General features: G+C 39.0%; 2 protein-coding genes and 2 pseudogenes across 3 annotated transcripts; 3 read left to right on the top strand and 1 right to left on the bottom strand.

Annotated features, from left to right (window-relative positions):
* The first annotated feature begins 23,842 nt into the window (after window positions 1-23,842).
* On the top strand, window positions 23,843-30,324 carry LOC129484748 (putative tripartite motif-containing protein 49B). Of its 2 annotated transcripts, none has more exons than XM_055283236.1 (6): window positions 23,843-24,250; window positions 24,516-24,614; window positions 26,428-26,658; window positions 27,372-27,394; window positions 28,552-28,649; window positions 29,739-30,324. In XM_055283236.1, the coding sequence occupies exons 1-6, from the start codon at window positions 23,843-23,845 to the stop codon at window positions 30,236-30,238; spliced, it is 1,359 nt and encodes a 452-aa protein (XP_055139211.1). In that variant the 3' UTR covers window positions 30,239-30,324. The 2 variants fall into 2 exon arrangements, with proteins under 2 accessions (XP_055139211.1, XP_055139210.1); XM_055283235.1 differs by having other exon boundaries at window positions 23,843-24,262; window positions 24,519-24,614.
* Window positions 30,325-42,440: 12,116 nt separating this feature from the next.
* LOC129484749 (cytochrome c oxidase subunit 1-like) lies at window positions 42,441-43,221 on the top strand (annotated as a pseudogene).
* A 1,021-nt stretch (window positions 43,222-44,242) lies between these two features.
* Window positions 44,243-48,351, top strand: LOC134737067 (uncharacterized). Its single transcript, XM_063642388.1, has 3 exons — window positions 44,243-44,300; window positions 45,626-46,341; window positions 47,041-48,351. Exons 1-3 carry the CDS (start codon window positions 44,243-44,245, stop codon window positions 47,260-47,262), a joined length of 996 nt encoding a protein of 331 aa, XP_063498458.1. The 3' UTR covers window positions 47,263-48,351.
* Window positions 48,352-55,851: 7,500 nt separating this feature from the next.
* Window positions 55,852-68,035, bottom strand: LOC129485377 (putative tripartite motif-containing protein 64B; annotated as a pseudogene).
* Between the last annotated feature and the right edge of the window lie 4,054 nt (window positions 68,036-72,089).

The following is a 72,089-nucleotide window of genomic DNA, read 5'->3' as shown; positions in this document are numbered from 1 at the left end:
TCCCAAATTCCCTGTCTGAACAAGGAGTTTCTTACCTTTTTCTTCCTATTTTTCCCAGAGTAGATGAGCCAATATTGCTCCATGTTGAGGTCTTGGAACCATCCTTTTAAAAAAACGCCATAAAATTAATTAGGGAAGAAGAGACTGGGAGAAATAAAAATAAACCAAACTTGCAACATTTTCAGAATAAATTATTAGGTGAGCTAGATCTCTGAACTGCTTTTTCATAGTCATTTATTTCCTATTTCCTAGAATCAGGTAGACACTAGTTTATAGTTCTCTGCAACTGTTCTATCTGCATCCCAATTAAACTACAGACTGTGGTGCTGACAGTCCCCAGAAGCAACTGACTCACCGAATAACGCAGTGTCCACATCCTGATAATTTCATACCCCGTTGCAGTGACCAATCAAGCGTAATTTTCCAGCCCCTCACCTTCCACAATCCCCTTAAAAATTCCAGCCCAGAACTCCTGGGAAAGATGGATTTGAGCGTCTCCTCCAATGTTCTCACTCAGAACACTGTGTTCATTAAACTTATTATCTGCTGCAAATCTCCTGTCTTAGTGTGGTTGGCATGTTACTACACAGTAGGCTGTTACGGTACAACCTGTTGGTCCTATAACAATCTGGAAATTCTAAACTCAGCACAGCCTTCTATGTTATGAGGAAGTTATATACTATTTTTTAAAGAAAAAGGATGCAAAATCTTTATTGACAGATTGTTAGCTAGAGTTATACATTTTAAACATTTGGACATTTGTGTGTGGGCCTCTATTTATTTCCTTGTAGTGGTTTACAAGTATGGGAAGATGTCTGCCAAAAAGTTATTACCAAAAGTTTAACAGTCAAAAGGATGAGCGCTGTATAAAGAATACTGGTAATTAAGTGAAACCACGTTTTGACATGCACATTTTTCCAGGCCGTTGACATCTACTTTGATTATTGCTTATTTCCTCGTTTTAATATTTAGTTTACAAAATTTTATAAATAGCATTCAAACAAAAAAGGCAAAATGGTGGGAAGATAATAAAGAATAATTTTAAATGAATAACTCACTTCCCAACTCTACCAAAACTGAATAATGAAATCTGGATGCCTTCCTATTCTGAAGTGTTTCTTACCTAGATACAGCTCTAGCCATGAAGAGTTTTGGGAAGAAATGCATCTCTAAGCTTTCCACAATATGAGTGTATATATTCCAGGTAGAACCTATTAAGGTGCTGTTAATTTTTGTAATATGGGACTGAGGGATCTGGAGACCGCAAGACTGAAGGACCATAGATGTGCTGGACTCACCGCTGGTGTCAGGCTTCAAGAGAAGCACAAGGCGCATGCATAGTCTCCAGAGGTTTTGATGTTTTCTGCCTGGCTTTCTTCTGAGCCTCCTACCTCCTATGCTGCTGCGACCCTTCAATTTGGCTATAGCTTTTACCACCACCTCTGGCTTTTGTTCTCTCTTTTTTTCTAAAATTACTTTGAAGCAAGAAGTTTTAAAAGATGGTTTTCACAGACTTTTTAAGAAAAGGGAAATTCGTTGAAAGCATTGAAGATTTACCTACCTACAGACCCTTAACAACATGTAGGAGTACACTATTTCTAGAGCCATATGAGTTAGCTTCCCAATAAGAGAGAAATATCCCAGAGGCAACGATGTTTTCAGACAATTTAAACATAGCGTCTCTACTTATTTGCTTACGGAATCTGAAGTTTTCATTAACTCCAGATCTGACTCACAAGCTCTTTATCCTTTGCAAAGAATGGCCCATAATCAGGATGGACCAAATTTATCATGAATGACAATGCACAATTACTGATCGTTTATCACCAAGACTCCCAATTTGAAGTTAACATTGAGGAAAACATAAACGGTAATAAAATGACTTCGACAAACCAGTAGTTTTTCTGAATCCAGCATTTATGAGAATATTGAAGATAAGAATCAGCTGCGTTTGGTGGCTCACATTTGTCATGCCAGCACTTTGGGAGGCCAAAGCGGGCATATCACTTGAGGTCAGGAGTTTGAGACCAGCCTGGCCAACATGGTGAAATCCTGTGGTCTCGATTAAAAATACAAAAATTAGCCAGGTGTGGTGACACGGGCCTGTAATCCCAGCAACTCAGGAGGCTGAGAATCGCTTCAATCCAAGAGGTGGAGGTTGCAGTGAGCCCATGACAGGCAACTGTATTTCCAGCCTGGGAGATAGAGGGAGTCACAGCCTCAAAAAAATAAAATAAATAATCTATGCTAGAAGCAAAAAAAAAAAAAAAAGAAGAATTTGTTCAGCTAAAAATTATTTGCATCAAAACAAACTTCTTCAAAGCTTTTCCAGTCTAAGTTTACATTTCATGATGCTACTTTGGAATGCATGCAAGGGCCATTGAAACCAAGAACTATAATTGAGTGTATATGTCAGTAAGACAATTCAGTTCACTCTTTTTTTTTGGAGACGGAATCTGGCTCTGTCACCCAGGCTGGAGTGCGGTGGCGCGATCTCGGCTCACTGCAAGCTCCGCCTCCCGGGTTCACGCCATTCTCCTGCCTCAGCCTCTCCGAGTAGCTGGGACTACAGGCGCCCGCCACCACGCCCGGCTAATTTTTTGTATTTTTAGTAGAGACGGCGTTTGACCGTGGTCTCGATCTCCTGACCTCATGATCCGCCCGCCTCGGCCTCCCAAAGTGCTGGGATTACAAGCGTGAGCCACCGCGCCCAGCCTCAGTTCACTCTTATAACTAATATATTTTACACATTTACAAAAATCAGCAATTTTTAGTAACTGATGATCCAGACCATATTTTGTATTATTTGCTTTGCATAAAATGTCTACAATACAAAAATCCACAAAGATCTAAAGTACAAAAGGGATTGTGAGTCGAGTGGGTGGGGAAGACGCAATGAATAGACAGTTATGATAAAGAGTTTTGGGTTTCATTTTGGGGTATACAAAATGTCCAGGAATCAGACATTTATGGTTTTTCACAACTCTTTATTAAAGTTAAATTTAGGAAACAAATGTATAATTTCAATGTGGTTATCCCATTTCATACTCAGATAATAATTTTGTTTCCTCAAGTTACAGTGAGCTCAAAGATGCTCACACATTGTCCTACTGTCTCACATGAGAAGGTCTTGAGATTGGAAGTTTTTTCAGGCAAGAGAGCTCACTAAGAAATCATAATGAAACCTGACTTTCATGGGGAACCAATACAAACCAAAGGTGTCAAAAGGGAAGACAAAGAGGATGGGAAAAAGCTGTATATGAGGGAACCTTTTGAAACATCATAAAAGCTCACAACTGTGTTGTCATAATCCAGAAACACCCCACCCCGACCCAACGGTCTTTGCACATAGTGAGTTAAGGGAAGAAAGATGTTGGAGAGGCTATGAAGATTGTTTCTCTTTGAAGAAAATAGAAAAAATGCTTCCTCAAAAGCAGGAACGTGATTTGTGTTTGCTGTCCTGGAATCTTTACAGACTCCCAGAATCCAGTTGGAGGAGTGGGTTACATCCACTTCCCAGTAATGCCGGCCGGAGGAGAAGGCCGGAGCTCCTCATGCTGCAAAGTTCTCTGCTCTCTGGGACTCCCCGCGAGCACCATCACGGTCATCTCCAAATATCACATTTCTCACATCCTCAGAAAGGCTCATATAGTGACTTGCCCTTTCCTTACTCAGAGGATCATCCACTGCAAGAAGAACAAAAATCAGGTCAAGGAGTTACGTGGGGGTCAGATGTTATCTGCCCAGGTACTGGCTTTATTTGTACCTCCTGTAAGTGACAGAATACAGGGAGCAAAAAGACTTTGGAGACTCTCATCTATGAAGATCAAGGGTTATTATGACTTCTACAGCACAGGAGAATCCTTAAAATCACACAGAAAAACAAATAAACATATCATGAATTGCGTGAGTCAGTGATTTAATGTCTGGCTTTGCATGATTTGTTTCAAGATATATGTAACATTCTTTATTTATTTAGTAGAAAATGCCACTTGCATTGTTTGTATTCAATATAAATAACAAATGGACTTCAGGCTGCTATGATGCTCCTATTTAATGGGATATAAAATGTGCCTGTTCCTTTTTTTTTCTTTTCTTTTCTTTTTTTTTTTGAGAGAGTCTCACTCTGCTGCCCAGGCTGGAGTGCAGTGGTGTGATCTCAGCTCACTGCAGCCTCCTGGGCTCAAGCGATTCTGCTTCCTCAGCCTCCTGAGTAGCTGGGATTACAGGCATGTGACACCATGCCCAGCTAATTTTTGTATTTTTAGTATAGATGGGGTTTTGCCATGTTGGCCAGGCTGGTTTCCAACCGTTGACCTCTGGTGATATGCTCTCTCAACCTTAGAGGATTACAGGCATGAGCCACTCTGCCAGGCCTCACCTCCTCCATTTTTAAACATCAAAATAAGATGGACTTCCATACATTTGCAGTTTAGAAGTTTCTGAAAATAATGATCATGTTCTGCTTTTACATGACCTGGTCAGCCACTGCTTCATTCAGTCTAATCCTGGTTTTAGCCCTCTGTTGTCTAATGGCTGCCTTACAAGTTTGGGCCATTTTCATAGAACCCTCAGCTTCCAGTTGTTGTGAAATGTATCTTACAGCAGTAAAGTTGTTCTGTTTATGGAAGTTTTAGTTATTTGGTTGGTCAAAGCTTTCTAATTTTTATGATAAATATTATTTCTATAATATATGATAAATTCACAGAAATTAAAACTAAAATGGGAAATGGCTCAACCAAGGAATCCACTAAACAGAAATTGAGGCTGTACTGCCAAGCAGCTGGCTCTTACCTCTGAATTTGTTGAGCATCTCTAGCACTCCGGTGATGTGCCAGGAAGTGAGTTCTGGGTTCACTGGCTGGGGCTTTTCCATTTGCACCAACTCTGTCCTGCAAAGAACAACCTCGGTTACACGTTTAGGCCCAGGGATAATCACACAGTCGTACAAATGTTTCAGATTTTCATCCAAGATATTTCTTGAGAAATCTCCCTTTTTTGTTAAATTCAGTATACATTTTATTCAACTATATTGGGGATAGAGCAATGTTACTTTTATCTAAATTTAACATGTCAAAGTCCAGTTTCTCCATTCTCTCATACATGATCCTAATTTAAAATTACTGAGTGTCATTTGCTCCCTCTCCCCCGCTGGCCTCTTCAAAGCATACAGATATCCTGGGATTCTTGCTGAGAGAAGAAAACTCAGCCAAAGCCTTTGCGACCTCCGTCGGTAGTTGTCGCCAGTGATGCAGTCAGGGTCTTACAGGGAATGCCCACTGGCACTAAAGGTTTTGAACTTTTGTTCAAACCAAAGGAGTCTATTTTCAGCCTGTCAGCTCTGGTGCTGAGAGTCCTGAGGCAGCCACTCCCTTCTTAGATTCTGCCTACAACAGGGGAGTGCAGAGATGGAACAGGGCCCGGCTATTGATGTCCCTGGGAACAAATCCTCCCTCCCTTTCCTGTCCGTAGGGCGTTTCCCTCCTTCCTCTCTTTTTCACCTGTCACTTCTCTAGAATAGGAGACTCCTTTGTGATAACTCAGAGTAATCTTCTTCTTAAGATTTGCTGGGGAAGGGCTGGAGAAGACGAGGGTGAGTGGGTAGAAGAAAATCCAGAATGGCACACTGTTGTTACATATATTTTCATTCAGCCAGACAAGAAGGAAACTTCTGAGACAAAGAAGCTTAAGGTCTCAGGTTCTCCATTGAAACCAAAATGGAACACAGCCACAGATCAATGCTAAATACCTCAAAACATGTAGTTGACCCTTAAGCAACAAGGGTTTGAAATTTGGGGGTCCACTTCTAAGTGGATTTTTTTCAATGAAAGTTTCACCTAGCTTGCCTGCCTCTCCTGCCTCCCACTCCATTTCTTTTGTTTCTGCCTCTGCCACTGCTGAGACACTGTCTTCTCTTCCTCCTCCTCTTCAGCTTACTCAATGTGAAGACAGTGAAGATGAAGACCCTTATGGTGATCAACTTCTTAATGAGTAATAAGTATATTTTCCCTTCCTTATAATTTTCTCAATTATATTTTTTTCTCCAGCTTACTTTATTGTTAGGATACAGCATATAATCCATATAACATACAATATATGTTAATTGACTATTTACAGTATCGACAGGCTTCCAGTCAATAAAAGGTCATTCATAGTTTGGTTTTGGTAAAGTCAGAAGTTATACTTGGGTTTTCAACTATGTGGAATTGCATGAAGGTAGTTAGTGAACCTAATCCCCACCTTTTTCAATGGTACATTGACTTTCAAGGGTACATTGACTTTATCAATAAGGGAATGACTTTCTCAGAAATCAAAGTTCGTTAGTGTAACTCACCATTCCAGTATGTTTTCCAAGTCCTGCAGAGAAAAACACAAGTACTTAATCATGAGAATTCTGTCCTACTTTCCCTAGTATTCTTTGTTGTTTTTCTGGGTTAACAAGATAGGTTTATTGATACACCTCTAAGGAACCATCCAAGGCTGTGTTAATAACAGAACCTCAGCTGAACCACGGTGGGCTTCCTCAGTGGGCATTAGGAATGAAGGAGCTGAGAATAAGACTGTGGAGTGATGTACACGGCTATCTAGGTTCTCAGTCACTCATCTCCCAGGCTTAATCGCAAGAAGCGAGGATGTACTAGGGAACTTAAATTGAGTTTTATTTACAAAGCTAATATTCTCCTGGCCTAGCATTTGGTTGATTTTGGATAACATTTCTTTGTGGTTAGTACTCCTGATTATGCCGAAGAGGATTTTGTCCTATGTGATCTACCAAAATGGCAAAAATCTCCCAAAGATTACCAGAATATGCCAAAATAAGTCACTGGACAAATGCAATGACAGAGTCAAAGAGCATGTGTCACTTATCTGAGAGTAGTTACATTTGCAGGTAGCATATGAATGTCCTGGCAGCATTGCCCAACAAAGTCTTCCTGACTCTGGATGATGGATCCTCCCTCCTCACCTGGAGCAGCTTCACATCAGGCATGTTGCACGTCTCCCACAGCTCTCTGTGCATGTCTTCCGTCTGTTTTATATGTTGGGTTATTCTTACTTCACTGTCTCGGAGTTGTCGAACAATCTCTTCTGTTTCTCTGTCCATTGTCTCCAGATGGCGTTGCTCCTCCTCCAGGAGAAATTGGTGCAACTTCTGATATTGATATCTGATCATCCCTTTCCTGAGGGCCACATAGTCCTGCAGAGATGCTCAGTTAAAAGAATTGCATCTCCTCACTCTCAACAAAACACTTAACACTTCAACTGTTATTCTCCTAGGATATGCAAGCAGTAAACTCATAAGCTCTGTGTCTCATACTTGGAAAGGTTCTAGAAGATCTGCTAGTCTCCTCTACCCATCCTTTCTTCATGTTCCTCCTAGTCTCCCTTCCTGTATAAATCAGTACCTCAAAAGGGCTCCAGATCGCTTCCTGTGATGCTTCTAGAGGATTCTTACTTCATTGTCTTTTTTACCTGGTTCTTCTTAATTTTCTCTTGTTCCTTTGCCTGATTCTTCTAAACATTTTAAAATATTTCAGTATGCACTCTACTGCCGAGTTTTTAAAGAAATTACTTCAGGGTGTTTTTTGTCCCCACTATTTTCTCTATTTCCCTCCTCACCTTCACAGCAAAACTTTAAACTACTCAATGTGAATACAATGCTTTAAATAACTCAATGCTATCCTATTCTCAGTGCCTTGGAAGTTTTATCTAAACCCTCAAAGTTACATGACGAATAACTATCATGCCCTGTTTATTTCATCTACATGTACATACTAGTATTTTTTGCACCAGCTCCTGTTGGCCTGAATAATGATAATTGCTGATATATCATTTGAAACCACTGTTTTGTTTTTTTCTGGGAAGAGGACACTGCTATTTTTTAACTGGTAAGCAGAATTCAGCTAAGAAGTCTAAGCTAGCATTGTGCCAATCTACATTAAAAATAGAAAACCTTTTTATCCCTACCGTTAATGAATGGATTTTGCTAATTCCCTGATTTAGATTGGTTTGCATTTCTTGAGTGCTCCTCCATAAAGGATTCATTTTCTTTAGAAGTTTCTCCTGCAAAATAGACATGACCTTTAGTAGCAGATAAGACATTACTGGATATGTTATTCCCTTTTTATGAGAAAAGCCTGTTGTTGAGAGAACGGTAAATTTGAGTTCCCCTGAAGTGGTCAGTGTTTTTACAAGTTAACCTAATTTGATTCTAATATGTGGAATATCAGAGGTAACAGAAACATATAGTAGAGAGTTTCAGGAGACCCAACAGCTAATCAATTTTTTAAGAAATTGGATTTCATATATCCTGGCTCTGGAGAAGTCAAGCTTGCAGCGAAAGCAACCCGTGTTCTCAGGGTTTCCAAAAATTCAACCTTTACATAAATACAATGAAAAATTGTTATTTCTTATTCAAGACAATGTTTTTGCTCAGAATGAGCTCAGACCCTCAGAGTATCTTCATATTTTGAAATGGTGACTACGCAAGCTATGAAAATACTCAGCAACAATTAATCAATTTTTACTTAAACCAAAAAAGAAAGTAAACACTCGAATTTTTTCTTTTTTTCTTTTTCTTTTTCTTTTTTTTTGACACAGAGTCTCGCTCTGTCGCCCAGGCTGGAGTGCAGTGGTGTGATCTCTGCTCATTGGAGCTCTGCCTTCCAGGTTCACGCCATTCTCCTGCCTCAGCCTCCTGAGTAGCTGAGACTACAGGCACCCGCCACCATGCCCGGCTAATTTTTTTGTATTATTGGTAGAGACGGGGTTTCACCGTGTTAGCCAGGATGATCTTGATGTCCTGACCTCGTGATCCCCCACCTCGGCCTCCCAAAGTGCTGGGATTACAGGCGTGAGCCACCACGCCCGGCCCGAATTTTTTCTTTAAAGAATCCAGAGATGTAATTAATGGAAGCATGACCACCAATTTATCTTTATTCCCTGTATTTCTCCACAGTGATCAAAGTCCCTACTTCCTGGGAGTCTTTACCAGTTGATGGGGTCTATTTGAACACTTTTCAAATCCAGTCTGCTCATTGAAGATTTGAAAAGGACTACAAACATGACCTTTACAACAAGGTTTTTCCAATTAATCCTACACATTTAACACTTACATGACAACATGTAGTATACTACAAATCTACAGTAAGCAAAGCAGCATGGTACTGGTGTCAAAATAGACAAGTAAACCAGCGGAACAGATCAGAGAACCTGGAAACTGTCACACCTCTCTACAGCCAACTGAATTTTGACAAAGGTAGCAACAGTATTTATTGGGGAAAAGACAGTCTTTTCAATTAACACTACTGGCAAAACTGGATATTTACATGCAGGGAATAAAATTACATCCTCACCTCTCACCCTATGCAAAATCAACTCAAAATAGATTGAAAGCTTTAATGTAAAACCTGAAAGAACGAATCTACTAGAAGAAAACAAAGAAGAGATGCTCCAGGACATTAATCTGAGAAAAAATTGTATGAATAAAATCACAAAAAGCTAGTCCACAAAAGCAAAAATCAACAACTGGAATTATATTAAACTGCAAAGCTTCTGCACAGCAAAGGAAACAATCAATGGAGTGGAAACACAACTGACAGAATGAGAAAAAATATTTACCAACTATTCACTGGACGGGAGATTGATATCTTGAATATACAAGGAAGTCAAATAACTCAATAGCAAATTAAAAAGAAGAAAAAAAATCCCCGAACAACCCAATTAAAAAATGGGCAAATGATCTGAACGGACAATTAACATATGCCAATTTACAAAATAAAATTGTAGTGGAAAAAGGCTAGTCTGTATACGTAACATATTGAAAATTGTAAGCTCTTTTTGGAATCCATAATTACACAAATACAGTGGAATTATAGCTGCTAAGACACAACATGTCAAATAATGCATAATGTAATATAATACAAAACGGGGGCTAGGCATAGTGCAGCGTGCCTCTAATCCTGGCATTGAGGAGGCCAAGGTATGAGGATGGATTCGAGTCAGCAGTTCTAAACCAGCCTGCGCATCTTATTGACATCTCATCTCTACTAAAAATTCTTTTAAAAATAATGCTGGCATGATGGCACATGCTTATAGTCTCAGCTACTCAGGAGACTGTGGCGGCAGGATTGCTTGAGCCCAGGAGGTCCAGGGTGCAGTGAGCCATGATAGTGCTACTTCAGTTCAGCCTAGGTGACAGAGTTGAGATCCTATCTCAAAAAAGAAAAAACCCAGTCAAATAACTCGACATAGCACAAACCAATATATTATAAATACTCTCATTACAGATATTTTAAACAATGATGTTATTTCAAATAACTGGTAAGCTACTCATTTGCTTAGACGAGACGTAAATGTCCTGGCCAGGGAGTTTGAAGTATTTTTATAAGAAAAATTAAGCATGAAGGGCCTTAGTACAAATGTCATACACACCAGAATCTGCGATGTATTGTCTCAAGTCTAGAACATTCGTGGATATCCAGGTCAGCAGCAATACTGAGCTCACCAAAGCCCAGGCTCCACAGATTCAGTCTGACATATCTGGAGAAGTCTTCTCTGGACAACTCTGCTTTTTAAGTGGTTAGACTCACATAAGAACACTCCCACTTCCTGAGATTGGCTACTGTCTGGAGAAAGAAGTGGAAATGGAAGATTAGGTAACACAGAAGAGTGTAACACTGGGGAAGGGTGTAACATGGGGTGATTGGATTTATCAAGTATAGACAATCATGCCTAGGGGATTATAGCTCAACAGAAAGTAGAGGATTTTGGAGTGAGATGCAAGAATCTTAACCTGACATAGGTAGTTCACAGACATTAAAACTGAAACAATTATTTCATTGAGTAATGTTTTATTTCACAAACAATGCCCTCACAATTAAAAACAATTGCTTTATTATTTTGAACTGAAATATATCATCTATATTTCCATTAAAGATTTTTTATTTATTCTTCAACAAGTATATACTAATGACAATGAACTAGGTATTAGAAATAAATTATATTAAAATATAATAGACAATTTCAGTCCTGCTAGAACATCCAGACTAGTGAATGAGATGTATCATAATTAAAGAATCACACAAGTAAATATACAATTTGAACTATAAGCTCAATAAATGAGCAATACATGTTTCGAGGGTCTGTAGTAGGAGGGAGGTGCTGAATGTAAGTTTACACAAGGGTTTCATGAAGATATGAGAGCACTGAGATTGTCTTCCCTATTTTACGACTATTTTCAATGGTGAATTTATGCAAAAATAAAATATGTGTTTTTGATTTTACATCACGGTGACTAATTTTAAATTAGATACTTTACATAAGTATATATGTATGGACATGTAGAAGATGTACAGCATGTATATTTATATTAAAACATGATGCAATATCATAAATCATTATTTAAACAATAATTATGTGTATAATTATCTTTAACAAAGTACATTCAGAAAACTAATTTTGAATAGAGTTTGGTGACTCCTATCTGTAATTCCAGCTACTTGGACAGCTGGGCAAAAGGGTCACTTGATTCTAGGAATTCCAGGTTTCCCCAGGCAACATAGGGTGACACCTGTCTCTACAAAAATAATGTTTTTACCCAGGCCTGGAAGCAAGCACATGTAGTTCTGGCTAATCAGGAGGACCAGGCAGGAAGATCACTTGAGCCTAGGTGTTTGAGGCTGCAATGAGCTATGATCATGCACTGCACTTTGCCCTGAGTGACAGAGTGACAACTTGTCTAAATAAAGGAAAGAAAAAAATGAAAGAAAAACAAAGTTATAAGTTAGAAAGTGTTTCCTTTTCCCTGTTCTCTAGCAGAATTTGTCTAAAAGTGTGTTATTTCTTTCTAAAATGCTTCGAAAATTTCGCTGAAAGAGATCACTGGAGTTTTCTTTGTGAGTTTTGCTTTTTAAATAATACAGAGAATTTTAAGAATCCAAATCATATCTTTCATTTTTCTATGTTCTCTTTCGTCTGTTTTAGTCAGCTGTTTTTCAAGAAATTTTCTTCTGTCATCAAAATTGTCAAATGTATAGGCATAAATTGTTCTGAAAATATTCATACTGGCTTATTGATATCTGGATGACCTATAACTTTGCCTGTTTATTCATGATTTGAACTCCCCCTCTCCATTGTTTAAATGAATCTCATTGGGAATTTATTAATTTAATTTATCTATTTAAAGAGCCTACTTTTGAATTTGTTGATTTATCTTTTGCATGCTTTTTAATCAATTTTCTGCAATTTCTCTAATTTTATTTTTAGTTTTATAACGGGAATTTGCTTGAATTTTTCTGGCTGTTTGCGACAGACCTTTCTTTGTTAATAACAGATGCATTTAATGATGTACATTGTTTGGTTAGCATTGTCTTAAATACATTTCAAAAGTTTTTTGTTTTGAATTTTGAATAGTATTTAATTAAACATACTTTCTTCATTGTTTTTCTTTAGTGCATGTATTTTCAGGGAAACTATAAAGTAGAGGGGAGGGAATGCATTTTTCTAATGATATTTAAAACAATTCGAAACAATTGAAATTAATTTTAATAAAACATTATAACCCAATATATCCAAAATGTTTTCAATGTAATAAACATTACAAATATTAGTGAGATATTTTATATATTTTTTCTGAGACACGGTTTGGCTTTGTCACCCAGGCTGCAGTGCAGTCCCTGGATCCTGTCTAGCTGCAGTGTCAACCCGCCGGGCTATAGCAATCTTCCCACCTCAGCTTCCCCAGTACCTGGGACTACAGGTTCATGCCACCATGCTCCGCTAATTTTTATTTTTTTGGAGACACGAGTTTTTGCAATGTTGCCTAGGCTTTTCTCAAACTCCTTTCCTGTGTCCACCTCTCAATGTGCTGCGATGACAGGCTTGAACAATAATGTTCATACATTTTAGGAAGAAAGTCTAAGCCTACTTAGGTTTTTTAAAAAAAATGTAGATTGGAATTTACTTTCTCTAAACTCAATACTTTCTAGAACTCTGAATTAGAGTCAAGTATTAAAGGCCCCAGGAAGACAATTTTAGAAGAAAAGTTTTCAAAGTGAGCCAAGCTAGATGCTTTATAATTGAGCATTCACTGGATATGTCTTGGCATCCTAATGGCCAATGCTGAGGGTTTTTATTTGTTTTAATAATGTGAAAGACTGAACTTTGTTACATGTACATTGTGTAGAATTTCCAAAGTTAGAAACTTTTCTTAGAAAACACTTCACTACATTCATTTTATTTATGTATTTTTTGAAAAATTTAAACTATGCATGGATACACCCCTAATAGAAGATTAGGTTTCTGCAGCTTCAAAGGCAAAACCTAGTCCTTTTGATTGGCTCAATTTAATTGTATAATTGCTGTATCGATTAAAATTAAAAAAAACTTCTACAAATACATTACAATGATAGATAACTAAATCAGTTATCTGAGTCATTATACAATGTTACATTTTTTTTTTTTCTTCTGAGATGGAGTCTGGCTCTTTCACGCAGGCTGGAGTGAAGTGGCAGGATCTCAGCTCACTGCAACCTCCACCCCAGGGGTTCAAGCAAATCTCCTGCTGGGATTACAGGTGCCTGCCACCATGCCCAGCTGATTTTTGTATTTTTAGTAGGGAGGGGGTTTCACCATGTTTGCCAGGCTGATCTTCAACTCCTGACCTCAGGTAATCCACCTGCCTGGGCCTCCCAAATTGCTGGGATTACAGGCATGAGCTGCCACAGCGGCCTGATGTTACCTTTTTAAGTCCACATAAAGTGACTTTATAATTATCTTTTTATGACTCCTTATTAAAACCTAAAATATATGAACAGCAATTTTGTTTTCTACTTTTATCTACAATACTAGATTTTCCATGATTTTTAAAGAGCAGAAGACTTTTCTTTTTTTTTTTTGAAATGTAGTCTCGCTCTGTTGCCCAGGCTGAATTGCAGTGGCACCATCAGGGTTCACTGCATCCTCTGCCTCTCAGGTTCAGGTGATTCTCCTGCCACAGCCTCCTGAGTAGCTGGGACTACAGGTCTGTGCCACTATGCCAGCCTAATTTTTGTATTTGTATTAGAAATAAGGTTTTGCCATGTTGATCAGACTTGTCTTGAACTCCTAACCTCAAGGGATCCGCCCACCTCGGCTTCCCAAAGTGTTGGGACTGAGCCACCACGCCCAGACTGGATTGGTTTTTAAGAACTTGATTTATACATATTTAGTTTTAAAGAATGACTTTTTGTGTTTTTAAACTTTTTAAAGTTAAAAACATTTCACAAGAAACTGGTGAACTTAAATGACATTGAAGATAATTTACTATTACTTAACAGAGAGGTCATCTTTGGAGAATGGGTTATGGGTGTAAAACTGAAAAATAGATTTGTATCCTGAGATTAGTATTCTGAAGCTCTATCTCTAGTGACTTAGAGAAATTCTCAAATCACCAAACACAGTAAATAAATGAATAGAAAAGTATAGTGGCTCATTCACTTCTCTAAAGCATTTTCTAAACTCCCAGAATTACAAAAAGCACGGAAGACTCAAATATTTTGCTGAAATGGGTCAGAATGGGAGGTATCTACTTAGCCTATGGGTGCTTTCAACTCTGACTCAGCAAATTATAGGTATTAACTTTCTCTGTGGCCTACTCCTCACACCCTCCTAACCCATTCTTGTTCAATATTCTTCTTAATTCTGCATCTAGGTTTGCTATCATATTACCATCCAAATAATAATTGATTTGGATGTATTTACATAATACAAAGTTCTTTAAGTAACTAACAACATTTACTTAGCATTAATTGTTCCCTTTCTATATATGAAGCACTGTTCTAGTTGCTGATACCTACAATATTTTTTACAGACTTTAAAGTACATCGGCATACACAGTGTGAAATCATTTTTGTGTGTGTTTGTTATTTAGGTCACAACATAAAATACATACTGCTAGAATTCTAATAAAAACATACTGCATCCCAGCACTTTGGGAGGCCGAGGCGGGCGGATCACGAGGTCAGGAGATCCACACCACGGTGAAACCCCGTCTCTACTAAAAATACAAAAAATTAGCCGGGCGTGGTGGCGGGCGCCTGTAGTCCCAGCTACTCAGAGAGGCTGAGGCAGGAGAATGGCGTGAACCCGGGAGGTGGAGCTTGCACTGAGCCGAGATTGCGCCACTGCCCTCCAGCCTGGGCGACAGAGCGAGACTCCGTCTCCAAAAAAAAAAAAACATACTGCACAGGAATGATGAGACAGCATTTAAATCGAGAAAGTTCAGCTTAACAGGGTCCTATTACCAGTGCATCCTGTTAGCCTAACAACATTCAACATCGTAATTAGCACATCAGTAACAAGCTCTTAACTGAGACGAGGTTAGAAATGTGTATTTTTATTTTATAAATAATCTCTGAAAAAGATAGCCTTCTTAAGCACAAATGTCATTTATAATGGTATGTTCAGTGTTTTTCAATTTTTTACTTTCAAACAATATTCTCAAATATATTTAGAAAAAGGTTTCAAGGCAAAGTATTTCATTAATGCTCATCGTTTGGAAAAAAAAATCCAACTGGAATACAAGAACATGAATTTATGTTTATTTTGGAACTGTGGATTATCATGGTATTTAATCTACTTACTACAAAAAATTTTTGAAAATAGTAATTGATATAACTTGAGACTTTTCATCGAAATTTGAAGAGATCTAACAACATGCATAATGAATTTGAGTTGGAAAAAATGTGTAATACAAGTAAAAACAAAAATGCATTTTCCATTCCTACCTGGAGAAAAAAAAGATGAAATACCATACAGGTTGAGCACCACTAATCAAAATATCTAAAAATCCAAAATACTCCAAAATCTCAAATGTTTTGAGCTGTGAAATGTCACCAAAAGTGAAATATCCCACATGTGACCTCATGTGAGAAGTTACAGTCAAAATATATTCTCAGTGGACAAAAGACTCTCCCAGCCCATTCAGTTGCAATATATCTTTCTGTGTCCACCTAGATGCCCCCAAGCAAGAGCACTCACAAAGGATAATAAAATGGCATGTGTACCCAAACTTTGCTTCATGAATAAAATTATTTAAAATATTGTCTAAAATTATCTTTAGCCTATCTGTATAAGGTGTATACGAAACATAAATTTTGTGTTTACACTTGGGTTGATACACAAGATATATTATGTATATGCAAATATTCTGGCATCCACAAATATCCAAAATCTGAAATTCTTCTGGCCCTAACATTGTGAATAAGAAATAGTCAACTTGTATTACATGGTTTTTATAATGCATTTATTTGAAAATGTGACTGAAATCTGTGGATGAAATTTTACAAACATCAGTTTAAGCCAAATAGTATTATTTTGTATAGCAGAAGGGGATACACTGGGTTTATTTCTCCACAGCATCCAAGTAGAATGTGACAGGGGTAAAGAGGAAAGATTTCTATATGTAGTACTCATGATCCTTTGGGCTTAGGATAGGTGAAGACACAAGACATGCTATCCTTACATTCTGCTCTGTTCCTTGGAAATTTTATAAACAACACTTACTGTTGTTTATAGTTGTTTATGGATTCCAGTGAAGGGAAATGGCTAAGTCCATGAGCACCATTAGAACTGGCAGGGTTCAGGAAAGAATGTGCCAACTCTACTCCACAGTACTCATTTTTCTTTACTGTGCTAGGAAAGATGAATGGAAAACAAATTTGGCAATGTGATGTCTGAGAACAGGATACACAGCCAGATATGGGAAGAATAAAAGACAAGAATCTTGTGTCTACTGAATCTAGAGAAGAAAATGTTCTGTTAACTCTTTGCTATGAAAATGCTTTGAGGCTGGGAACAGTGGCTCACACCTGTAATCCCAGTGCCTTGGAAGGTTGAAGCAGGAGGATTGTTTGAGTCCAGGAGTTTGAGACCAGCCAGAACAGACTAAGAAGACCATATCTCCACAAACAATTTAAAAACTAACCTGAAGTGGGGATGTCTGCCTGTAGTCAGAGCTACTCAGGAGGCTGAGGTTGAGGATCGCTTGAGCCTAGGAGGTTGAGGCTGCAGTAGCTATGATCCAGCAACTGCACTATAGTCTGGGTGACAGAGTGAGACACTGTCTGTAAGAAAATAAAAAGAATAGAAAAGGAAAAACATGATTGAAATCTAAAACCTAGGGTGCTGTTTGTAATTGTTGCCTCCATTATTTTCATAAGGAAGAAAACCTATTTGATTCTGATTTTTACAGCCTAATGATAATGTAGCAATATTCAAGAACTGAATGTTTCATTCATCAGAGAAAGAAACTTCAGAATGTAGGCTGAACCTCACCTGAACACACAAATCTTATGTGCGTCTGTGGCTCTAAGTGAGACAATACATTGAGAGATTTGAGGATTTATGGAGTTGACGGCATGGGATTGATCCCTGAATCCATCCCATACAGGAAACAGGACCACAAAAAGATTGCTTACGACACGGCTTGGTGGCTCACGCCTGTAATCCCAGCACTTTGGGAGGCTGAGGGCGGATCATGAGGTCAGGAGATCGAGACCGTCCTGTCTAACACAGTGTAATCCCGTCTCTACTAAAAATACAAAAAAATTAGCTGGGTATGGTGGCGGGCGCCTGTAGTCCCAGCTACTCAGGAGGCTGAGGCAGGAGAATGGAGTGAATGCGGGAGGTGGAGCCTGCAGTAAGCCAAGATCATGCCGCCACTGCACTCCAGCCTGGGCTACAGAGTGAGACTCGGTCTCAACAACAACAACAAAAAATGCTTACCTTTTATGTGCTCATATATAAAACTGAGACAATGCTATACATATTGCATATTTTCTGTGGAGATTAGGAACAATGTGTGTATGGAGACAGTGCAGTAACTGGTACATCATAGCCCATGTATCACATTGTCCCCTTCCTTTTTCTAACATATTTCTCTCCACTCAAATAGATAAGAGGTTTCTTTTTTTTTTTTTTTTTTTTTTTGAGACGGAGTCTCTCTGTCGCCCAGGCTGGAGTGCAGTGGCGCAATCTCGGCTCACTGCAAGCTCCGCCTCCCGGGTTCACGCCATTCTCCTGCCTCAGCCTCTCCGAGTAGCTGGGACTACAGGCGCCCGCCACCACGCCCGGCTAATATTTTGTATTTTTAGTAGAAACGGGGTTTCACCGTGGTCTCGATCTCCTGACCTCGTGATCCACCCTCCTCGGCCTCCCAAAGTGCTGGGATTACAAGCGTGAGCCACCGCGCCCGGACGATAAGAGGTTTCAAGAGAAAATGACTGGGGTTTGTAGAAAAATAGATAATAAATGGGTAAAACAATTGAGAAGAAATGCAGAAAAAAAAAAAATGTGTTAAAGAAAAGATAGCCCTGGACATTCAGGACACAGAAAGCAAAATATAACTTTTTGGAAATTTTGTTAGCATGAGAAAAAATATGCAGAATTCTCTCCATGTGTGCAAATAAAACAAACAAAATGTCAAAGGAGTTATAATACCTAGGATTTAAGTGGTATTTATCATATAATGGCATTTTTATAAAAATTAAAAAATTTCCAGAATTAAATAAAGTCAGATTTCTACATATGTTAAGGAAGCAGAAATAGATCACCAACTTTCATACAAAGATTTTCCAATGAGTTTTAGAAGCCAGATGAATAAAAGAGTCTATTATCAGATTCTCAAAAATAGATTTGTAACTCAACAGAAAACTTTGTGGTAGAGGTAGGTTTCAGATGCTAGAATGAAAACAGTCTCATGTACAAAAAAGTATCTTTTCTATTAAAAGGAGAAGCACCGGGAAATAAGGAAATATTTCAAATTGGCTGGAGTGTCCTTTATCCACATCATGGATTGTTCTTGCCTATACCCACCTCTACTCTGTCTTCTGGATTGGGTAGGACTTTTGGAACCTACAAAATTTCAACTCTAAAGAGAATTACTTTCTTATATTTGTTTCATGGTCTGAGACTCAAGTAGGAAATTAGGTTGTTTCCTTGATAATGCCACAGTAGACAGAGGTAGGTCTGTAATTGAAAGCTCCTAATTTCCAGTGCTCTAGGCTTCAGCTGCCTAAAGCTGAGTGTTTGAATAAGTGAATGATGTGGTGCAAAAAGTGGTTGAAATAAAATCAGAAGCTACCTACCTTCCTTTCTCTCCTTGCCCTAATTCCTTCCTGACACACAGCATCATCAGACCTTGTAATGGAGTACCAGGGACCTGCCACAGAGCTCCAGAATTTCAGCAGAGAGTGTCCGCAGGATCCAGTCCATTACCTGAGGGTTTCACAAGTTTCCCACTCTGGAGTCCAGGACTGAGCCAACAGGGCCCCCCCACAAAACCAGGGCTGATCTTACTTCTGTGTGGACACTTTGATTAATTACTTAGATTTATTGAGTTACAGAACGTGCATACAGGGTGGTCAGTCAGTTGGTGGTCTTGGACAGTAAACTGACAATAGAACAAGAAAATCTATTGTTCAAATCCTTGTATTTAATGAAATATAAACTCTGGATGATTTTATGATGTGTCTACTTGAGTACATGTACGTACAAAGAGGGAAATGAGGGCAGTAGCCATTTTGTGGCATAGACATACCTTATTATTCTTCAATGAAACACTTACTTAGGACCTGCTGGAAAGGCATTTTGCAGATGTAAGCAAAGGTCCTAATCCTGTGACTAGGAAGTGTACCCAAGTAAGCCTGACTTCATCAGTGAAAGTCCTTTAAAGAAATACATAGGCATTCCTTGAACAACATTTTAAACAGCAAATGGGACTCTAATCTTCCAACTGCCCGCTGTTGACTTTAAACCAAAGCTTTGATTCATGACCACGGGGATTCAGCCAGCAGGGGATTTCTTTTCCTGATGGACTGTACCCAGGCTCTCACATTTGCTTAAGCAGCCCCCACAATTGTGTAAGCCAAATCTTTGCACTTAATTCATATGTGAATCTCCCTAAATATACATATATCTTATGGGTTCTGCTTTTGTCTTTGAACCTTGACAGACATGGGTCTGATAGATTTGTCTTCACTGTTTTGACAGTCTTGACCATAAGTCTTCTGGACCATTGGCAAATAATTCCTCTGTCGAAGATATTTGAGTAGTCCCTTCTGAAATCTCTTTCTTTATAAAAAATAATTTTCATATAACAACAAAAAGATTTGGTATAGAAAGAAAAATATAGTCCATCCCTATCATTTGGATTCTGTATTTGTGAATTTGCCTATATCCTAAAAGTTATGCATAATCCCCAAAATAATTTCCATGGTGCACTTCTAGTCATTGTAGGACATCATGCACTATGTGGAGAAGAGCGTTAAAATAATAACTCATCTTTCACCCAAGAGACTGGTGAAGTTTTGTAAATTCAATGAGAGACCTCAGGTTAGTGAGTTTATTCGGTTAATCAGTGATTTCTCTTAGAGTGGTAGAAAACAGAAAACAAAAAGGAAAGCTTTATCTTCCATTGTACTTCTCTGGAAATATCCTATAAATGTGCTAAAGCAGCATTTAAGCTGGATGAGGTGGTTTATACCTGTACTCTTAGCACTTTGGAAGGCTGAGACCGGAGGACCACTTGAAGTCAAGAGCTGGAGAACAGCCTGGGCTACAGAGTCATACACTGACTTTACCAAAAATTTCAACAAAAAAAATTAGCCAGGTGATATAGTGTGAGCCTAAAGTCTTAGCTACTTGGAAGGCTGAAGCAGGAGGATTACTTGGAATTCAAGGCTGCAGGGAGCTATGATTATGCCACTGCACTCCAGAAGGAGACCCTTTCTCTAGAATAAATAAATGTGCACTTAGAGGAATGCCTACATCATGGAAGAAACTCAATAAACAGTATAAAATGTATCTTAGTTAATTTCTAGACTGTGTATGCTCTGACAGGATTTACGTTACATATGATTCATTCAGGCACAGGTATTCAGAATGAAAGTGTGATGATAATTTAATCAGAGCTGCAGAGGTGTGTTCTAAATACTGCATAAGCCTAATCATCTTTGTCTCCACCTTTCTGAATGCTCTAAATACCTGTAAGGAGGTGGGTGTGGTCTTCACAGATTCTTATAAAAGGACGCAGAAGAGACAAGCTCAGTTTTCTCTGAAGGAGAAGGACTGCACTTAGAACTGCATTTTGGTGACCTCTGAAATTCAGTACTGCAGTGAATGAGCTTCTGATCTTGAGGAGAACTTGACAAAATTATTTTTGGAAGAATCATTGTGGGAACCATTAAAAGAACTCAGGGGTGAGTGAAACATATTGATAAAATTATATCATCTTTCCTTTACACAATAATAAATTACAGTGTTAAACATATCTCATTATCTTAAATCTACACAATGATACCATTTGTAACTCATGTTCTTACTATAGATTTTATGAATTATAAGGATACTAATTGTTGTTATTTTGTGTTTTCTATGATTGTTTAATACAGTTCTGAAGAACTTAAAATATCTAGTGTTTGCTGCAACCGATAGGTATGCATAATGAATATATGGAGTTGATACATATATGTACACATAGGTGTGTGTATATGTGTGTAATGAGTGTATTAATATTGTCGAATTGAATTGAGAAGACAATGAATGATGTAAGTTATTTGCTTTCATTACATTGAGGTTTTAGACATGACTGTAAATTAGTAAGGTAATGATGAGCGATGCAAAATAGTGAAAGTAAAACAATGAGAAAGCTCCCCAAAATATCCTACTTTAGAAATCAAAACACAGTTTTTCAACCAAGTAAATTTATAAGACCTAATTTGGTATGTGATTGTAATTGTTCTCTTACTTGAGTCTCAATCTTATTAAACTGTGAAAAATTTCTTAAAATGTCTTAGATGAGCTCTGGAAAATATTTGCAGTTCTAAGATTTTTCACTGCTTTCACTTAAATTCAGGAGTGATATCAAACTAGCAGGATAAAGGACTTAAAATTGCCAAAACAAAGATTATAGTTTTTATATTAGTCAGTGTTCTCCAGACAGAACCATAGGATGTATATGTATATGTGTGCAGGTACATTCATAGGCCATTTGAGTCATCCACAAACCACATATGGTGGTCCCATAAGATTATAATACCAATATGTTTACTGTACCTTTTCTGTATTCAAATATGTTTAGATACACAAATAGTTATCATTGTGTTACAGTTGCCTCCGGTATGCAGTACAGAACATACTGTACGTGTTTGTAGCCTATTGTAGGAACAATAGGCTATAGTGTACTACATAAGTGTGTAGTAAGCTATACCATCTAGATGTGCGTGGTATATTCTATCGTATTAAAACAATAAAACCACCTGCCTGGGCACTGTGGCTCGTACCTATAATCCCAGCACTTTGGAAAGCCAAGGCGGGTAGATCACTTGAGGCCAGTAGTTCAAGTGCAGCCTGGCCAAGATTGTAAAACCCCGTCTGTACTAACAAAAATGCAAAATTTAGCCAGGCCTAGTGTCACGTTCCTGTAATACCAGGTACTCGGGAACCTGAGGCAGGAGAATCACTTTGACCCTGGAGGCAGAGGTTGCAGTGAGCCGAGATCACGCCACTGCATTTCAGCCTGCGTGACAGAGGGAAGCTCTGTCTCAAAGAAAAAAAAAACTCCTAAAAACACCTGACACATTTCTCAGAACATACATCTGTCCACAAGCTATACATGATTCTACATGGGACAGAATTCATCAGGAAAATTAATTTGCTTGATGATGGAATCTAGAGAGTTCCAATATAGGCTGTCTTTAAGCTGATGTTCTGAGAATACCGGTATCCTGGCTAAGCTCAAGTCCGAAAGCCTCAGAACCAGTTTCAGGAGAGAGACGGAGGAAGTTGCCTTTTCTCTGCCTTTTTCTTTATATCTGAGGTATCAGCTGATTAGATGATGCCCACACACATTGAGAGATGAGGCTCCCACTCAACTCACCAACTCACATGTCTCTTTCCTCTAGAAACACCTTCACAGACTCACACACAAACAATGCTTCACCAGTTCCCTAGGTATTGGTTAATCCAGTCAGACTGATACTTAAAATTCACCATCACACCATGGAAATATAATTACACCTCTTTGAGTTTAACAGAAAACTCCTATATGTTATTCAGAGTTTGCACAGCCCTAGGGGAAGTTAATTTAATCCGCGAGAAAATAAAAAGACCCAATATCTTTAATAATTTTCCTTTTCTCTACTAGTAAACCTTGATTGGTTTAATTGCAGTCTTTTTCTTTGTTTATTTGGTTGGTTGGTTGTTTTTTTTAATTTTGTTTTGATTTGGGTCTTTGTTTTTAACTTAATTTAATTTAATTTGATTTAATTTAAAGTCCTGGGATAACTGTGCAGGAGGTGCAGGCTTGTTACGTAGGTAAACTTGTGCCATAGTGGTTTGCTGCCCGGCTTTTGTGTCCCTCTATAAAAATATGTCATAGAACCCTCTGGCCGTCTTCTCATATTTCTTTGGCCCAGGTATTTTTTTCCCACTCTCTCGTAGTCATTCATCAGTTATTGAAAGAAGAATAGGGACAACGATGATTTATTCTGACCACTTAGAATCCAAACCCAATTTCCAGATCCACATTCAGAAAATGGGTAATCGAATAGATTCATATTATGCTACAGACAGGAACTAGGAGAAGATGGGACTGAGAGTCCTCTGGTTAGTAATATCTGCTATGAAGCCAGGAGACTCCCTCTACGTGTGAATTTTTAAGTTTGTAACAGAAGAAATAGTTTGTTGTACTTTAATGAACATTGTCAAGAGTAGAAAATATAACTATCACATATATCCACTTGTTTAGAAGCTTTTCATCAATCCAGGCCCCAAAATGACATGTTTCTCTTTCTTCCTCAGAAACATGAATTCTGGAATCTCGCAAGTCTTCCAGAGGGAACTCACCTGCCCCATCTGCATGAACTACTTCATAGACCCGGTCACCATAGACTGTGGGCACAGCTTTTGGAGGCCCTGTTTCTACCTCCACTGGGAAGACATCCCAATTCTGACTCAGTGCTTTGAATGCACAAAGTCAACACAGCAGAGAAACCTCAAAACTAACATTGATTTGAAGAAGATGGCTTCTCTTGCCAGAAAAGTCAATCTCTGGCTATTCCTGAGCTCTGAGGAGCAAAAGTGTGGCACTCACAAGGACACAAAGAAGATGTTCTGTGAAGTGGACAGGAGCCTGCTCTGTTTGCTGTGCTCCAGCTCTCAGGAGCACCGGGATCACAGACACTGTCCCATTGAGTCGGCTGCTGAGGAACACCGGATAAGTGATGCCTCTGAAGATTGATTTCTGTAAAGGATGCATAAAATTCCTGTGGGTCTATTTTCTTGGAGATTGGATAAAGCCAACTCTGAGTCCCTTTAAGCAGCTCTGTTTGGGCTTTCTTAGCTTCCAACCTCTGGACTTTGACAAACATGAAGGGAAACAAAGGAAATGCCATTTACTAGGGGCTCATCTATCTCTCATTCTGGGCCCCCTCCCTATGTCATGGTCTGCACTGGTGCTTCAATTTATGGCTCTTTTGCAGGAGAAGCTTTTACAGAAAATGCAGTCTTTATGGGAAAAAGCTTGTGAAAATCACAGTAACCTGAATGTGGAAACCACCAGAACCAGACACTGGAAGGTTAGTCCTGTACTACTCTACCTTCTCCAGGAACTTATGGTGGGCAAATGGGTGACTCTTAAAGTTGGAAATTGATATCAAACTGTAATGTTTCTGGGATTCAGTAAAAAAAAAAAAAAAAAAAAGCGAGAGAAAACATTGAGAAAAAGTGGCCTCATTTTTATATAGAATAGTATGCTTGTTAGGTAAGATTTATAAGAAAACCACTGATGTCACCCAAAGCATGCTGGTTTGTTTCATACAAACCTATAGTTATACACCAATAGATCCAAGAAACTGGGCCATGTCACAGCATTCTATATGTGCTGGTTGGATAAATGCTGGGCATAAGAATTATTTGGCGGTCATGGAACGCTCAACTGAAACTTCTGAGTGTTGGTCAGCATTAATCTGAATGCTGGTGTGCAAGTAGTATTTGGAATTGTACGGAAAATTTGAGGCAGAAAAAGTGACAGGACAAATCTATGGCAACCATGAAATTAAGAATCTCAACTAATTAATGTTGAATAATACATAACAGATGATGAGAAAAGTGGTGAGAAATACGGATTTGTGTCTTGAGGGAGACATGTAAACATGCCAGAAATATGGTAACTAGTATCTAAATAAAAGGAGAACTCCGAGGACTTCAGAAAAATATTAAAAAAATTTTCTCTTTGTGGATGTATACTTTGAGTGTATGATAGCTAATATTTGTTGAAAAGTATTTCATGAGAACCTAGTCTATGTTGAATATTAAATAAGAAAATATACTAGTAAAGAAGAAAGGAAGCACCTTTGTCCTAACAAATCATACAATTCAAATGAGAGAGTCAAGTGGTCAATATGCAAACATATGCAATACATGATGTATTTGAGTGTGGTAGGTTTTTTGTTGGAGAATAATCCAGCAGGGAAGTAGAAAAGGACAATAGAGGCCAGAAACTGGAGATTAGTGTCTGAGTTTTAAATAGGGTGGTCAGAAAAAAGACTCACTGAAAAATTCAAATTGAAACAAAGTTTTGAAGAGGAGGGGGAACACAAATGTGTGTGTGGATATATATGTGGACCATGAGTGTGTATATATATGTATATGTGTGTATGTGTTTCTGGTTGTGTGTATATATATATATATATGTATATGTATGTGTGTGTGTTTGTATACATATATGTTTTATTTATTTATTTATATATACATATATATATATGTAATTCTAGTTGGAGAGAACAGCATATGCGGTAATTTTGAGTTTGTTTATATTTGGAGGCCTGAGGAACCACAAAGAAGTCTATGTTTCAGATTGGGATGACTTCAAAAAAGAATGGAAGGAAATGAATTCAGAGAGACAAAGATGGCCAAATCATAAATGCAACCTTATTAGGATAGGTTTTGGTGGGTGAAACGCATTTAGCTGGACATGTTAGTCTAAGGTCATTTTATATATAATGAGTTTAAGCAACGTGTTGCATATCACGAAAATAGAAATAATTGTTTCCTTTCTAGTAAATATAGCTCTATACTCCAACTCTTAAGCATGAACTGTTCTTACTTTTCCATAAATATGGGCTGGAATAGAGAAATTCAAATTGTGTTTTTTTATTTCCAACTATCTTAGAAAACACATTATCTTGAATAAATTTAATGCAATTGGTCAGGTACAGCTATGTTGACCTTTATGCAGAAAGAAAGGAAAGGAACGAAATTTGTAGATTCTAAGAACTGGCAAGACTGAGGTTTAAACTATTGGATGTTTGAGAGATAAAAAGAATCAGTGAGATTTAATAGGAGATGAATAAATGCATTTCTCTTTTGACTAACCCATTATCACTGCAGAATTACGTGAATTTAAGGCTAGAAGCAATTAGAGCCGAGTATCAGAAGATGCCTGCATTTCACCATGAAGAAGAAAAACATAATTTGGAGATGCTGAAAAAGAAGGGGAAAGATATTTTTCATCAACTTCATTTAAGTAAAGCCAAAATGGCTCATAGGAGGGAGATTTTAAGAGGAATGTACGAGGAGCTGAAGGAAATGTGCCATAAACCAGATTTGGAGCTACTTCAGGTACAAACTCACAATGTGGTTTCAGTTTTTTGAATATTCACATGTATAAGTATTTTCCTCATAGCTGAAATCCATCTCCCTATTTTTATTTCCATGATGTGTTTCCAAAAACACATTCACATAACTAATGCTACTTTTTTGGGAGAGTATAGCCCCACCAAGGGATTCTACAAGGCCAAAGTTCCCTCCTACTTTATCCACCAGCCACAAAACTTTGTGGAATGGTCAAGGTAACAGCCCCAAGAAATATTCCCCATCTAATTCAATAATATACTTTGGGTTGTTAAACATGAATAAAATAGTGATTCATTTACATTTAGGTTAATTTGGAAACATGGCAAAATCAGAAGTTTTAGGAATCTAGGTTCACGTTAACATTATTTTGGGGCACATTCATTTGGGTAACAGGTTCAGGTAAAGATGACTGAGTAGATTTTTCGTGGTTAACATGGAACATACACCCTCTGGGCCTCTTCTCCCTTCACTTGTTTAGAGAATGTCTTCAAGACTCAGACTTTCCCAGGACGTTAATTAATGACAATACAACTGACTGGGTTTTTCATTACAGAAGAAATAGAAAATGCTTTCCAGAAGAGAAGACGGTAGGGGTATAATATCTTCAGAAATTGAGTACAAATCTCACACTGAAGTTAGTGAAAGATGCATCTTGTGAAGTGCACTAAATCTTTCTTCTTCTTCTTTTTTTTTTTCAGGCTTTTGGAGACATATTACACAGGTGAGTGTGTACCTAGATTTTAGCATATGTTATTTAAGATGCCACGAATATCAGAGCAGGCTCTATTAAAGTCATGGCATAAATAATTAAGAGATTGATACCACTTTTTTTTGCATCTACTTTCATTCCCACACCTTAAAAGACAAGGCCACCAAGTAAATAAATGAATAAAAGAAGAGTGAACTAAAACAAACAATTTTATTCCTGATTTTTTTTTTTTTTGAGACGGTGTCTCACTCTGTTGCCCAGGCTGGAGTGCAGTGGCACGATCTCAGCTCACTGCAAGCTCCGCCTCCCGGGTTCACACCGTTCCCCTGCCTCAGCCTTCCGAGTACCCGGGACTACAGGCGCCTGCCACCACACCCAGCTAAGTTTTTGTATTTTTAGGAGAGACGGGTTTTCACCGTGTTACCCAGGATGGTCTCTATCTCCTGACCCCATGATAAGATTGCCTCGGCCTCCCAAAGTGCTGGGATTACAGGCGTGAGCCACCGCTCCCAGCCCCGATTTCGTTTTATTGCTTAAAAGCCTGCACAGGGGAAGGATAAGAGTTTTGTTTTGTGGATGGTGAGAAAGTCACCAGAGGAAGCAGGAAAGAAGAGGAGGAAGTATTTTACCAGTGAAAAAGTGTTGATGTTTGGTTTTTTATACATATATACATATCAGTTAACAGTTCTGAAAAATAGATTAAAAAAACTGTGGAGTGTTAGAACTGTAAGTCTCTAGGGAAGTTCTTTGCTAAAAGGCAGATCTCCCTGCCTAGAACAAGTTTCCAGTCTTTATCTTGAGAAGGAAGAAGTGGATGCAGCAATCTCCCCAGAACGCGGCTATTTCAGACAAAGATGTCAGGGGATTCTGCCAAGAAGAGGAACTCAGAATTTCATTTCTAAGTATTCTCAAGGCCATAAGGCTAAGGAATCTTACACATTTGGGGCAAAAAAAAAAAAAAGAAGGATCACACTGAATTCTGACTTAGATTTTTCCATCATGCTTTAAAATTTAGAAACTGTAAAGAATTAATTTGCAAAAGGAAGTAATTTTTGAATTATCAAATGTGTAGATTCAAAGGATTCTCATGAAATGTCTTTTACATACAAATAGTGACTTTTATTCATTTTATGGCTGTAGATGTTGTAACTGCAGGTTTTTCCTTGCAGGACTGAGTCCGTGCTGCTGCACATGCCCCAGCCTCTGAATCCGGAGCTCAGTGCAGGGCCCATCACTGGACTGATGGACAGGCTCAACCAATTCCGAGGTAAGTCTCCACCCATAGGCAGCACTCCCACTTTATGTAAATATTATTATTGTTAAGATCATATAGGTAATATTTCATATTTCATCAAATATTTTACTTCTTTTAAGACATAAGTGAACAACATAACCATGCAACCCTTTGGTATCTGTGTCTGTATTTATAGTGAGATTTATAGCATTAAGTTTGAAAGACAGTGAAAAAGAAATACTTTCTGGCATAATATGTACTCAATTATATAACGGGAAAAAGGAGTAGGTAGAAAATTTAAAAAAGGAGCAAAGGAAATAATTCTCAGAATGGTGAATTATTTAATGTTAAATAAAAATTGTACATTTCTTTAGTATATTCATTTGAACTGCTAAGAAATGTTCTTTGCGGGATTATAGTTATCCGGAGATTCTTGGGGATTTTGTATTTTTTAAATATGTATATATTATTCATATATTGCAAACATTTGAATTAATGGGTACAGCTTGAAGGAAGAAATCATTCTGTGAATACAAGTAAAATTACAAATGAAATTAAGTTCAGTTTAATTGCAATATGAAGAGCTACATGTTAAATCTAAAATCCAGCTTCAGCCCAGAGCTAGCATGGAGGACCACAGAGAGACTGGTCAAAGATTTTGCGGAGATCTGCTTTAAATTATCACTTTTAACATGTACATATGGATTTTTATCCAGATACCTAGAGCAGTTCTTGAGTAAGTGAAAATCTTCACATTCTTTCCAAAATGATAGCACTAGTTTTTAAGAATAAGAAACATTTCTAAATAATGATCTTGATAACAGCATAGCATTTAGGGCATAAAATGTGTAAATTTTACTTTGAAAATTGGATCGCAAGAAGTTGGTCTCACATTTGGCTCTCAATATGTAAGTTTTCAAAAAAAATATAATAACTGTGGTTAGAGTTTTGTTTGTCTTGTATACAATATTAATCATCTCTATACTTTACTAGAAGTTACAAGCAAAATTGTCTTTATGACTTTACATTTCCTGGTAAAGTAACTTCTTGATAGAACAATTATTTTTTTTTATTTACACATGTCTATGCATGTTTACTTTTTCTTTTTTTTTTTTTTTGCAGTGCATATTACTCTGCATCATGAAGAGGCCAACAGTCATATCTTTCTTTATGAAATTTTGAGAAGCATGTGTATTGGATGTGACCATCAAGATGTACCCTATGTCACTGCAACACCTAGAAGTTTTCTTGCATGGGGTGCTCAGACTTTCACCTCTGGCAAATATTACTGGGAGGTCCATGTGGGGGACTCCTGGAATTGGGCTTTTGGTGTCTGTAACATGTATTGGAAAGAGAAGCATCAGAATGAGAAGACAGATGGAGAGGAGGGACTCTTTCTTTTTGGGTGTGTTAAGAATGAAATTCAATGCAGTCTCTTTACCACCTCCCGAATTATGCTGCAATATATCCCAAGACCTACCAGCCGAGTAGGATTATTCCTGGATTGTGAGGCTAAGACTGTGAGCTTTGTTGATGTTAATCAAAGCTCCCTAATATACACCATCCCTAATTGCTCTTTCTCACCTCCTCTCAGGCCTATCTTTTGCTGTATTCACTTCTGACCAGAGACAAATCAGAAATGTGTTCACATGCTGTGGGAACCCCCTTATCCCAGGAAGTCCTCTTCCTTGTGCCTTAACATACAGGACAAATAGGCCCTCTTTTATGTCTTGAATTGCCTTCTAATGTTATCAAAACTCATTTATTGTGTTACTATTAAATATGCTGAAAACGCTAAAAGTATATTTATTGGTCCTTTATTAAATGATTTTTGAAAAATTATTATTCATGATCATGGCATACAGTATATTCTCTTATTTCTCTTTCTTTCTGACTGTCACTGAGTGAAATAATAGATGACAGACATGTCTGAATGAAGTTAAAATTAATTGAAGACAGTCCGGATCTTTTGCTTCATGCAAAAAACTTGGAGTGAAGTGTCAATGATAACGGGGAAATGTTTTTCTTCCTCTTTATCTAACTATATCACACTTATCCACCATGTCTCATTGTATTAATCTATCCTTTGAGGTAATATTTGACCTTCTATGCTGGGCTTTATTTTGCAATTCTCACCACAGATATGAATAATCCTTCATTATTAGTGTGCTCGTCTACATTGAAATACACAAGGTGATCAGACCAATGCTGGATTAATTAAATATTGGAAAAAAGGTAACTAAATATTGACTCCTACCTCAAACCATACACAGTCATTTCCAGATAGATTCAAGTCCTGAAAGGACGGGGAACCTTATACAATGTTCTCATAAGGATATCTTAACCAGGGAACAAATTAATAATTCAAACAATTAGTTCATTTATATTGATAATGATGACTTCTGTGTTTCAAAAAATATTATGCAAACTAGTAGTGGAGAAAGATATCTACCCCAACATACATAAAGTAAAATATAATACTGTATATGATGAATACTTAAATTGTAATAAATAAAAGACAGTGAACTCAATAGAAGATTGGCTAAAATATCTGAACAGACACTTTACAGAATTGGATACATAAATAACTAGCCAAATATAAAAAAGCGTTCACTTTCATTAGTCTTACAAAAGTAAGAATTAATCCACCAGTTGTACCACAGGCCCCCATACAAAAATACCAAAATTTAAAGACACACAATAGTGTGTGTTGTCAAAGATACAGAATAAATGAAATTTATTCATGGCTGGAGAGACGTAAATGGAAATCCTTTTTGGGAAACTGACTATTAGCATTTATTATGGGCTAGATATTCTAATTCTAAAATATAGTCAACTGATCGCCTACATATACTTCAACATACACAATATTGTTCACTGCATCAACTTTTATAGTAGCTCCAAATGAGACCCAAAATATTCTTCAACCGTAGAATAGCTAAATAAATTTGGTGTATTTATGCAAAATAATCCTATGACACAGAGAATAAATAACTCACTGAATGCAACAATGTTGATGAATCTCAGAAACAAGTTAATAAACATACGCCAATTTAAACAATAAAATTGAAGTTAAGAAAAGACTCTTCCATGTGTATAATATATTGGTAATTGTATGCTCTTTATGGGTTCCATAATTACATGAACACTGTGGATTTATAACTTTTAAGACCCAAAATGTCAAATAATGCATAAGGTAGTAGAATAAAAAGGGAGCCCAGGCATGGTGGCACTCCCAGCACTTGGGGAGACCAAGGTTTGAGAATGGCTTGTGGCCGGGAGTTCCAGACCAGTGGAGGCAACATAGTGAGACCTCATGTCTACCAAACATTCCTTTAGAAATCAGCCTGGCATGATGGCACAAGCTATAGTCCCAGCTACTCAGGGGGCTGGTGCAGCAGGATGGCTCATGCCCAGAAGATCCAGGCTGCAGTGAGCCATGGTGGTGCCTTGCAGTCCAGTCTGTGACAGAATGACAGTCTGTCTCAATAGTAAAACAAACTATAATTACTTGATATAACACAAACCAATATATTATAAATGCTCTAATTATAGGTATTTTAAATATTGATGTTATTTAAAATAACTGAGAAAGCTGGGATAGCTACATGTTTGCTTAGACCAGACAAAAGTGCCCTGGGAAGTAAGTTTAAAGTATTTTTATTAGAGTAAGTGAGGATGAAGTGCTTTATTACAAATGTGATACACACCAGAATCTGCTATGAATAGTCACATGCCTAGAGGATTTGTGGATATCTAGGTAAGCAGTAATTCTTGGGTGCCTGAAGCCTAGCAGGTGCATATTCAGTGTGTCTTCTGTGGAGATGTCTTTGGAAAGTTTGATTTTTTTATTATATTTTAAGTTCTAGGGTACACGTGCACAACGTGCAGGGTTGTTACATATGTATACATGTGCCATATTGGTGTGCTGCACCCAATAACTCGTCATTTACATTAGGTATATCTCCTAATGCTATCCGTCCCCTTCCCCCACCCCACAACAGGCCCCGATGTGTGATGTTCCCCTTCCTGTGTCCAAATGATCTCGTTGTTCAATTCTCACCTATAGGTGAGAACATGCAGTGTTCATTTTTTTGTCCTTGTGATAGTTTGCTGAGAATGATGGTTTCCAGCTTCATCCATGTCTCTACCAAGGACATGAACTCATCATTTTTTATGGCTGCATAGTATTTCATGTTGTACATGTGCCACATTTTCTTAATCCTGTCTATCACTGTAGGACATTTTGGTTGGTTCCAAGTCTTTGCTATTGTGAATAGTGCCACAATAATCATACATGTGCATGTGTCTTTATAGCAGCATGATTTATAATCCTTTGGGTATATACCCAGTAATAGGATGGCTGGGTCAAATGGTATTTCTAGTTCTAGAGCCTTGAGGAATTGCCACACTGTCTTCCACAATGGTTGAACTAGTTTACAGTCCCAACAACAGTGTAAAAGTGTTCCCATTTCCCCACATCCTCTTCAGCACCTGTTGTTTCCTGACTTTTTAATGATGGCCATTCTAACTGGTGTGAGATGGTGTCTCATTGTGGTTTTGATTTGCATTTCTCTGATGGCCAGTGATGATGAGCATTTTTTCATGTGTCTGTAGGATGCATAAATGTCATCTTTTGAGAAGTTCCTGTTCATCTCCTTTGCCCACTTTTTGATGGGGTAGTTTTTTTCTTGTAAATTTGTTTGAGTTCTTTGTAGATTCTGGATATTAGCCCTTTGTCAGATGAGCAGATTGCAAAAATTTTCTCCCATTCTGTAGGTTGCCTGTTCACTCTGATGACAGTTTCTTTTGCTGTGCAGGAGCTCTTTAGTTTAGTTAGATCCCATTGGTCGATGTTGGCTTTTATTGCCACTGCTTTTGCTGTTTTAGACATGAAATACTTTTCCATGCCTATTTCCTGAATGGTATTGCCTAGGTTTTCTTCTAGGGTTTTTATGGTTTTAGGTCTAACATTTAAGTCTTTGATCTGATTCAGGGGGTGGAGCCAAGATGGCCGAATAGGAACAGCTCCAGTCTATAGCTCCCAGCGTGAGCAACACAGAAGACAGGTGATTTCTGCATTTCCGTTTGAGGTACCGAGTTCATCTCACTAGGGAGTGCCAAACAGTGGCTGCAGGACAGTCGGTGCAGCGCACTGTGCACGAGCTGAAACAGGGCGAGGCATTCCCTCACTCGGGAAGTGCAAGGGGTCAGGGAGTTCCCTTTCCTAGTCAAAGAAAGGGGTGACAGACGGCACCTGGAGAATCGGGTCAGTCCCACCCTAATACAGCGCTTTTCCAAGGGGCTTGGAAAACGGCACACCAAGAAATTGTGTCCTGCACCTGGCTTGGAGTGTCCTATGCCCACGGAGTCTCCCTGATTGCTAGCACAGCAGTCTGAGATCAAACTGCAGGGTGGCAGCGAGGCTGGGGGAGGGGCACCCACCAATGCCCAGGCTTGCTTAGGTAAACAAAGCAGCCAGGAAGCTGGAACTGGGTGGAGCCCACCACAGCTCAAGGAGGCCTGCCTGCCTTTGTAGGCTCCACCTCTGGGGGCAGGACACAGACAAACAAAAAGTCAGCAGGAACCTCTGCAGACTTAAATGTCCCTGTCCCACAGCTTTGAAGAGAGTAGTGGTTCTCCCAGCATGCAGCCGGAGATCTGAGAACAGACAGACTGCCTCCTAAAGTGGGTCCCTGACCCCTGAGCAGCCTAACTGGGAGGCATCCCCCAGTAGGGACAGACTGACACCTGACTCATCCAGGTATGCCTCTGAGACAAAACTTCCAGAGGAACTATCAGACAGCTGAATTTGTGGTCTCATGAAAATCCGCTGTTCTGCAGCCACCGATGCTGACACCTAGCCAAACAGGGTCTGGAGTGGACCTCTAGTAAACTCCAACAGACCTGCAGCTGAGGGTCCTGTCTGGTAGAAGGAAAACTAACAAACAGAAAGGACATCCACACCAAAAACCCATCTGTACATCACCATCATCAAAGACCAAAAGTAGATAAAACCACAAAGATGTGGAAAAAACAGCAGAAAAACTGGAAACTCTAAAAAGCAGAGCACCTCTCCTCCTCCAAAGGAATGCAGTTCCTCACCAGCAACAGAACAAAGCTGGATGGAGAATGACTTTGACGAGTTGAGAGAAGAATGCTTCAGACGATAAAACTACCTCGAGCTACGGGAGGAAATTCAAAACAATAGCAAAGAAATTAAAAACTTTGAAAAAAAATTAGATGAATGGATAACTAGAATAACCAATGCAGAGAAGGGCTTAAAAGAGCTGACGGAGCTGAAAGCCAAGTTTTGAGAATTATGCAAAGATTGCAGTAGACTCGGTAGTCGATGTGATCAACTGGAAGAAAGGGTATCAGGGATGGAAGATGAAATGAATGAAATGAAGCAAGAAGGAAACTTTAGAGAAAAAAGAATAAAAAGAAACGAAGAAAGCCTCCAAGAAATATGGGAATATGTGAAAAGACCAAACCTACATCTCACTGGTGTACATGAAAGTGACCGGGAGAATGGAACCAAGCTGGAAAACACTCTGCAAGATATTATCCAGGAGAACTTCCCCAATCTAGCAAGGCAGGCCAAACTTCAGATTCAGGAAATACAGAGAACGCCACAAAGATACTCCTCGAGAAGAGCAACTCCAAGAAACATAATTGTCAGATTCACCAAAGTTAAAATGAAGGAAAAAATGTTAAGGGCAGCCACAGAGAAAGGTCAGGTTACCCACAAAGGGAAGCCCATCAGACTAACAGCTGATCTCTCAGCAGAAACTCTACAAGCCAGAAGAGAGTGGGGGCCGATATTCAACATTCTTAAAGAAAAGAATTTTCAACCCAGAATTTCATATCCAGCCAAACTAAGCTTCATAAGTGAAGGAGAAATAAAATACTTTACAGACGAGCAAATGATGAGTGATTTTGTCACCACCAGGCCTGCCCTAAAAGAGCTCCTGAAGGAAGCAATAAACATGGAAAAGGAAAACCGGTACCAGCCACTGCAAAAAGATGCCAAATTGTAAAGACCATCGAGGCTAGGAAGAAACTGCATAAACTAACGAGCAAAATAACCAACTAACATCATAATGACAGGATCAAATTCACACATAACAATATTAACTTTAAATGTAAATGGGCTAAATGCTCCAATTAAAAGACACAGACTGGCAAATTGGATAAAGAGTCAAGACCCTGTATTCAGGAAAACCATCTCACATGCAGAGACACACATAGACTCAAAATAAAGGGATGGAGGAAGATCTCTCAAGCAAATGAAAAACAAAAAAAGGCAGGGTTTGCAATCCTAGTCTCTGATAAAATAGACTTTAAACCAACAAAGATCAAAAGAGACAAAGAAGGCCATTACATAATGGTAAAGTCATCAATTCAGCAAGAAGAGCTAACTCTCCTAAATATATATGCACCCAACACAGGAGCACCCAGATTCATAAAGCAAGTCCCGAGTGACCTACAAAGGGACTTAAACTCCCACACAATAATAATGGGAGATTTTAACACCCCACTGCCAACATTAGACAGACCAATGAGACAGAAAGTTAACAAGGATACCCAGGAATTGAACTCAGCTCTGCACAAAGTGGACCTAATAGACATCTACAGAACTCTCCACCCCAAATCAACAGAATATACATTTTTTTCAGCACCACACCACACCTATTCCAAAATTGACCACATAGTTGGAAGTAAAGCTCTCCTCAGCAAATGTAAAAGAACAGAAATTATAACAAACTGTCTCTCAGACCACAGTGCAATCAAACTAGAACTCAGGTTTAATAAACCCACTCAAAACTGCTCAACTACATGGAAACTGAACAACCTGCTCCTGAATGACTATTGGGTACATAATGAAATGAAGGCAGAAATAAAGATGTTCTTTGAAACCAACGAGAACAAAGACACAACATACCAGAATCTCTGGGACACATTCAAAGCAGTGTGTAGAGGGAAATTTACAGCACTAAATGCCCACAAGAGAAAGCAGGAAAGATCCAAAATTGACACCCTAACATCACAATTAAAAGAACTAGAAAAGCAAGAGCAAACACATTCAAAAGCTAGCAGAAGGCTAGAAATAACTAAAATCAGAACAGAACTGAAGGAAATAGAGACATAAAAAAACCCTTCAAAAAATTAATGAATCCAGGAGCTGGTTTTATGAAAAGATCAACAAAATTGATAGACCGCTAGCAAGACTAATACAGAAGAAAAGAGAGAAGAATCAAATAGATGCAATAAAAAATGAAAAAGTGGGTATCACCACTGATCCCACAGAAATACAATCTACCATCAAAGAATACTACAAACACCTCTACACAAATACACTAGAAAATCTAGAAGAAATGGATAAATTCCTCGACAAATACACCCTCCCAAGACTAAACCAGGAAGAAGCTGAATCTCTGAATAGACCAATAACAGGCTCTGAAATTGTGGCAATAATCAATAGCCTACCAAGCAAAAAGAGTCCAGGACCTGATGGATTCACAGCCAAATTCCACCAGAGGTACAAGGAGGAACTGGTACCATTCCTTCTGAAACTATTCCAAGTGCACATTTATTTATTTATGCCAAAGAAAGTTTCACCCTCTGGAGTGCAGTTGCAAAAATTTAGCTCACCGCAGCCTTGAATTCCAGGGCTCAAGTAATCCTCCCACTTCAGCTTTCAAAGTAAAAAAGACTAGAGGTTTATGCCATTGCACCTAGCTAATTTTTCATTTATTTTTTTCTTAAAGACAGGATATGGCTATGTTTCCCAGTCTAGTCTCTAATTCCTGGCTTCAAGTTATCCTCTGACTTCAGCCTCCCAAAACAATGGGAATACAGGGTGAGCCACATCACCCAGTCATAAATGCTCCTTTATCTATGTGGCATTCTCAGAGCAGGCCCACAGGAACTAAAATTTTCTTTTTTTCTTTTTTAGCACTCTAAGAGAATTCACTAATTAATCAAATAATCCAAATGATAATTTAGCATCTTATCAAATTTTCAAAGGCTTTTCCATTCTCATGGGTAAAACATGAGTTACTCTTTTAAATGCTTTCCTCCACATAGTGCATAATATCCTAGAATGGCTAGAAAAGTACGATGAGTATTGATTTTGGAATTATAAATATCTATTAGGATGTAGGCAAATTCACGAATACAGAATCCAAATGATGGGGAGAGACCATGGATGTTTTTTTTTTCTATTCCAAAGTTTGTTTTGTGATATGAAACTCCAAAAGAAGGAAAAGATTTCAGAAGGGGATACCTAAATATCTTCTGACAGAGGAATTATTTGCCAATGGCTCACAAGATTTATGGTCAAGACGGTCAGAACAGTGAAAACATATCTATCAGCCTTATGTCAGTCAAGGTTCAAAGACAAAAGCAGAACTCATAAGATATATGTACACTTAGGAAGATTCATATATGGATATAGTACATGGAATTAGCTTACTCAATTGTGGTGGCTGATGAAGGAAGTATAAGATCTCTGGTATAGTCCATCAGGAGAAAAAACAAATTCTGCTGGTTGGATCCCAATGGTCATGGAATAAAGCTGTAGTTCACAGTCAGTACGGATCAACTGGAACAATAGAGATCCCTTCACAGTTTAGCCTTGTCCAAGGAAAGTCTAAGTCTTCCTTCAGAGAACTTTCACTGTAAAAGTCAGACTTACTTGGGTAAACTTCCAAGTCTCAGAATTAGAACCTTTACTTACATCTGAAAACTGCCTTCCCAGCAGGGACTACGTTAGCATTTCATTGACTAAGAAGGAGGTGTGTGTATGCTACAAATTGATGCTGTTTTCATTTCCCTCCTTGTAGTTAAACCTAGCCAATTTGCCACACTGAAAAATCATTAAGAGGTTATATGCCATAAATTTAAGGAAGAGAAAAATAGGATTCCTTGCTCCTTTCTAAGTTTACTGTGCAAGACCACCAACAGACTGAAGCCCTTGGATATACATTCTGTAACTCAATAAATTGAGGTAATCCAAGTGTCCACACAGAGGTGAGATCTGCCCTGGGTGCATGGGGTTACTGGGGTCTCAGCTCTGCACTCAAGAGTGGGAAGCCTTTGAGACCTTAGTTCATGGACTGGACCCTGCAGGCATCCTCTGCTGAGATTCAGGGGCTCCCCAGTGGTGCTCTGGTATTCCATCACAAGGTCAGATGACTATGTGTATCAGGAAAGAATTGGGGCAAGGAGAGAAAGGAAAAAGGGTAGCTTCTAATTTAATTTCAACTTTTTTGCACCACATAATTGACTCATCCCAACTGTCAACTTTAGGCAGATGAAGTCTAGAGCCCTGGAAATTAGGAGCTCTCAATTCTAGATCTACTTCTTTCTACCGTGGCATTACTAATGAAACAACTTATTTTCCTACATGAATCTCAAACCATGAAACAAATATAAGAATGTAAGTCCCTTTAGAGTTGGCATTTTGTAGGTTCTAAAAGTCCTAACCAAGCCAGAAGCAGGATTAGAGATGGGAATGGGCATTAGAGATGTGTGTATGGGCAAGAACAGTACATGATGTGGACAAAGAGCACTCTAAACAATCTTCATCATTTCCTAATTTCCAATTGAATCCCCTTTCAATACAAAACCTTTTGTTTTGGACCTGGGAGTCTGTTTCCACTCTAGCATCTGAAACCTTACTCTACAACAAAGATTTCTATTGAATTACAATTCTGTTTTTGAGAACCGTTAAGAGACTCTCTCCCTCATGTGGGTTTCATAACTCATTATAAAATTTTCATACAGGAGTTGGGGATCTATTTCTGCTTTCTTAATATGCATAGAAAACTAAATTTATTTTATTTTAGAAAATTTTAATGAAAATTCAATTATAGCATATTATTTAAAATTCAACAGTTACAATTCCATTGAAATTGTAACTGCTACTTTGTTTTATTTGTTCAGATGGAGAGATGTGCACAATTCTATCCATGCTAATAAAAATTCATTAATTTAATAATAAATTATATTTTGCTTTGTGGCCTCTGAATGTCCAAGACTATTTTTAAATCTTTTATATTTCCTTTCTTTGAAAATCCCATTTATTAGATATTCTTCTGGAAACCCCAGTCATTTTCTCTTCAAACCTCTTATTTATTTCTGTTAAGATAAATAAGTTAGAAAAAGGAAGGGAACAATGTACTACATGGGCTATGATGTACCACATACTTTTCTATCTCCCTACCCACACCTTCCATAATCACAACAGAAAACATCGAATATGTCCCATTGTCCCAACTTCATATATGAGCACATAAAGAGTAAGCAATCTCTTTTCCATCCTATTTCCTGTATGGGAGGGGGTCAGGAATCAGTCCCACATCACCAACTCCATAAATCCTCAAATATTTCCATGTATTGCCTTATCTAGAACCACAGAAACATGTGGGATTCCTTTTGTGTTTGTCCAGCTGATTTTCAGCCTACATTTTCAGGTTTATTTATCTCACAAATAAAGCATTCAGTTGTTGAACACTATAACATGATAGAAGCCTGTAAAAATTCAGAATCAAATAATACAACAATTCAGAATATCTTCCCTTATGCTACCGTAGCTTTTATGTTACAAGTGTTATGCTTTAAATGTAAGAATGTACTAAATTTATTATTATAAAAAAATCAGAATCAAATAGATTACATTCCTTAAGAAAATAATGAAAGCAGCAATTGCAAACAGTACCATACGTGCTAGATTTTAAAATTTTTTTTCTCTTCTTATTTATTTTCTTAGAGGCAGGGTCTGGCTGTGTCACCCAGGCTGTATTGCAGTGGGTGGTTCCCAGCTCACAACAGCCTCAACCTCCTGGGGTCAAGCCATCCTCCATCTCTGCCTCCTGAGTAGAAAGAACTACTGTCAGGCACTACCATTCTGGGTTATTTTTTAAAAATTTTTTGTAGAGACATGGCCTTCCTATGCCACCCAGGCTGGTCTCCAACTCCTAGACTCAAAATATCTTCCTGCCTTTATCTCCCAAGGCAATGGGATTACAGCTGTAAGCCACCATTTCCAGCCTCAAAACATTTTCATAGCAGAGGTAACAGAACGTTTTCTTCTATGTTAACCTCTAAATTCGGTAGATAGAAGATTAATGTCCTTTACTCTTCCCATATCTGGCTTAGTATCCCTTTCTTACACAACCTATTGCCAAATGTTTGTTTTCAATTTAACATTTATGTTTCATAGCACAGAATAGTGAAATGAGTAATGCAAAGTAGAGTTCCCATCTTATTTCCTAGCCCCTGCCAATCCAACCATAGATATTCTAAAGGGGCTCATGATCTTAGCCTTTTCCCTCTGTTGGATTCCAGGTTATGAACTAATGAGGGTTGGGTGTAAAAACTTTAAGGAATAGAGCAGAAAGTAGGACTACAACCTCTTGTGGTTCTACCTACCCTAGAACCACTATTTTCACAGGAACTCTTATCACAATGCTAGGCTCACTGATTTCTCATCTGAACATGCTTAGAAATAAATATGTTAGCTCTTACCCTGATTTTAATTTAAAAAAAATAAATCCTAGCTCTACAGAAGCAGCCACCAAATATTTCCTTACACAAGCAATCGCATCTACAGTTCTCATAATAGGTATTCTCTTCAATAACCTGTTCTCTGGGCAATGAACAATAATAAACACTATTAATCAATTTTCATCCTTAATAATGATAATGGCCCTAGTAATAAAACTAGGAACGGCTCCTTTCACCTTTTAGTCCCAGAGGTAACTCAAGGAACCTCCCTAATGTCTGGTATACATCTCACGTAACAAAAACTAGACCCTATCTCAATTATGTTTCAAATTTCTCCATCAATAAACACGAACATCCTCCTATCTATCACAATCGTATCCATTATCGTTGGCAGTTGTGGAGGACTTAAACACAACTGTGAGAAATTCTAGCCTACTCCTCCATTACTCACATAGCTTGAATAATAGCAGTGTTAATTTATAATCCAAACATTAGTATTCTAAACCTGATTATTTACTTTAACAATTACTAGCACTCCACCTGAATATCAGCACCATGACCCTGTCACTATCTCATGCCTGAAAGAAATTAACATGATTAACACCCATAATCCCACAATTCTACTATCCCTAGCAGGTTTACCTCCATTAATAGGTTTTCGGCCTAAATGACTAATTATTCAAGAATTTACAAAAAACCAAGTCTTATTGCCCCAACAATTATTGCTGTTATAAGTCTACTCAACCTATGCTTTTATATATGCCTAATTTATTCCATCTCAGTGACAATATTCCCCACATTGAATAACATGAAAATGACAGCTCAAAAAAGCAAAACCCATACTACTCCTCACCCCACTTACCATTTTTTCATCCTCCTCTTACCCATCTCTCCATTAATACTAAATATGATTTAGAAATTTACGTTAAATAAGACCAAGAGCCTTCAAAGCCCTTAGTAAGTAAATGACACTTAATTTCTGTAACAGACCTAAGGACTGCAAGACTCCATTCTGCATCAATTGAATGCAAAGCTAAGCCCTTACTAGACTGGTAGAATTCAAACCCACCAAAATTAATTTAACAGCCAAACACCTTAATCAACTGGCTTCAATCTACTTCTCCCATTGGGGGAAAAATGGCAGGAGAAGCCCAGACAGGATTGAAGCTGCTCCTTTGATTTTGCAATTCAACATGAGAAATCACCTCAGGGCTGGTAAAACCTGTGTCTTTAGATTTACAGTCTAATGGTTATTCAGCCATTTTACAACCGCCACCCCCACCCCCTCCACCTCCCCGCCTGGCCCAACTTATGTTAATCAATCGTTGATTGTTTCCAACTAACCACAAAGATACCGGAACATGGTATCTACTATTCGGTGCTTGAGTAGCGATAGTGGTCACTGCCTTAAGCCTTCTAATTCGAGCAGAATTAGGCCAACCAGGAACTCTGCTAGGAGACGATCAGATCCATAATGTTATTGCTACTGCCCAAGCATTCATTATAATCTTCCTTATAGTTATACCAATTATAATTGGAGGCTTCGGCAACTGACTAGTCCCTCTGATAGTTAGTGCACCCAATATGGCATTTCCCCAGATAAATAATATAAGCTTCCAACTTCTCCCACCCTCCTTCCTACTTCTACTTGCATCTGCAACAGCAGAAGCCGGCGCTCGAACCAGCTGAACAGTTTATCCCCCTTTAGCAGGAAGCCTGACTCATGCAGGGGCCTCTGTGGATCTTACTATCTTTTCTCTCCACTTGGCAGGTAGGTGTTTCTTCTACTCGAGGGGCCATTCACTTTATTACCACAATTATTAACATAAAACCCCCAGCCATATCCCAGTATCAAACACCCCTCTTCGTCTGATAACTTCTCATTACCGCAGTCCTTCCCCTCCTTTCTCTCCCAGTCCTAGCCACCAGCATTACCATACTATTAACTGACCGTAACCTTAACACTACCTTTTTTGACCCCGCTGGCAGGGGTGGCCCTCTCTTATATCAACATTTATTCTGATTCTTTGGTCACCCTGAAGTCTATATCCTTATCCTACCAGGCTTCAGGATAATCTCCCATATCATAACTTATTACTCTGGACAAAATAGGAGCCCTTTGGGTATATGGGTATAGTATGAACCACAATATCAATTAGCTTCCTAGAGTTTATTGTATGGGCCCATCACATATGGAATAGGCGTAAACACGCGAGCATGTTTCACCTCTGCCACTGTAATTATTGCTATCTGTACTGGCATTAAAGTGTTTAGCTGATTAGCTACACTGCACGGCGGTAACATCATATGATCACCCACAATACTCTGAGCCCTAGGATTCATTTTCTTTTTCACAGTAGGAGGTCTAACCAGCATTGTGCTAGCTAATTCATCACTAGATATTGTCTTACATGATACATATTACTTTGTAGCCCATTTCCACTAGGTCCTATCAAGAGGAGCAATATTCGGCATCATAGGAGGCTTTGTCCACTGATTCTCCTTGTTTTCAGGTTACAGACTTAATCAAGCCTATGCTAAAATCCACTTCACCATTGTATTTATAGGTACAAATCTAACCTTTATCCCACAGCACTTCCTTGGCCTATCTGGTATACCTCGACATTACTCCGATTATCCTGATGCGTACACCACGTGAAATATTCTCTCATCTGTAGGCTCATTTATTTCAATAACAGCAGTTATATTAACAATCTTTATAATCCGAGAAATCTTTGCTCCAAAAGTAAAAGTTCTAACAACTGAATAATCATCTAATTTAGAATGAATTTACGGCTGTACACCACATGGATCACACATTCGAAGAACAAATCTACGTTAAACTCAGGACAAAAAAGGAAGGAATCTCGCCTCCAAAAACTGGTTTCAAGCCAGTCCCATAACCTCTATGACTTTCTCCATAAGATATTAGTAAAATCATTACATAACTTTGTCAAAGTTAAATTATAGGTTAGATCTTGTATGCCTTAATGGCTCATCCAATTCTATTAGGCCTTCAAGATGCTACTTCCCCTATTATAGAAGAGCTACTTACTTTCCATGACCACGCTCTTATAATTATTTTCCTAATAGTTCCCTTGTCCTGTAACAGGATGAGTCAGCAGCATGGACAGACTCGCGTCTTCAGAGCTGAGCTTCTCCGGAGACAGAGTTCCTGGCCCTTTTAAGGGCTTACAACTCTAAGGGGTTCCACGTGAAAGGGTTGTGATGGACTGAGAGCACATGTGGTTAGAGTTGGTGGGGGGGGGGTTAATCTTTTAAACTCAGGCCTGGTCATCAGTGGCACCAGCTGGTCTTGCCACTGACTTCATTCCTGTTTTCAACTTTTACTTCCTCCTCCTCTTCAGAGACAGGAGACAGTAAGAGAAATGGCTTCTCTCCTCAGTCCTATTGTAGCAGGATGAGTCACAGACAAAACTCCTCAGACACCGGATTAAAGAAGGAAGAGGTTTTTTTATTCGGCCGGGAGCATCGGCAGACTCGTGACTTAAGAGCCGAGCTCCCCGAAAAAGAAATTCCTAGCCCTTTTAAGGGCTTACAACTCTAAGGGGTCTATGTGAAAAAGTCACAATAGATCAAGTAAGTGTGAGGAATGTGACTGGGAGCTACATACATCAGCTAACAGTACAAAAAGTTTTACAGTGCTTTCTCATACAATGTCTGGAATTTACAGATAACACCAGTAGTTTTGGTCAGGGGTTAATATTATTATTATTTCAATCACCAGGGCCAGGTGGTGGCGACAAGGTCATCTAGCTATTTATCTTACTTCTTTTTCTTTCCAACTTTTTGCTTTCTCCATTTTCTCCTGTCTTATAAACTAGGGAAAAGGGGAGGTTGGGGAGAAACTGGGAAGGACAACAGGAGAAGTGGTGATCTCATACCATATTTCCCCCCTTTGAGAATTTTCACTTTTTAGTTGGAGTTCTCACTCTCATCCTCACTTTCTGAGTCTCTTTGTGAGATAGAGCGATAGTGATTCATAAAATATAAGTGTGCAGAAGTTTTCTGATGAACCAAAGTAGCAACAAAACCTTTTATCATTTGAAAAAGCAAGGGTAACACACAGGGGAGCAGGAAGCAAGTTCCTATCACTAGCAATACACCTACAATGAGGGTTTTAAATCCTCCTATAGCTGGAAACCATTTTCCAAATAAAGACTCAGGATTAAACTCGTGCCAAACCTATACAGGCACATGTGCCACCTGTGTCATGTCCCTGACTATGTTTTCAATCGCCTGTCCTTGATCATCTATTTGTAGGCAGCAACTGGTTAAGTTAAGTTTTCCACAAACTCCTCCTTCAGCTGCTAGCAAGTAGTCCAAGGCCAGTCTATTCTGATAGACAGCATTCCTCATTTGGGTTTCCTGCCAAGCTAAAACAGTCAAAGCTCTGCCAGTTTCATTAGTTGGGGGAAAAGTACCAGCTTGAGCTGCCTCCAATCCACCAGAGGGCGCGGAAGCCTGAGGGATAGAAGAACTGACTGCAGAGGCTCAGGGACTGCGAGCTGTCTGTACTGACGCCGCGCTCCGTGCGTGGCCCGGAGGACCTGGGCGCCCTGGATCACATGGTCAGGATGACCACGAGCCTCTAACAGCCCTGTCGTGGCCCTCACGTACCAGACCGTGTGCCCCTAGAGCTCCCTGTGCATGGGGAAGAGGCGGCTGGCGGTGCAGGAAATCCTGGCGGCTCAGGAAATTGTGGCGGCGCGCCTCGGGGTGGGGAGGTAGGCGCAGGAGGCGGACGAAGCGGAGGGCGCAGAGCAGCACAAGTGGTCCTGCACAGCCGCCGCAGGCTCCCGGGAGGACTCCCCAAGAGCAGGCCTCCCACCTGCCCTGCTGCTGGTATCCTGGGGCTCCGCCTACCCCGCCCAGCGGAACGCCAACCTTCTGCCCCTTCAGCGCCTGCGGCGGAGCAGCTTGCAGGCGGGCATGGTGGTGCCCCGGGTCCGCCTCAGCAAGGCGCCGGCGCCCACCTTCCAGCCCGCGAGGCCAGCGCAGAAGGGCAGCACCAAGGACAATGGCCACCTGCGGATACCCAAGTTCCCCTACAAGGTGGCCAAGGAGGAGAAACCGGAAGCTGAGGAGGCATAGAATAAGCACCAGGCCAAGGTGCAGGAGAAGCTCCCGCCGCCCTGGAAGAAGAGGACGTGAGAGTCTGCGGGTGCTTGACACGGGGTTCGAGGACAGGGTGAGGCGGCGGGGCTGGGCACCATGGCCGCTCCTGGGACCACCAGGCCACGTGTTTCCATGCTGTCTTTCTAGGATGCTCCCAGGAATGGGCTGGGGGAGCCACATGGATTCGCCTGACACCAGCCACCCTAGCCATCAGTACACATAGCGGGCATGTTGCCTAAAAGTCTCCCTTTAGAGAACCTCAATTAAGATTTGTTTAAAAATCAATTTATGAGGCCGGGCGCCGTGGCTCACGCCCTTAATCCCAGCGCTTTGGGAGGCCGAGGCTGGCGGATCACCTGAGGTTGGGAGTCTGAGAGTAGCCTGACCAACACGGAGAAACCCCGTCTCTACTAAAAATACAAAATTAGCCAAGCATGGTGGCACATGCCTATAATCCCAGCTACTGGAGAAGCTGAGGCAGGAGAATCGCTTGAACCCGGAGGCAGAGGTGGCAGGGAGCCAAGATCGCGCCATTGCACTCTGGCCTGGGCAACAAGAGCCAAACTGTGTCTCAATTAAAAAAAAACTCAATTTATTAAAGGGTATTTTCTGTGTAATTTTGTATTTTTAATTATTATCCAATTTGCCAAGTTTTACAAGTGATAGGGCCCCTTGTATCCAAGGCAGTTTTAATACACTTGCCTGAAGACCTTTTATTTAAAATACTGTTTCTAGTAATAAATAATTGATGATATCCTTTTGTCCTTTTCAGGCCTGGGGTCTGGCCTTACCCCAGGAGATTCTGTTTCACCCACAACAGACTCGCTCCACACCGGAGACCTGGTCACTGCTGACAGCAGGGAGAGAAGCAGGCAGAGGGGCCCAGCACGGCCCTCCTGCATTCAGAAATCGTATTTTCCAACGAACATCACGAACTCCATTTCCTGATCCCAGGAGGAAGCTCGGGTCTCAGGAGTGGTCAATGCTGAGATGACAAAGCTATTGAAATTCTGATCTCCATAGTTTTGAGGTCTCTAGTGTTGCCAGGAGACTGTCAGGAGAGAGCTTGAAAAGAAAGAGGCACATGATGTTTCACACTGCTTTTCCCAAGTGCAGCCAAGGGACAGCCTCTGCACACTGAGGTAATTCTAGATGATTGGCTCCATGCTCCTCCCTCCTCCTTTCTAGTGAGTTTAGTGCTGGCTGACTGTAGAACACTTTATTCACAGAAGCTAGTAGAAAAAATTGTCACTCTTAATTCACATGCTCTAACGTCAGACCGGGAGTGACTGGTTCTGGAGGGAAGTGCTAGGACTGCCTCATTTGTGTTCTCATCAGCTGCCTCAGTGTACATGGAGGTGGATTTCACTGGTGTTGATACATGCTTTCAAATCCACAAGAGGCTCTCCGAGGGACAGAAGTGACTTCACACCCACCGTAAAGCCATTTCTGTTGCCAGAGTCCCCAATCTCCAATCACCAAAAAATTCTCCACCAAGGGGCGAGCTCCAGCCATCTCACTTGTAATCAGTAGCATTGACATTGTCTGAGAAATATTTATTCTGTCCACTTTAAGCTTAATTTTCACAAACATTAAAAAGTAGTAAAATAGGCTTTAGATTTTCCTCTATTTATATAGAAATCCCTGAGAAGGTAGCTGTCAACTTGAAATTCACTCTCTACAGTTAATTAACATCAGGGTGCAGGGAGGGACCCTGAGCCCCATCCCTGTGCACAGCAGGGGCTGGGCTGTCATTGCAGGAGAGCAAACCTGGTCTCCCTTCTGAGCAAAGAGGAGGGGGTGGGAGGGGCACGGCGGTGGAGGAATTCTTAGCCATCAGCACAGATGCTGGCAGGCCTGCTGTTCACTCACTCTGGGGGCCTGGAGGTCCCACCATGAAAACACCACATTGCCTCACAGAGGCCTCTGCTTTTCTGTCCTTGGTAGACCTCAGGGTAGGTGGTGCCAGGGATCATAAAGAACTTAACTAACTGGGAGAAGAAAACAGGCAAAGGAAGGAAGTGTGAATGCGGAAGAAGAGATGAGGCAATAGGGGTGGGAGAACGTGGTGATAAAGCCAGGGGAGGCAGTGTGGTGGCAACTGACAGGAGAGGAGAAGGGGGCCCATGATCATCAGTCCCCTCCTTCCTGAACAACATGAGGGGTACAGGGAGGGCGAGCCCTCAGTGAGTGAATGCAGCAGTTCAAAGAAACAAAAATAGACAAAAATAATAAATGTTCTCCTAGGACACCAGGTTTTTAGGGAGGCCACTGTGAGACCTCTGAATGCCCGATGCCCAATAGTGCTGAGGGGGTAAGTGACAAAAAGCCTGCACCCCCCAGCCCTGTGCACCTCCTGAGACCAAGGAGCCTGGGTCATTAGTACCTAGGGCTAGAGGAAAGGGCTTCCAAATGGCTCAGGAAGATGAGTGGGCATTTCACTCCCCCTCTGGGACCAGATGACCACACCTCCCCTGAGGAATCCCTTACCCAAAATAATTGAACATAATAATTTTGCTTAAATATAAGCTGGCTCATCTGATCACCCTGACACTGACCCCAGGACACCCCCCTCAAGGTGGCTCCAGTTCCTCATCATCTAGACTTTTCTCCCTGCCCTCCCCACACTCCCTGAGCCTGGCTGGAGGCCTGCTTGTCCCCTCTGCTGCCCACTCCAAAGAGAACAAGAAACCAAGAGCATGGGCTCTCCATAGGTCGAGGAAAGAGGCTTGGCGACACTTCCTTTGACTTGGAAAATTCCTGTACTAGCAAATTTGCTTCCACATGGCAAAGATGAGAAGTGCTGGGCCAGTAGCCAGGCACACAGCTGCAGGAGCTACCTGGACCTGCCTCATGGGCCAAAGGGAAGGGCTGCCCACAGGCAAGCCAGGTCTAGAGCGAGTCCAGAGAGACCAGGGAGAGTCTGAGATCCAATCAGGGATGACCCTTCTTTCAGTTGGATCTGGTGGGTTTTCAAAATCCAGTCTTTCCACTGGGACCATACCAAAGCCCCCCGGGAGGTCAGACTTCCCAGTCCCACCAGAGCCCCCCGTGAAGCTGTAATTTTCTCTCAAGTTGCATACACTGGCCAGGTAAAGTCAGCTTCTACTCACCAGGCAAGTGGCCAGCTCACCTTCCAATTTGCCTAAGAAATCTGGGTCCTGCCCCATACTTGCTGGCTTGGCAGGCTTTTCAAAATGCAGGTATCTCTGGAGCTGTTTTGTGGACACCAGGAGCATTACTTGACAAGCCCTGTGCTAGCCCCAGGGTACCCTGTGCACCTGGGTAAGGCTGGAACACATTGGGAACAGGGACCCAACATGCCCACTCTGGAACAGCGTGGGACCTGGGGAAATCGCCAGTTGTTTGCTGTCCTGCCATTGCTGTTCTACACATCCCTGCAGACTATGAGCATCGGTTACAGTGTGGTGGCGGCGGGTCAGGACCAGAAATGTCCATTTTTGACCTGGAAGCAGCACACACCCAAGGCTTAGGGTAGACGTGTTTGCTCTATACCATACCCAGTGCCAACTTCCCATGGTGGAAACAGGAAGGAATGTCTGGCAACCCGCCAAGGGTCAGATGCCACATCAGCCTGAGCACAAGGTGCCTGACACTGGCTGTTCCAATGACAATAGGACATCCTTGGGAAGGTGGAGCCATTTGTGAGAGGTCAGGATGGGTGTCCTGGAAGTGCCACTTAAAGGCGACTGAGGCCTCTCAAAATCCCTGTGTTAGAGCTGCAGCTCTCCATGTGGGCTGCAGTGCAGTCACCTGCGGAGCTTTAGGACAGGCCCAAGCTCAGATCCTTGGGCCAGTGCCTTCAGAACTTTCGCAGCAGGGATAGCTGGCTTGGAAAGGCATGCCTGGGAGACCATGTGACACTGCCTGGCTGGGTCCTGGGCTGACAGAGGTGAGCGTGGAGCTCGTGGTGACTTGGTAATGCTGTGAATTATGTACATGTGGCAGGAAGGTGCCACAATGCCAAGGCCCCAAGTCTTGGAAATTCCATGAGGTCCGCATGAGGTTGAACTAAACACCAAGTGCGGTCCTCAAAGGAAAAATAAAAGAAATACCCACAGAAGGGACTCTTTGGAACTGAGTCTGGAAGAGAGGGCTGCCTGGTCCACTCCAGGAGAATTTGCCTAAAATAAGTTTGCTTCCCATTGCATTCTCTTTGCTTGTTCTAAACATCACCTCCCCCCATTCCCTTAATTTGCATCATTCTGGGCTCCTTACTCTTGTTGCATCTTTTTTTACATTGTAAGGATGTCTGGATTCGATTTACTTAAGCGCATATATGGCTTAATTTTGTGTTTCTGGTAATCATTAATTACATTTCCCCATTTTATCAAATGACATGTTTTCTTCATATCTATTTTTAATATGTTAAAGATTTTGTATCCAGTTTATCTAAAACTCCTTGATTAAATTGAGTTTAATTCTAGCAATTCATACATGCTTAGCTCTGCGTTGTTTTATAATTTGACGATAAATGTTTTTCCCCAATATATGACTGTATGGGTAATACTTTTTAAAAAGATACAGCACCACGCTGGCGGCCGGAGGCGGGGGGCCGGGGGAGGCCTGGGCGGGGCGGTGGAGTCTCTGTCCAGGAAAGCCTGGTGGGCGCCAAGGTCCCTGATTCTTGCTTCTGTGTCCCCAGGGAAGCCCTAGCTCCACCCCAAGCCTGGCGGAAACCTCGCTTCTTTTACATTATTGTTTGTTTTTATTTTAACATTTTAGGACATTGATAAAATCACTTTCTGAGTTTTGAGATTAAAAAATAAGTAATTTTCAACTTTACCCTTTTTTAAATGTTTCACTATTTCAATGCTTTTTATTTTTTGTATATTTTAATTATTGTAATTTATATCTTCAATTATTATGGAATAATTTTAGAAAAGTCTTTTCACATAATAAAGTCTAATTAATTAACTGTTATTTATTCTCTCCTCTATCTCAAATACATACTTTAACCTTTTAGAACACTTTGTTTTGAGACTGTTGTTACTTATGTGACATTTTAACTATTATTCTTCACTCTTCTAGTGAATTTTTAATGTCATTGAAAGGGCACATCTTTCTATACTGAGAATTAAACATAGTTTTCAACAATATTCTCAAGTATTAGCAATTTCACCTTCCAATGGCATGTTAAGTATGTTCTCCTTCCCTTCGAATGCATATTCCCCGCCCCCCGCCCCCTGCTAATTTTGTATTTTAAGTAAAGACAAAGTTTTACCATGTTGAACAGGCCAGTCTTGAACTCTTGACCTTAAGTGATCCAGCTGCCTAGGCCTCCCAAAGTGCTGGGATTACAAAAACAGCAACTAAATGCTGGAATGATGACCGGGAACTTGTCTACAGTCTCCAGTGATTATCCTCCTTATAACAAGGCAGAAAGCCTTCCTCAGAATTATCTAGACTGACGTTACTCATTGTCCAGACCTGTTAACAGACTCCTGCAACCAGTGCTGTGAGTCTCAAATGTGCTCCTTCAATAATGCAGTAGAAGGCCCGAGTTTCCACATAGTAGTATCCTTCAATGCCTGGAGACTTTTAAGGCATAAGAACGTATTGACACTATGAACTATATGTTTTGTAAAATCTCAGGATATGTGAGGTGCTTGGACAAATTAAGTTTCAGGGTGATATCCACTATTGAGACAGAAAATTAGTCTAAAGAATTAAGATCTCAAAGTCCAGAATGAGAAAAAGTTGTTTTGCTTAGAGCCTCCTTATAATTATCTTACTTGTTTTATAGATATATGCACTAGAGCACAAGCTCTACCTGATATAGCTGCCCTAGACATATGCGGATTTAATTGTAGAAGAAAGAATTATACCTTTCAGGTTGAATGGCTACAAAAACTAATTAGTTGCTGTTTTTGAGACAAGTTCTCACTCTGTCACTCAGGCTGGAGTGCAATGGCACAATTAGAACTCACAGCAGTTTTATACTCCTGGACTCAAGCAATCCTCCTAACTCAGCTTCCTGAGAAGCTAGGACAACAGGTGCTCACCACCATTCAAGGCTAAATTTCTGTTTATTTTTTGGTAGAGATAAGGTCTTACTATGTTGTCCAGGCTGATCTCAAACTCCTGGCCTCCAGTGATTTTTCTGCCTTGGCCTCCCAAAGCACTGGGATTATATGTATGGCCCCTGTAACCAGCTTTAGATCAATTTTATTTAATACAGACAGCTTCCCAACTAAAAACATTTTATTAGAATTCTCTTTATTCAGCAAAGCATTGTTATTACTGACCCAGTCTTCACTTATTTTCGGCTTACATGCAAGAACAAAATTATCTTTCTGTTTTAATTTGTTTTATTTTATATTTTCAAGGTGCACAATATGTCGTTTTGAGATACATGTGCATAAGGAAATGATTACTATAATGAAGAAAATTAACACATCGATCATATCACTTAGCTGTACTTCTTTTTTATGTGAGAACACCAAAAATCTAGTCTCTCAGAGTATTTCCCAAAAACAATACAAGATTATCTAATATACCTACAGGTTGTACATCAGATTCATTTATTCTACATTACTGCACATTTACCACTGTTACCCTTCATTTACCTATTTTCTTCCCACGAATGTAACCACCGTTTTTAATGTATTGAACTTTGAAAAAACGATTTCAAATATGAGTGGGACCATGAAGTATTTTTGTCTGTGTGTCTGTCTTATTTCACTTAGGAAACCTGCCATTTACGTGTCTCCTAAATTTAGTACAGAAATCAAGTGCGTCAAGAATGTGTCACAGTTTTGTTAGATTAATTTTTTCCAAGTTATCCTCTTTATCAGTTTTTACTTTTTGTACTATAGAAGAGTGAAAATTCTTGTATTAAAAGAAAATATAACCAGGCTATTCATAAATAATTTCTTTCAGGGATAAAAATCTCAGGAAGTTCAAGATTTCTGTATTAATGATTGACAATGTTCTTAGTGGTCTCTCTTAGACTTATTTCAATTGTAAGTAAGTCTTGGTGATATTCTAACATAAATTCTGACAGGTGAAGAGAATAAATAAGTATCTCTAGCAGAATCAACAGAATAAGATTATCTTGGTTAAATGGCTAAGAAAATATGGTAAATAGACACAAAAACTTTTTCATCTTCCAAAATCAGAGTCAAATACTAAGTGATCGTAAAGTAGCTAATTCTGTCTTCCTGCCAAAGTGAATGTGAGCTAAATTAGCAGAATGTCAAGAATAAATTTTTCCTTGAAATCTAGCAACAAATAATGTAATTAAATTATGAGGCTTTGACTGTTGCATAGAGTTTTAGCATCAACAGAAAAGCTCACAAAACATTGGTGAAAATCAAAAAGGAGTGCTGGGTTGGAGCCCTGAGGTGAATAATTTTATCAGCTCAGATCACTTGGAAAAAGGCAGCGAGTCCAAAAGAAGCTGGTGATAGGCTTTCTTTCTGCTAACTCCTAATATTCTGCATGAAATATGTGGAGGCAGAAGAGAGACAGTTTATTATAGTCTATGTGATATAGAATGAAGGAATAAGAGAATCTTTCTGATACATATCTTCAAAATTTGGAGAATTATTCCTATCAAAATCGTTCATTTAAGGGACTAAAATATAAATAAGATGTTTCTTGCCACATAACCCTCAGCTAGCCAGGCTCTAAAAAGGACGACACTGGACACCTCGACAGTGGTAAAAAGCAGGGTTTACTCACTCTTGAATAACAACTGGTGCTAACCTTAGGCAGCAGCTTATTTATTAGGTTGAGGTTCACCTTTGTTTCATTGAACAAATCTCTTGGGTTATTTTCAGTTGTGCCAGTCATTTAATTTGTTTTCTGTATCAAATGATAAGAATAAATATGGTTTAGAGTGTAAAAAGCATTCCCAGATACATTACAACTTGGTGTCCCATCTGCCTAATTTTGAACCTATAGGAGAGGAATAAAAGCATTGTGAGAAACATCAGGTTATTTCCTTAAAGCCAAATACTCTTGTCCCTCCTACTTTTCTTCTGGCTTTCCTTCTGCATGCGACATGGCAATAAATGGAAGTTTCCTGCACAAAGAGGTAAAATTCACTTGTTGAAGATGTCAGTCTTCTTCTTGACCAATTCCTATATTGGTAGAAACATGTGAGAGAAATGCACCTTCTGAATCATTTCAAATTCGTGGTCTTTGTTAGAGCACATAAGCCGGTGTGCTAGGAGACGTAGCTATTACATTCTCTTATAGAATTTTCCATTCTCTATCATCTGGATTCTTATTTAAAATGTAAACCAAGTTTGTTCTTTCTACTGCATAAGAAGGTTTATGCCACTTTATGCTTAGTAAGTAATTAAGTTTATATGTCATTTTAAATAAGGACAGCCTCCATTATTCTAAGTCCTGTTCCTGTTCCCCATCATCTTATATAGGAACCTTCCTCTTTCGATTGTTTATATTAAAAACCTAAGACAATTGAAATGAACCCTGTAAAAATTATGCTACAATTATTTTAAACCCTAACATAATAGTGTTATCTTTGATAAGAATCTGAAAATCAATTTATTTCTTATCTTTTGATAGATATTCATTAGTATGTTCTATCCTATTTTGTTACTTATATTTTGGAAAACTTTCTTAATGTTAGAATAATATTTATATATATTAAATCCTCTACTTATCCATTTACTCATCTTATTTACTGTGTGATCTATTCTAAAAATTGCATTGAATAATTGTCATATATTAGCAAAGAAGACAAATACTGCCATTGCCTCCTTGGAATTTTCAATCTGGTAGTAATAAGTATAAGAGTTTTCTGAATATTACAATCTGATATAATATATTCAGAGAAGATATAATAGCAGAGCAACTCGGCACTGAAAATCTGTTGTATGAGCTGAAATGTGATTAATAACTAGGATGTTGAGAAACAATAAAGTCTGTGAGGTCAACTTACCTTGCTCAGACTTAAAAAGACAATAAGCACTCTTTTTATTCTTTGTAAGATAAGATATCCACCACTTCATTATTCTACCCCAGCCTGGTTCAAATATACAACTAAGACAAATGATTTACAGTGTGTACAAACTGAAAACATACTCTCTGAAAAAGGAATCAGATTAAAAAAAAGAACGTACATCGTATGATTTTATTTACCTGAATGCAAAAACATAAAAAATAGATTATGTGATGTCAAGGAATGGGGGAGGGTGAGTGGAGAATAAATGTTAATGTGTATTGGGATTTTTCCAGAAGTGATAAAAGTGCACAGGCAGTAGAGAGCTCTGATGCCTGCACAAGTGTGATACACTAACAATCTCTGAATTAAATACATTAGAACATGACTTTCACGGTAAGTGAATGAATCTCAACAAAACTAGTACAAAAAAATTATTGATGTTCTAGTAAAGATTCCACAATAATTTATTAATTAAAATAACTTAATTAACAAATGTACACATTCAAGGTGGTTATCCCATTTATAACCATAAAGTAATTACATTCCGAGGTTACAATGAGCCCACAGGCTCTCACATGTAGGGTCTTAGGACACTATTTGCCTCATATATGGGAGGTCACAATAAATCATCATGAAACCAACTTTTCATGTACAAGCAAAGCAAAAGAAAGGCCTCAGAGGGGAAGAGAAGGAGGAAGGAGGAAAATCTTAGATAAGAGAACCTTTAGAAACATCAAAAAAACTCACAGATCCGTTATCATAATCCAGAAACACCCAACCCGACCCAGAGGCCTTTGCACATACTGAATTAAAGGTGGAGAGTTTGTGGAGAGACTACAGTGATTCCTCCTTTTTGAGGAAATTAAAAAAAATGTTTCTGGTCGGGCGCGGTGGCTCACGCCTGTATTCCCAACACTTTGGGAGGCCGAGGTAGACAGATCAGGAGGTCAAGAGATCGAGACCATCCTGGTTAATACGGTGAAACCACGTCTCTACTAAAAATACAAAAAATTAGCCGGGCGCAGTGGCAGGCGCCTGTAGTTCCAGCTACCCGAGTGGCTGAGTCAGGAGAATGGCCTGAACCCAGGAGGCGGAGCTTGCAGTGAGCCGAGATTGCGCCACTGCACTCCGGGCTGGGAGAAAGAGCGAGGCCCCGTCTCAAAAAAAAAAAAAAAAAAACTTTCGTCAGAATCAATAACGATATTGACATCTGCAGTCCTGAAATCTCTACACACTCCCAGAATCCAGTTGGAGGAGAGGGTCACATCCACCTCCCAGAAATGCCTGCGGGAGGTGAATGCTTGTGCTCCCCATGCAGCAAAGCTCTCCACACCCTGGGGATCCACGGGAGCACTGAGATGGTCATCTCCAAATATCACATATCTCACATCCTCAGAAAGGCTTATATAGCAAGGAATCATTTCCGTGCTCAGAGCATTATCCACTGACAAGGAAAAAATATTATATTAGTGAGTGCTGTGAGGGACAGAGGCTCTGTGCCCAATTATTCACTTCATTTGCCCTTCTTCCGAGAAAATACAGAAAAAAGGAAGCCAAGAGAGTTCAGCGCCATGTATCCATGAAAATGAAATGTTATTACACCTCTACAGCACATACAATTATGTATTATTACTTAAATAATAGAGAAAAAATGTGACCATCTCACTGGGTGAAGTAATGTTTTAATGTCTATCTCTGCATAGTTTGTTTCAGGATATATCTAAAATGTTTTTTTTTCTTCAATAGAAAAATCTTGTATTATTTGTGTTTAAGATCATCAACAGGTAGACATCAATTTGCTGTGATGTGAGAATTTATTGGAATGTAAGTAATGCCTGTTATAGTCTCAAACATAAAAAATTTGGTAGAAAATAACACATGTAAAATTTATAAGTTTCTGAAAAGAATACTCTGGCTTTACATTATCTGTTTAGCTCCTGATTCAATCTACTCTGGGTTCCTGCCCTCTGCTACTTAGACCTGCTCTCTAGAATGGGCCTAACATGGTTAAGCCACGTTCACAGATCCCTCACTTTTCACTTGTTATGAGATGTATCTGATGGCATTAGAATTCTCCTGATTCTGGATATTTCAGTCATTTTCTTTGTTGATCAAAATGTTCTGATTTTGTAAATAATAAAGGTTACTTGTAGAATGCATGTAAATGCACATAGAATAGAAAGAATTAAAAACCATTATGCCAAATCTAAGCCTTCAAAATTGAATTAAATTGAATAAACATGAAATACTGATGCCACCGTGAGAAGCAGTGTCTTCATAACTACATGATCTAAATATTCTTTGTCCTCTTATTCTGCAGATAAAGTATGTATCTTTCTTTACATTTTCATCAAACTGTAAGTCAGGAAATTGAGTTTTGATCATTGTAATATTACTATGCAGGTAGAGAAGATGCACATGTTTTGGAAATGTATGTATTACCTACATGTCAAAACTAATAAAACTTAAGTGGGAAAAGCCTCAACCAAGGGACCCAATAAGGAAATAATTTGAGGCTGGACTGCCAAGCAGCTGGCTCTTGCCTCTGAAGTTGTTGAGTATGTCTAGGACTCCAGTTATGCGCCATGAAGTGAGCTCTGGGTTCACTGGCTGGGGCTTTTGCATCTGTGCCAAATCAGTCCTGCAAAACAAATGGCCACAGCTATAGTTCCAGGCCCAGAGTTAATCACACAGTCATACAAAGATATCACATTTTCATATAAGATGTTTCCTCAGAATTCTGCCCGTTTTGGTTAACTGGTTGTACATTTTATTCCACACTCTAGGGGCCATAAGGATGTTACTTTTTCTAAATTTTACTTCCATAAAAACCCAATTTCCCCAGATATGTTATTCTCAGACATTACACAACTTCTAAAGTCATAAAAAGTCATTGCCTCCCTCTGCCCATCACACCCCCTGAGGGTAGGCAGAAATCTTGGGAATACTTCAGAGAGCAGCAAACTCAGACAAAAACCTTTGGGACCTCAGGCTGCAGTTGCCATTAATGCTAGTCATTGTGTAACAGAGAATGTTCACTGAGACAAAAGGCTTTAATCTTTTGTGCAAATCAAAGGAGTCTAATTCCAGCCTGAGAACCCTGCTGCTGAGGGTGCTGAGGCAACCATTTTCCTGAGGTCTTTCCTAGAACTGGGTGTACGGTGATGGAGCAGGCCCGGGTCATTGATGCTTTTAGGAACAAAACATCCCTCCTCAGCCCATCCTTAGGGAAACTCTCTTCTCCCTCTGTCCTTTTTTTTTTAACCTCTGACCCCTCTAAAGTAGAAGATGCCACTATGATTCCTCAGAGTAATTTTGTATTAAGATCTGTGGGGTATGGCTGGTCAGGATGGATGGATTGGGAGAACAAACTTCCAAATGACAAATTGTTTTTATGTATATTTTAATTCATACAAATTTTAAGATGAAAACTTTCCAGACCAAAGAGAAGATGACCTCAGGCCCTCTTTTGAAATAAAATTGGAAATAGCCCCTGACAACGATGTTAGTACTCAAAATGTATACATCCCCTTCATTCACAAGAGAACAAACTTTTCAGAAATAGCATTGTTTTTAGTGTAAACTCACCTTGCTGATACGTTTCCCACATCCTGCAAAAAAATAAAAGATAATATTAATTATGAGAGATTTTTCCTTCTGCATCTTTTCTCACACTCTTGTTTCTTTCTGTTTTAATAATGTATATCTTTTTATTTCCTACTAAGGAATCATTCAAAGCTAGATTAATAACAGAACCTCAACTTAACAATAAAAAGCTTCATCAGTGGGCATTAAGAAGAAAGGAGCTCAGCAAGAGATGGTGGAGTAAAGCAAAGATATCTAGGTTTCCAGTGTCATTAATTTCCTAATCTTATTTCCAAGGAAAGCTCTGACGACACATGACAACTATTAAAACAAAACAGAGAACCATATGAGAAACAGAGTACATGGACATTGATGAGCAGCTTTGAGAAATCTTGCCCAGGAAAGGGGAAACCCCTCAATGTCTTCAGCAAGTCACTGCTGTCTGGGACATCAGAGTGAGGAGGAACTAGGGCATGTAAATGGATTATTACTAACCTCCCCTGGCCTAGAGTTCTAATGATTTTGGATGATCTCTCTGTGTGGATAGCACTCCAAATTATATTGAAGAGAACTTTGTTATATGCTATCAGCTAAAATGGCAAAAATTTCTCAAAGATTACCAAAGTATGCAGTAATAAGTGAATGGAGAAAGGAAATGGTGGAAGTCAGACAGCATGTGTCACTTAGCTTAGAGCAGTGACATATGCAGGTGATATTTGCATGTCCTGGCAGCACTGTCCAGCAAAGGCTTCCTGTCTCTGAGGATGGACCCTCCCTCCTCACCTAGAGCAGCTCCACGTCAGGCATGCGGCATGTCTCCCACAGCTCTCTGTACATGTCTTTCGTCCCTTCTAAATGTTGGGTCGTTCTCACTTGACTGTCTAGTAGTTGTTGGAAAAGCTCTTTTGCTTCTCTTTCCAGTGCCTGCAGATGCAGTTGCTCCTCCTCTTCGAGAAATATATGCATCTTTTGATATTGAATACTGATTATCCTCTTCCTTAATGACACATAGTTCTGCAGAGACGTTCGGTTAAAAGGATTACATGTTCTCACTCTCAATAGAAAACTTCAAATAATTATATGCTGGGTGTAATCAAGCAACTTATAAACTTTCTGCCTCACTCCTGCAAGGAGTCTTGAATATTTGCTATCTTTTTCTGTCCATCTTTTTCAATGTTCCTATTCTCTCTCCCTTTTTAAATCAAGCCTTTATAAAGACTCCTGGTTTCTGTCACTGTGACGCTTCTTCACATTTGTTACTGAGTCAATTATTTCCTCTATTAATCTCTCTTTTAGGATTTTTCCATGTCTGATTCGCCTACATGTTAAAAAACATTTAACCATACACCGTATTATGCAGTTTTTTTTACTTTTACCATATTTTTACTCTATATACTATTCTATTGCTTTCACCTTCCTCATACCCAAACTTAGTGAAATGTTGTCTCATCTGCAGTGTCTGAAAAGGTTGATACCAACCTTCAAATGTGAACTAGAATACACATCATGCCGTTTATCCAATATACTAGATTTAATTTGGCTAGCTTGTGTGGGCTTCTCTGTTTGCAACTGCTATTATATCAATTGAAATCACTACATTTTCTTGGGATGAAATAACTATCTTTCAACTGGTAGTTTGAATTTAGCTAAAAATTATAAGCTAATATCATGTTTATTTGCATAAAAATAAAGAAAACATTTTCATTCTTACCTCTAACGAATGAAATTTGCTAGTTTCCTGATTTAGATTGTTTCGTGTCTCTTGATTGATTTTCCATAAATAGTCCGTTTCCTTTATAAGTTTCTCCTGCAAAAGAAGCAAGAAGCTTAGCAATAATGAAGACAGTATAGTAGATTTCATCCCCTTATCAATAAAAAAAAGGCTGTCATTGAAAGAAACATAAATTAAGTTAGAGTGGAGTGGTCAGATTTTTCAAAATTAAACACATTTGGTTCTAATAATTTAGATGTGAAAAGTGATAGAAACATAATAGAGAGTTTTAAGGGACCCTTCTGATAATATCATCAATTTTCTGAGAAACTGGCTTTTATATAACCTGACTTTGAACAGTGTTCTTGGTGCTGGCCACCTGCTCCACAGCTCCATTCTATATGTTTGAACAATGTTTCTAAGGAAACCTCCTTTAGCGAAGTCTCAACACAACTATGTTTAGAGTGCCAAATTAGTCAGCAACATTGAAAGGACACATTTATGTGTCACGATTGACATGGAATTATCACCCCCTACACCATCTGCATTCTCATCACCATCATTATCATAGGCCCTCATCATTCTTATTTGGGATTCTACATAATTCAAACTGCCTTAGCGGCATCACGTACCCTGTATTCCTCAGCAGCCCATCCTATTGGGCTGTGGCTGTGAGCCATGTGCTCTGGTGAGTCAGAGCAGGGCCCACAGAGCAATCTCTTTTCAGCCTCACAGGAGAGCTCCTTAGTCTCCTCATGGAGCACACCGATATTGTGTGAGCTGTTGATGTTCTGAGGTCTGGTCTGTCTGGCTAGGGAAGCCAGCTTTTTGAGTGCCACACTGGTGTTGAAGTTGGGCTTCTCTGAGATTTGTCTGCACAAAGGGCAGTGAATTGATGCTCTGCCTTCTTCTGAGCAGAGGCAGAGGCAGGGCCTGCAAAAGCTGTGCCCACAGTCAATGGTGACCGGGTCTATGAGGTATTTCAGGCAAATGCAGCAAATGAGCTCATTCTGGGAGACTCGCAGGGCATCTGAATCCGTGTTTCTGAAAATAAAAAAAAAAAGTGAGAATTTCTTTCTCTTATTTTTATTTGCCCCGATGAAAAGGAAAAAAAGGCTGGTGGACAATTTTCCTTGTCTACTTGAGCTCTGTCCAATATGTCTAATAAGTTAGCTCCAGTACAAACTGAGACATAGTAAATGCAAACATATGGGATTTATAAAATTTTCCCTCAATAGTCATCGAACATTCAGTCCAGGACTCCCTGAGATACCAAGATCCTAAGATGTTCAAGTCTCTTATTAGTAAATGGTGTGGGATTTGTATGTAACCTAAACCTATCCTCCTGAATACTTTATGTCTAGATTACTTTGAATGCCTAATACAATGTAAATGCTATATAAATACTTGTAATGCCATACTGTTTAGGAATAGCAAGAAAATTAAAAATATGTACATGTTTGGCAGGGCGCGGTCACTCATGCCTGTAATCCCAGCACTTTGGGAGGCCGAGGTGGGCAGATCACGAGGTCAGGAGATCGAGACCATCCTGGCTAACATGGTGAAACCCCGTTTCTACTAAAAATACAAAATATTAGCAGGGTGTGGTGGCACCTGCCTGTAGTCCCAGCTATTCGGGAGGCTGAGGTGGGAGAATAGCTTGAACCCAGGAGGTGGAGGTTGCAGTGAGCCGATATTGCACCACTGCACTCCAGCATGGGTAATAGAGTGAGACTCTGTCTCAAAAAAAAAAAAAAAAAGAAGAACTGCATGTTCAGTACAGCTGCTTTTTTCTCCCTGTAAATATTTTTTATCTGAGATTAGTTGAATTCATGGGTATGAAACTTATGGATATGAACAACCATGATGCAAATGAGAAAATGAGACAACAGTCCTCATGGCATTTTTGTTAAACAAGCCGTGCTCTCAATCATTCCCAGTTACTTAGACAAGCTTAAAGCCTGGGCGGAGGGTAAAAGCTGGGATGATTTCACTTATATAAGCTAATTAATGAAGAAGTACATTCTGAATGCCATCAGGTCTCTGTCATTCTATCTCTCTTAATGATTCCATGATGATAATATATGAAAGACACTCAGTATCTATGGTATTATTCTATACTCCCTGCCTCCAAACTCACCTAAGAAGTATGCTCAGACAATTATAAATAAAGTAGCTTTTGTCTAAGATTGATTAATCAGAGTGGATTGTCAACTCCTAAAATTATCAGTCACTAAATTTGTCCTTTTAACTTTAATATCAAAACTCTTCCTTTCAATACATTAAATGTAAATAATACCTATTATTTTTAATTAGGAAAGTTTTTTCCCATAGTCAATTCAGATGATTAGAGAGAACACTTTCACATTCTGAAATACCAATATTTCACCTATAATAATTAGCAAGAATTAATCAACAATTAATTATCTTCTAAAATAACAAAAAAATGAAGATATGTGTTAGGTTTTCCACTCTACACTAGAAAACCCAGAAATGCAGTTAATGAAAGCGTGGCCACGAATTCACCTTTCCCCTTTGTGACTTGGAAGTTGCAGCTTCTTGGGAGCCCTTGCCACTTGATTAGATCTATTGATCTATTTTCTTTCTTTCTTTCTTCTTTTTTTTTTTTTTGTTGTTGTTGTTGTTGAGATGCAGTCTCACTCTGTCACCCAGGCTGGAGTGCAGTGGCGCGATCTCAGCTTACTGCAACCTCCACCTCCCAGGTTCAAGCAATTCTCCTGCTACAGCCACCCAAGTAGCTGGTATTACAGGCGCCCGCTACCATGCCAGGATAATTTTTTTGTAATTTTAATAGAGACCGAGTTTCACCATGTTGGCCAGGCTGGTGTCTAACTCTAGACCTCAAGCGATCTGCCTGCCTTGGATTCTCAAAGTGCTAGGCTAAAAACATGAGCCATCATGCCCGGCCGATTAAGTCTATTTTCAACAGCTTTCAAATCTAGTCTGCAAACTGCAAATTTTGAAGAGACAGCAAATAAGACCTTTGCAACAAGAATTTTCAAAGTAATTCAACATTTTTAACATTCACTTTAGGGTACATTATAACCACTACTACATGCCCACATTCTAGTGAACATTTTAGGTATTTTATGGGTTCTATCATTGCATGAAACTATGGAAATATATCTTTTCACACTTAAGAAAAATCTAACAATACAGAAAACAGTCACACAAAAAGAATGAAATAGCAAGGGAACACAAACCATACCTTACAAATTGAAGATAATTTATATTGATTTTCCGTAAAATCACCAAGACAGTTATTTGTTTGCTTAGAAAAGACCCAAGCATGCTGCCAGGTAAATTTAAAGTATTTTTAAGAGTAAAAGTGAGCATGATGGTTTTGCTGCACATTTTATACTCACAAGACTGCTATGAATGGTCTCAGTCTAGAAGCTCTGTAGATATGCAGATTAGAAGTCACTCCTGATGCTCCAAAGCCCAGCAGCCACAAATCCAGTGGGTCCTCACTGAAGGAGAGAGAAACCTCTGGAGAAGCATCCTTTGAAAGTGTATGGGCCCACGAAAGACCACACCCAATTCCTGAGGTTGATTAGATTGCATAGAAATGGGTAAATTGGCTGATTAGGTTTATAAATTGTTGAAAACCACACTTGGGGGCTCAAAGCTCAACAGACAAGTTTGGAATGAGATGCAAGAAAGTTGACTTAACACAAGGTATTCAAAGAAATATTTTAAGTATAACAATTATTTCACTAAATATTATCACATGCTGATTTCTGCTTTGTTTTGTTTTGTTTTGTTTTGTTTTGTTTTGTTTTGTTTTGTTTGGTTGTTTGAGACGGTATCTCGCTCTGTCACCAAGGCCGGAGTGCAAGGGCTTGGTCTCAGCTCACTGCAACCTCTGCCTCTCAAGTTCAAGGGATTCTCCTGCCTCAGCCTCCCAAGTAGCTGGGATTACAGTCGCCCACCACTAAGCTCAACTAATTTTTGTAGTTTTAGTAGGGACGGGGTTTCACCATGTTGCTCAGGCTGGTCTCAAACTCCTGATCTCAGGTAATCTACCCACTTTGGACTCCCAAAGTGCTGGGATTACAAGTGTGAGCCACTGCACCGGGCCACATGCTAACTTTAAAATTTTGTTTCTCACTTCGTTTTAAAATTATAATTGCTGAAGTGCCTAGCCGTTATTTATCTGAATATGTTCAAAGATAAAACATTAACTGGGATTACCAACACATCTGTGCTGTGTAACTCTCTTGTTTAAAAAAGTATAACAAGGAATTTAATTGTGTTTCACAAAATTGTATATATAATGGTTGACACAATTAGCTGTTTTTCTTATTTTTACTATTTTATGACTATTTCCTAATGATGGATTTATATGAAAATAAAATCTGTTTTTTATTTATCCACTTTTTTGAATAATTTTAAAACCAAAACTTTACATATATATATACATAACTATCTATAACAATGTTATGTATTCATGTTTTTAAAATTATATAATAATTAATTTACAGAATAATAATAATTATTATTACTTTTCTTTTTTTTGACGTGCTGTCTCCCTCTGTCAACCAGGCTGGAGTGCAATGGCACGATCTCGGCTTACTGCAACCTCTGCCTCCAAGGTTCAAGTGATTCTCCTGCCTCAGCCTCCCGAGTAGCTGGGATTACTGGTGTCTGCCACCGTGACCGGCTAATTTTGGTATTTTTAGTAGAGATAAGGTTTCACCAAGTTGGCCAGGCTGGTCTCGTACTCCTGACCTCAGGTGATCCACCCATCTCGGCCTCCCAAAGTGCTGGGATTACAGGCATGAGCCATGGCACCTGGCTGTTATTTACACAATAATTATGTCCATAATTATCTTTAATAGTGCATGAAAGTTATTTGTAAAACGGTTGCCATACTAACAGATTTTGTTTTCTTTTACCATGATTTAATAAATCACCAGTGTTTATACATAGTTGTATTCATAAATTATCTAGTGTTTGGGGATTTAGGTCACTTTTGTAAACTTAAAATTAACAAACCTTGCTAGAAGTTGAAAAAGTAGAAATCTATATAAAAGTCACCATTTACATATTAAGAGACATTTAAAAAATTATAAAATTCATAAAAGTCAGCATATCCTAGAAAAAGATGAAGTGGCTGTCTTTTTAATCAGTCCATGGCATTGCAAATTAGTATGTTTTCTGAAGTGTCATTTGATCAGCATTATGCTTCAAAAAATATATCCCATAAAGTTAAGAAAAGGTAATCATAGATATATATATGCAGACTTTTCCACAAATGTTATTCTGTTAAAACAGATTCAAATACTTCTTAAAATGTTGCATATTATCTACCTAAGTGTAGAGAAGAAAGACTTTCTGGTATTCTCACTTCTCAGTAAAAATTTGATTCTACATTTTGTAGACGGCCCTGCATTAGACAGAAATAAACAATAAGCAACTTATGAGATGCTTATGAAAGAATAAAAAATAGTTGCAAATTTTAGTGCCAGAAGCTGAAAAAGTTATCTATTTTACTACAAGTGTGTTATCATGCAGAGTAGGTAAGAGAGAAAAGGCAGTATTTCCTTACCTAATTAAAAAATACTCTGTCATTCAAGTGAAAATAACAGACATTTATTGATCACCAATTCTGTGCTAAAAACTGTTCTAAGTGCTTCACATGTTCTAACTTACTTAATTGTTACAGCAACCCCATAAGATAAATAATATTTTATACTCATTTAAGGATTAAGAAACATAAGAACAGGAAAATTTAATAATTTGTCCATAGGCATACTCTAATTAAGTAGGAGAACTAGGGTTAGGAACCAGGCAGTCTGTCTCCGAAAACTGTTTTCCTTTCAGTGACATTAAATATGTTGCCAAAGTATCTTCCTAAGCCACCAAATTACATACAATATTTTGGGTGCATGCTTCTTGCATGCTGGCAGAGTTGATTGAAAGCTGACAAAGCCTTCAAGCATTGTGCAGGCTTTGGTCCACTTTTTTGAATAATAATATGCACACTGTCCTACATCTACCATACTGTCCAACCCTCTATCAATGACATCACAAAAACCCTGTGGGCATGCTCGGCCAAACCCCATAACAAAGGCATTGTGGTAATCCTAGTGTGCAGTGCAGCTCTTCTTTTCAAAGCACAGAATGTCTCAGAGGGTCTCTTATGTGCGCTACTCTGATTACTCACAAAATAAGTGTCTGCTATGGACTCTCCTTACTGGTAGAGATTGGAGCCAAAATTGTAACAAACCTGCACGTTCTGCACATGTATCCCAAAAATTAAAGTAAAATTTAAAAAAAAGTGTAAAAAAAACCAAGACTAAGTCCTTAAGGAGCTCATGGTCTAGTAGTTGATACAAAGGAAGGGACAGTCATCCTAAAAGTCTTCCTAAAAGAAATGACACCTAAGCTGAAACCCAAAGGATGAGGGTAGTCTTACATTTTCTGATAGTAAAGTCTAAGTGACAGCAGTTGTCATGAGAAAAGATTGTGGGGCCTGGCATGGTGGCTCATGCCTGTAATCCCAGCACTTTGGGAGGCCGAGGTGGCTTGCCCGGTCAAGGTGAGGAGTTCGAGACCAGGCTAGGCAACATGGTGAAACTCCATCTCCACAAAAAATACAAAAATTAGACAGGCATGAGGGTGCATGCCTGTAATCTCAGCTAAGTCTTAGGCTGGACGATTGCCTGAGCCCAGGAGGTTGAGGTTGCATTGAGCAGGGATTGTGCCACTGACTCTAGCCTGGGTGACAGAGTGAGACCCTGTCTCACACACACACACACACACACACACAATATTAGTTCTGTTCTCTTCCTGGGTTGATATCCTTCTATTCTATCTAGACCAGAATGCTTTCTGAAATGGAAATGTGCCTATATTCCTACCTGCTTAACCTTATTATGGGATTTTGATAAACTACAGGAAAGTAATTACGCTCCTCTCAATGTCTTCCAAAATGTACTTGATGTATTTGGTGCTCAGTGTATGAATTGTTCTTCCCACAAATGCCTTGGATTCTAGTAAGGGTGAGTTCCTTGTATTTCTTTAACTTGCCACAATCATCCATACTTCTATTATTTTGTGTAACATGATTACCTTGTCAGTGGAAACTTAAATAAATAAAATTACTTTGAAGCGCGGTGGCGTTGCCCAATAGAACTGATGATCCACAAATTTTATAACCCAGACATTCCAGTTATCGGAAGATACTGTCCGGAAAGAGAATCTATTGGTTATTTACATTAGGAGACATGTTCACAAAACCAAAATACAAAAATCATTCCAAATGTACAACAGCAGAAAATGAACAAATATATATCATTGTGCACCATTTATCCAACTTTGGGTTTTCCACTACAAACTCACTCTTGATTGTTTACATAAATAGATCTGGACTCTTTAAATATGTTTTTCTTTGCCACGTGTTAAGATGTCAATCTGTGTGAGTAGAAAGCATTGGAGAGAAATTCCAAAAAAGCGCTTCCAATCTGCTTCGGAAATGTCATCTCCAGTGTGTGGCCCGGAGGGCATACAGGGATACACCAATGCCCAGATTGTGTAGTTCAGGCAGTTGCTATAGCATCCACTTCCTGAAGTTCATGGTGGCCAGGAGAACTGAGCAGCCACGAGCTTCTCCTGATACTGCCCTTTGCCAAATCTGAAGTGGAGCCTGTCTGGCACGACATTTCTTTGTAAACAGCTTTACAAGTGGCCCAGAAGGCAAGTTTCTGGGGAGCTCTGAAGTGTGGACTTAAAGCAAGTTTTTCAAGCGCAACAATACAGCGACTTCTTAACATTCAGTGAGGCCAAGGGGTGAGGGGACTCTTCATTGGCTACTCCAACTTCACCCTGGAAACAATGGCAATTCCTTATATGTGCTCATCACGTATTATTTAGACTTCTTACGTTCTACTACACAGTATTTCCTTGCTCAAATGCTGTTATAATTAATCATTCTTTATATTAAGTTTCCCTATTCACATTATTATATGTTTTCTCTGTCTTGACAGACCCTGAATCTTCCTTTCATTTGAATAAACGCTATCTGTCTGTCTATCTATCTATCTATCTATCTATCTATCTATCTATCTATCTACTTACTTATCTATGTATCTGAACACTTAAAGACCCGTGGAAAAAAATCAAGTACCACAAAACTATACATGGTATAATTTTATTTTAAAAAGTTCAAAACTACCTAAAGCCAAACCATAAAACATGTAAATAATATAGCCATGTGTGATAAAATTATAAAGAATAACAGAGGAAATAAAGATAAACACAAAATTCAAGACAGTGAAAAAGCACAACTGTCATTAGTGCACGGGGAACCCAAACATATTGGAAATGTTATTTTCTTAATATGGCTAGTAGGTTCACAAATGTTCATTACTATTTTTCTCTATACTTGTGTGTTATATTATAGTCTTTTACATAAATAAAATATTTTAATACAAAATAATGATTTCTTATGCTATAGAGTGATTACATATACTAAAAGTGTAATTTAATCAGTATCCCAACTAGTGCGCTGAGATAGTGGTCCTCTCAGCCTTGGGAGGCCAGGCAGGGCATGAGGCCTCTGGCTTGGAGCAGTTGCGCATATTCCGCAGTGTGCTCTATGACAAACTGATGTTTTCCCATGTATGAAGCGACATGGACACATTAGACTTGATTCCCTGAAAATGCCAGATGAGAGTTTTACGATATTTGTCCATTCCCCTTGGATTTAATACTGACTTTGATTCTTCCACTTCAGAATAATCTTGTATAATTATAAATTTTGATTTTTATTCTTAATCCACAACGAGAAAATAAAAGAAAAAATATATACACAGACAAATATATTAACACTCACATAACTATATATACTATCCATCTTTATTTCTGAAATACTAATTTTAAAATACATCAATATACCCATCATGATTCTTTCTGAGTGACATACCACACAAATTCAATATGGGTTCTCTAAGGAATCCTCTTAGGCTACTTGTTTCAAAGCCTCTGAAGCTGCCTGCCCAGTGAAGGCTGCAACAAAGCTTTCTCTTCACTTTTCCCTTAGCCTTGCATGGGTCCACGTTCCTTTCAATATCAAACAGAGCATTAGGAATTCCTGGAAATGACTCCCCTGAATACTTGCTGTGGCTGCTTGGAGCACAGATGACATACCTGTTGATAAAACAGTATACTGTTTACTGGTTGCCCAAATTATATGGAATAGAAACACAAGGGCACTCTACAATTCTAACATTGAATATTTCTAATTTAACAATTTGAACAAGCCAGTTGTCAACTAAACTTCCACATTAAATCAACTCTAAAGACTATTATGGTCAGGCGAGGTATCTCAAGCCTGTAACCCCAGCATTTTGAGAGGCCAAGGTTGGCGGATCACGAGGTTAGGAGTTCGAGATCAGCCTGGAAAGCATGGTGAAACCCCGTCTCTACTAAAAATACAAAAAATTAGCCAGGCATAGTGGCACGCGTCTGTTGTCCCAGGTACTCAGGAGTCTGAGGCCAGAGAATTGCTTGAACCCGGCAGGCAGAGGTCACAGTGAGCTGAGATCAATCCAGGCTGGGCTACAAAGCAAGGCTCCATCATTTAAAAAATAAATAAATAAATAAAATGGAAAAGACTAGTTTATGAAATATGTGTTAATTAATAATATTTGACTTCGCACAAATAACCTAAAGTGGTAAGTGGTTCAATGCTACAACAGTAACAATGATAAAATAACCACAGCAATCGTGCTTGGTAATAAAGTATTTACTTACAATTTTTCTAATTCTTCAAGATAAACTACACAGAGTTGATATTAGTATTTCCCAGAGGAGGAAACTGAGATCTGAGAAATCAACTTGCTAAATGGTTTGTCTCAAGGCACATTACAAGTAAGTGCTGATTATTTAATATATCATAATAAATCATAGCACAACTGTGATCCTTAAAGTCCTGTTTGTGATTAGTCAACCATCTATTGTGTTTTTTTTTGTCCTTTTTAAAAAAGCCACACCACCATGTTAGAATACTTAACATAAAGCATGAAGAAACATCAAAAATAATTTTGCAATATTTCATATGACCACGACAGACGAATGTTTTATGGAACAGGCAAAGACATTTTCATGTCATAGACCTAGAAATGAAGGACAAACTCTGAAGAGATAGATAAGGCCAGGAGCGGTGGTTCGTTACTGTAATCCCATAAATTTGGGAGGCTTAAGTGGGAGAATTGCTTGAGGCCCGGAGTTTGAGACCATCCTGGGCAACATAGGGACACCCTGTCTCGACAAATAAAAGTACAAATATTAGCTGGGCACTGTGGCACGTGACTGTAGTCCTAGCGATTTTGGATGCTGAGGTGGAAAGATTGATCAAGCCCAGGAGTTTGAGGCTGCAGTGAGCTAAGATTGCACACTGAACTCCAGCTTGGGAGACAGTGTGAGAACCTGTCTCTTAAGAACAACAACAAAATAAGCTGGGGCGATGGGTAAGTTTAAAATATGCTGCCATTGGCCAACCAATCGAACTGTTGAAAACATGCTGTTACTCCCAAGCCAGACACTTTGATAATCCCTGGACAGAAAGATGGAGCCATTTCTGGCTGTCCAATGACCTAACCCCTTTCAATACATATAAGATCAACCTGGGAGTAGTCAATGATTGGCAGAAAAAAATTACAATAGTCAAGATTTAGGAAGAAAAACACCTCTAAATGTCAAAAATATGAAAAAGAACAAATAAAGATGTGTTGATTATATACCTTACATATAGAGAGATTTACTGGGTTTTGCGTATACTACACAAAAATATATTTAAAATAGGAAAAGGGCTAGAATTATATACACAAGAATATAACCATGATTTCATATTTTTCTGATGGAATTAGGCAGATATTTACTTTCTGCTGTGGCTTTCTTGATCTTTACAGTTTCTAAAATAAACATTATTTTAAAATAAGAAACAAAAAGATACTGAAAATAAAGATATGCAAAAATTATATTACATTGTATGAGAGAATATTATATTTATCATTACTACATATATATTGAAATTTTCTATTGGCTTGCAAGAAATCATCTATGATATTTTTCCACAGTACAAAAAAAGAGAAAAAGTGATATTATAACAGGGAATCATTTTTTCTTTTCCTACCTATAAAAACGTCTATCTGGTAACCCCAAGGATCAATAAATGCTCATTACAGAAACATTGGTTGATTATTCATAATTCTCAATAATATTGGAATGAGAAATAAAATGAATATAGTTGTAACTTCATGAACATGCATTTCTATAGACAAAATAAAAATTTCAGAACAAAACTGAACTTAATCAGTCAACTCTGGGGATTGGTTCCAGGACACTGACAGAGATCGAAATTTGTGCATACTCAAGTCCAGCAGAAAAGACACATATACATGAAAAGTAGGCCCCCCTCTTCTGTGGAATTAACAAGCTGAATGTGAAAAAATCACTAAACAAATAAAATTGATCTATCAGAATAATAATCCAGATTTTAGTGTAAATTATTTAATATTTCATCTTTTCAAGTGATTTTCCGAATAATGTAAGTCCAGCA

Source organism: Symphalangus syndactylus, chromosome 6 (genome assembly GCF_028878055.3).
Source record: "Symphalangus syndactylus isolate Jambi chromosome 6, NHGRI_mSymSyn1-v2.1_pri, whole genome shotgun sequence".
Taxonomy (NCBI): domain Eukaryota; kingdom Metazoa; phylum Chordata; class Mammalia; order Primates; family Hylobatidae; genus Symphalangus; species Symphalangus syndactylus.
This window is presented reverse-complemented; position numbering and strand designations above follow the sequence as displayed.

What these genes read in the sequence shown, in the direction of transcription:
- LOC129484748 (XM_055283235.1), top strand. Translation starts at nt 23,843, where the DNA reads ATGAATTCTGGAATCTCGCAAGTCTTCCAGAGGGAACTCACCTGCCCC. An exon ending in CCAGAACCAGACACTGGAAG is followed by an intron (nt 24,615 to 26,427) that starts GTTAGTCCTGTA and finishes TTATCACTGCAG; the next exon opens with AATTACGTGAATTTAAGGCT. An exon ending in CAGGCTCAACCAATTCCGAG is followed by an intron (nt 28,650 to 29,738) that starts GTAAGTCTCCAC and finishes TTTTTTTTGCAG; the next exon opens with TGCATATTACTCTGCATCAT.
- LOC134737067 (XM_063642388.1), top strand. Translation starts at nt 44,243, where the DNA reads ATGAGTCAGCAGCATGGACAGACTCGCGTCTTCAGAGCTGAGCTTCTC. An exon ending in TGAGCTTCTCCGGAGACAGA is followed by an intron (nt 44,301 to 45,625) that starts GTTCCTGGCCCT and finishes CCTGAGGGATAG; the next exon opens with AAGAACTGACTGCAGAGGCT. An exon ending in ACACGGGGTTCGAGGACAGG is followed by an intron (nt 46,342 to 47,040) that starts GTGAGGCGGCGG and finishes TGTCCTTTTCAG; the next exon opens with GCCTGGGGTCTGGCCTTACC.